Raw genomic sequence first — 72,089 nt, 5'->3', positions numbered from 1 at the left:
GGGTGGATTGTGACATCCCACATCGCCCAGGGGAGTGATCCTTAAATGTATATTCCCATCCCTACCTAGCACGAGGCATTTTGGGAGCTCACTGGCTTCGGGTTCCATGGGAACTCCAAAGTTAAGCGAGAAGGGGGCTAGAGCAATCCCATGATGGGTGACCCACTGGGAAGTTGCTCGTGAGTTCCCAAAAACAAAACCGTGAGGGAACGGTAAGCCCAAAGCGGACAATATCGTGCTACGGTGGTGGAGCGGGCCCGGGAAGTGATCCGCCCCGGGCCGGGATGTGACAAATTGGTATCAGAGCCTTACCCTGGTCGCGTGTGTGCCGACGAGGATGTCGGGCCCCTAAGGGGGGTGGATTGTGACATCCCACATCGCCCAGGGGAGTGATCCTTATATGTATATTCCCATCCCTACCTAGCACGAGGCCTTTTGGGAGCTCACTGGCTTCGGGTTCCGTAGGAACTCCGAAGTTAAGCGAGAAGGGGGCTAGAGCAATCCCATGATGGGTGACCCACTGGGAAGTTGCTCGTGAGTTCCCAAAACAAAACCGTGAGGGAATGGTAAGCCCAAAGCGGACAATATCGTGCTACGGTGGTGGAGCGGGCCCGGGAAGTGATCCGCCCCGGGCCGGGATGTGACATTAAAGGCAAGTCAAAACTTTTTTGTTTGTCATATTTTATTTGATGGGATTATTATTTGATTAATTGGCTAATTAATATAATAAAAGAGGAAGGATTTGGGGGTTACCTTGTGGAGAAAATATGATGAGGATGGATGATATAGGTTGTAAATAAATACCTATTTGGGCACTTTTGACTTGATTGAGGGATGATTGTCCATTGCTAGAACGTAGGAGCTCCGGTGTGCCTCGAGAGTAATTTTGTCCTTTTTTAATAGGAAATTAGATCCTTCTAGGAAAGGGAAATAAATTTCTCTCAAAGTCTGTGTAAGTCCACCTTAAGTGGGTTATTAAATTAACTTTGGAAAGTGATTTATTCTACCCTACAAGAGAGAGAAAGCTTAGAGGATATTTGTTCTCCCTCCTCTAGCAATCTTCTACATCTTGCCCGTGCAAAGGATCGTCTTTCGTTGCTTGCTTCGTCTTCTCGTTGCTTCTTGGTAAGAAAAAATTAATTTTCTTGTCTTCATAATTTTTGGGAGCCTCGGGGCTTGAAATTTGGCTCGACGGGGGTCGAGGATTTGTGAAAGAGGACTTGAGGTGGTTGCGGCACTGTTGTTGTGGGTGGTAGGAAAGAACAGGCCAAGTCATGGGGCCTGGCTTGGGCGCTGAGTTCCCTGCGGCTTTGGGCCTCCATCATCATTCATTTTTTTTAAGCTGGGCTTGGGCCCGTGCTTGAGAGAAGAAGAGAGTAGACCGGGGGCCCTCTGGGCTGTGGACTTGGACCAGGCTGTGGGTCCTGGCATGGATGCTGGGCTACTGTGGCTCGGGCGTTCAAAAGTTTTATTTATTTAATTTTTTTTTTTTGCAACCCTCTAACGCACCCTTCTTGCATCTTTGTAGAATTTTTTCAAGCATGTCTTCCAAGAACCACAAGAATGATGATGGTGTATAGTCGTTGTACCGTCAAGGCAAGTCTTTGAGCAAGGTTGGCTACTTCAAGGCTACTCACTTCAAAATTAGCTTCGATGACTTGTTTAGAGGCTTCCTCGAGGCATATTGGCATGCCATTCCATCGGGAGTGCCTGTGAAGCATGTTAAGGATGGTAGTAGTCATGAGCCATGTGATGGCGCTTGGAGAGCCACCAAGTCCCACCCCTACTACTTTATGTTGGGATTCACTTTTCCTATGCTGTGTTTTTGTTGGAAGTATGCCTACAAAGCCAATCATTTGATGTAATAGCTTTTGGAATACTTATTGTGTTAAACTATTATATGTTTAATGAAGGGCAAATCTTATTGTTAATCACTATTTATTGTATTATGTTTTTAAGCAATAAGGGAATCCAAGGAATGTATTTAATCTAAGAGAGAAGTGATCTAAGTAAGTGAGATTAACAAAACCATTCTCTTATGTACATTCCTAAAACATTCCTAGCATAGGATTGCCAATTGGGCATTGATAATCCGCTAAGGTTAGTGTGTGTTATGTTAACTCAAGCGTGAGTATGACTTGTCTCAAGTCATTTAGTAGTGTTTGACACTAAGACAAACACATAGGTGCTTGAAAGGGTAATCGAGTACACTGAACAACGATCAAAAGAGAGTTCAAACATACATGTCATTTAAGAACTCATAAGTTGCAATATGCAAAGTAGTCCTTTAACCTGAGGTCATAGATGTCTAATGGTTAGGTCCTTAATCTTTGATCATGTCAAAGGCATTCCATCGAGAGTGTCCATGACATTGTTGGGGCCAAGCTATCTAGTCATGTAGGCATATGAATGCACAACAAGGGATCTTTAACCTTCCATGGTGGAGGGAGAATACTCTGAGATATGATTCGGGAGTCTTTGGCCAAAGCATACGAATATGACTTAGGAAGTTTGTTCCAAATCATATTCAATTGAATCATAAAGAGAAGTATCACATTAGATAGTAGACATGAAACGAACTATCGCTCAAACAATGTGATTAAGAGTATTGTATTATAGATTGACCGTATTGCATTATAATTGTAACTAGATAGGTTCTCCAACCACTTCTACTTAGCTTAGGTAGCCATGACATACTGCTAGGTGTCACTCATGGTTTGTGGAAGCCCTGAGGATTAGCAAACACTAATCTTCATCAAAAGGAGAATTGAAATGTAGTTTCAATTCACAATCGATCGTTAAGAGTAACAATCGCCCACTGCCTCGCTAATTGGAACCTAATGGATAATACACCGAGTAAGGATGAAAGTGAAGAAATATAAATGAGATGGATAAGCAATTGAATAGTTTAATTCAAAATGGTCAAGATTAATTAACTAGTTAATTAATCTTACGAAAGGTTCGTATTGGGCTTTTAAGTTGGTTTTGGGTTTCGAGGCCCAAAAGGGTTTTTGGTCCACAAAGCCCATTGAGTTTAGGTTGTGTGACAACTAAAACTAAATGGAAATTAGCCCAAAACAAAGTCAAAAACCTGCCATGGGTGAGTGGTAGCAAACTTGGGTTAATTGCAAGTTTGCCACTCACATGTGAGGAGGTATAAAGGCAACTTTATAGCCATTCTCTCATTAGGGGTTTTCTTGAGGCAAAGAAGAGAGTATTTTACTAGCATCAACATCTCTCTAAGTCATCCATCTTGTCTTCACACTACATCTTTGGTGTGGAGACTTAGAGGTACCAAACCTTTGGTACTTTTGGAGTTCATTTCCTCACATCCTTAAGGAGCAAAGGAGAAAAGGAAGAAAAATCACAAGGAAGATTCAAGGAGCTAGGAGGTCACTTGAAGGCCCTCCACTTGGGTGAATCCCTTGTGTAAACAAGGATGAGCTTCAAGGGTAATGAATCTCAAAATCCTTTCTTCTCTTTAATGTTGTTAAAGAGTCTTGTGTTTCACCATTCACTAGGCTTTGAAAGTCATGGGTTTTAGAATTGTTTTTTAATGCATGCCTACTTTAAAGTTTTATTAGTTTGCTTATGCGTTCAAATGTTCTCACATGTTCTTAGCTAGGACAAAATTTTTCCTTCAAGTGGAATCAGAGCCTAGGTCTAGTGTATGGTGAATCCTTTTGGGTTTTGTGTTTTTCATGGTTTGTGATTTAAATGTTGTAAATGTTACAAGCTTTGTTCTAGCTTTTGGAATATAAATTTTACTTGAAAATTTAGCATCTCAAATGTTGTAGATGTAGTTCATTTAAGCATGAATATTGGAACTAAAATTTGCTGCCATGTATGTGGGGAAATTCGGCCAAATCCAAAGGGTGGACTTTTGGATTTTAACTCCCTTTTGAGTAGTGAAAATTTGAGTTTTATTGAGTGAAAACATTCATGGAGCTCTTATGGGTTTTCATGGACGTTTGATGCAAACTAATTAAGCACACAAATTAAAACCCTCTTTTGACAATTGTAGTAAAGATGCAAGTAGGGATCGTTCTAAACCGGGGATTAGGAGGGATTACTAAATCACTTGGAAACTGACTCAAAAACGTAAAACAAACGTTAAAAACACTAAACTAGACTCAAAGAATGCAAAACTAAACAATAAAACACTAAAACAAATCAAAAGACTCAAAGAATACAAAACACTTATAAACACAAACTAAGACACTTTCTAACTAAATTAGACACTAAAGTAAAGGGGGATTAAGGTTTTGACGAAATTAAACTAAATGCACAGATTGTAATTTAAAGGCAGAATGTAAATATGAATGTGATGAAAATATGGATGGAATGCTAGCTAGAAAGCTCTTCTCCACACATGTCACACTTGCATACAATTTGATTTTCAATTGGTCTTTCTATGAATTATGAAACTCAACACCCCGGGCTAATTAGGTCCGCTTAAATTAACCGTCAAGTTTTCCTTAAGTTAATGAATTGGATGGGTTAGCGCAACGCAATTCAAAACATTCTCCAAAAGTCCTTTACGTGAAAGCACAATAAAGATACAATCAAAGATCATTAAGCATCATGAAAACTATAAGTGTTGACGAGGCATTCGTTACTATGATGAGCATGAAACTAGTGCCAAGAATTCATTTAACGCGATTGTTTATAAGCAACCTCCACTACTTGTGAATATAAGTTCATAACTATTAGGTGAAATTCACTTATATTCTAGCGTCATATTCATGCATGAAAATTAAGCGTGCACTCTCAATAAACATACACAAATAAGTTATCAATCAAGCAGTTAAACAAATTGAATTCACCATTCATGAAATTCCAACCAAAAGTAATCAAATCATATTGCAAGCATAAACATGGTTTCGAATCACCCCCTAGCTAAATAGGGGTTTAGCCTCTCATGTTCACAAAAAGAGAAATACAATTGAATTTAAACATAACGAACAAAGGATGGATTACACCTAAAACGCACAACGAATCCACTTGAATTTCTGTACATCCAAGCTCCTCTTTCTCCTTTCCTTATTGCGGCAGAGATGGTCTAGGGAATTTCTGGAGGTTTTTCTGATTTGGGGATGGATTTAGGGAGGTTGGGTGGTGCGGCAAGGTTGGTGGATGGTGTATGGAGTTGTGGTTGGTGTATGGAATGGTGGGGATGGCTGCGGCTGTAGGTTTTTGGGTGATGGGATGCACGGGTTAAGGTGGGAAATTAGGGTTATGGTGGCTACGGCTTTGAGTTTTGGGAGATGGAATGCACGGGTTATTTTGGGAGAGAATGGATGGGATGGTGGCTGCCTGAATTAGGATGAATGATAGAATAATTTATTATGGTGAATGGCTCATTGAAAATATGAATGAATGGGATCTTGTTTTGCGGCAAGAATGATTTTTATGTTTATTAGGGTGAATGGTAAATGGGGGCCACGGCTTTGTTGTAAAATATTAGGGTAAATGGCTGATTAGTGTGTAGAATGAATCAGAGGGGGGGGGGTGACGGCTTAGGGTGAATTATGGGTGTGAAGTTGGCTGCTAGGTTTTTTTGTGTGTGAAGGCCAAATAGAATGAATGGAAGAATAGAGAATAATGTGCGGCTAGGTTGTAAAAATGTGTAGGGTTTAATTGCACAACATTGGACAAAAGTGCCCCCCCCCTTGCACGGCAAGGGAAGGGAATTAGGGTTAAGGCACGGCAAGGTTGTGTAATTGGGCTAGGGCCTTGGTTTTGTGTCCTAAAGTGCCTACGAGGCCTTCAAAGTGGCTAGAAAATACGGACGTTTAAGTTTAGGAAAGGTTACCAAAACGGGAAACCTAGGGTTAACTTTCCTACTTCAAGTAGGAAACCTTGTTTAAGTAGGAATTCTCGTTTTGGTAGGAATTCATCGTTTCTTCAAGTCTTCAACTCGTTCATTCCTCTTTCGCTCCAAAAGACTCCAATTTGCATCTTCTTGCACACTTTGGCCTTATAATCTGAAAATACACAAAAGTGGCCTTAAACACTAAAATAACTAAGTAAACACAACATAAATGCACAAGCACAAGCTAATTAAGTCGCATGAATATGCTCCTATCAATCCTATCAACGTTCTTCAATGTTCTTGATTTGTTCTTGTTGTTCATACCAAGAACAAAAGGGTTTAGAGTTATGATTCAAAGTTTTTGGATTTTTACATAAAGTCTTGTTTTGTGATGGTAGGTATGACTTTTTCAATCATGACTAGGTGTGAACACCCATACCTATTTTTTCAACAAAAACCAACCCATCACCTTTTCAACAAACTTTAGGACTTCATTGTATTTTCAACAAAGCCAACTCATCACTCAACTACCATGACCGGGCACCCCTTAGTGGGGGTACTTTTGGGGCTTTTATGCAATTACATAAAGTTATGATACTTTTGTGTATTTGCACTTTGACCCAAAAGTTTACATTTTTACGTAAAGGCCCAAAAACACTCAAGGACAAATTATTTTGCTCCTTTAATGAAGTTTTTATAATTGTTGAAATTTTTGTGTTCTAGTTGTAATTACATGAAGTTGTGGACTCTTGTGTTTTTACAAAATGACCCCAAAAGTTTATGTTTTTTTGAGTTGTGGCCCAATAGTTGTGGTCATTACATTTTCGGCCCAAATTATGATGAGAACGAAACGGTTTTATCTCTTTAATGAGAATTAGATTTTCATTTCATTTAGTTCCATTTTAAATCAATTCTATGAATCCGAAAACCAATTGTTTAACTTGCTTTCTTAATTAATGTGATTGATTAAGAAAAGGGTGATTATGAACCAAAGGCCTTGATAATTGAGCTATGTGATTGGCTACTTTACATTATGAATGTTTGGGTTAAGTAGTTTAGATTTGAATGTAATTTGATTAGTTCAAATGTGTTGTAAAAGGGCGTAAGTCCTTCAAATGTGTTGTAAAAGGGCATAAGCCCTCCTCTTTATTTCATGTGTTCCTTTTTGTTTATTTGTATGCAAATTGGAATAGTTGGGTCCAACGCCCAATAGGAAATGACGGTTTAATTAGATGAAATGCGTAACTAAAATCAACAAATACCTATCTTAGACCCAAGGTCCAACACAAGGCTCGTGTTGGATCAAATCAAACGGTTCATAATCATCCTAAGATCTAAAATGAAATTGATGTAGCCCAACACTACTCCCTCAACAAAATGAATATTAAGTTGATAAGCGAGAGATGCTTTGAATATCTCTTCGTAGGCCTTCCACCGTAGTGGGCTCCAATCATTTGTGACTCATACACCGTATTCGTCCAGTTCTAGGGTATACAAAGTATGTGCTTACATTCAAGTGAAGCCTGTAAACATATGATGAAGTGAAGGTAGGCAACGAGTATGGTCAATATGATATTCTTCTGAGGCCATTCTTGAACCCTGACTTGAACTAGCATGGTGAGAGTGACTTAACTAAGTGCAATGGTGCCAATATGATATTCTTCTGAGGTATCATTCTCTAGAGGCCAAACCAGATAGGTAATTACAAAAGTTGTAAATGGCTAAGGCGTTATCCTCTCATCATTATTGTTGCTAGCCAATATGATATTCTTCTGAGGTGGGCCTGGTAATGATGAGTCTCCCATACCCTGCTAAGAGTTCAACATAACTCTCAGATTCCATTTAAAGGGATGTGGAATTTGCCAAAAATAGTGGGTGGTACTATTTGATTTAAGACCCAATCAAGTAGTTTCAAAATCAACAATCTAATATGATTTCTGTTATGTAGTTAACGACATACCTAAAATTACACCTACCATTATACTTGACAAAAAGGGACTTAGGGGCCAACGTTTCCTTGCTTGGTATCATCACATTGAGAATGTCTCAAGGATGAATGACATATCATATGTGCTTAAGCAATCCCCTCCTCATGTACCTCCTACGAAACTAGCTTCAAAGGAGGAGTGTCAAAATTATACTAGACATTTTGAGGATGACTTACAAGCCAAATGCTTAATCCTCACCTACTTGAGCACATGGACATTTCTTGTGCCATGGTTGATAGTTTGCATAAGATGCATGACATTGAGACAAGTAACATACGATTCTCAAATGTTTGTAGTCTATTGAATGCCAAAATGGCAAAGGGGAGATCGGTCCAAAAATATGGACAAAAGATGGAAAAGATCTTTCAAGATCTTGAGAGTTTAGGAAGTTCCATCGATGGGAAAATGGCTCAAGATTTTTTCTTTGCATCTCTCTCGAATGAGTTCACTAAGTTTATAGTAAACTATAAAGTGAATAGGTTCGATCATACTTTTACCGAGATGATTGACATGTACTGTAAGTTTGAACAAAGTTTCAAAAAGGATAGTTGGAGTGATAATGCAATCACAAGGAAAAGGTTGCATAAGAAGAAGGCAAGAAAATCAAAGGAACATGCTTTCATTGAGGAAAGGATGAACGTTGGAAGAAGAAATACAAGGTGCGCATTGCGAGCCTTATGACACGAACTTTTGAAGGGACTATTTCTTTCATAGAAAGTGCTTTTACATTAAGCTTCAATTCTTGGATATTTGATTTAGGTGCTAGTCAACATATCTGCAATTCATTGCAGGGACTAACAGGGAGTAGGACACTGCGCAATGGGGAGATGATTGTCTAAGTTGGGAACAGTACTAAAATCTTTGCAAAAGCAGTAGGCACCTACATGCTTAAACTACCCTATGGGGAAGTCTTGGAACTTAAAAATTGTTTATATTTTCCTTCATGTATAAAGAATTTGATTTCCATCTCTATGCTTTTACGAGATGGGCACTTAGTATTGTTTGACAAAATAAGTTGCACTTTATACTTGAACGGTCGTATTATCTCTCATGGTAATATGATTGAGGGACATTTTCACCTAGAGACAAGTAGTGGGATGCACTGTATTGAAAGCGGGAATACCTCAAAACCCAAAAGGGCTAAAGACGAAGTTAACCGAGTTAAGCTTCGGCATCTTAAACTTGGACATGTAAACAAAGATAAGATTCGCAAGATGTTGAATGACGATATTTCAGCTCATTAGAGCCATTCCACTGTTGCTAAGGCCCCCCCGGGCTATTCACTATTTAATCCACCTAGTGAACAATAACTGCCCTTCATGAACAGTAACTGCCTTTTGCATCTCCACCCCTACACTGAATAGCCTTGGCAGTTTTATTAGTATTTTTTTTAAATAATGCAAAATAATTTTATTTGTAATTTCGGATAGGATTTTTAATCGGTCTCGTTGTACCACTTTCTATTAAAAAATTTATTTTAATTTTTTTAATTTTTTTATTTCACATAGTGCAGCACACTAGTAGGAGCATATTTATGCAACTTAGTTAGCTTGTTTTCTTGCAATTACATAGTTAGTTTCCATTTATTATAGTGTTTTAAGCTATTTTCGTGTGTTTGTAGGCCCTAATGGCAAAGTTGGCAAGAAAGTGCATTTTGGAGCTATTTGGAGCAGTTTTGGGCATGGAATGGATAGCTTGCGTATGGAGCAAGGTGGATGGATGAATTTGAAGATCAAAAGAGGCTAGGAATGTGCTTAATATCTGGAGAAACAAATTTGGAAGCATTCAAGATAAGGAACCAGCTACAAAGAAGGAACATTATCTAAACAAACCTTATCTTATCCAAACCTTATCCAACCTTATCTTATCTTATCCTATCCTAATCTTTTGCTACCTTAATTCCAGCTACAAAAAGGACTCCTTTTCACATTAAATCACCTAAATATTAGGTTCTAGAAGCCCTATTTTTCGTGCCCTAAGTTTATGCCGCATGTAACCCTTCTAGAAGTTCTAGAATCTGCTGCAAGGACCATTTCTTGTCCTCCCTGGAATCTGATTGAAATCGACCTTGTTCTTTGGTGATTTGGAGTCCTAATTCCTCTAGCCTAATTCCGTGCCTTCCTTTCACCCTATGAATACAAGATGCCGTACCCATCATTCAGCACTACCCTCTACCACAATTTCACACCACACCATCCACTACACCTCAAGAGCCTAAAATTAGAAAATCCCCATTGTGCCGCAGCTAGGAAGGAAGGAGGAGCCACCTGGAGTGTTTCTAGGTGTATTCTATCTTTGTTTTCAATGTTTAAGTTTAATTATCTTTGTTTTGCGAACATGAGGAGCTAAACTTGTTTTAGCTAGAGAAGACTTTGAAACCATGATTGTATTTGCAATATGTTACTTTTAGTTTTGATTTCATAAATCGTGAATACAATTTACTTAACTGTTTGATTAAGAACTTATTCTTGTGTGTTGATTAAGAGGGCCTGCTTAGTTTGCATGCATGAATTTGATGCTAGAATATAAGGGAGTTTCACCTAATCGTTATGAACTTATATTCATAAGTAGTGGAGGTTGCTAGTCACAATCATGTTAAGTAAATTCTTGGCAGGTGTATCATGTTGTTCATAGTTATGAATGCCTTGTCAATGCTTATGATTTTCACAAAGCTTAATGATCTTTGATTGTATCTCTATTATGCTGTTCATGTAGGGAACTATTGAAGAATAATTTGGCTGCCAATGCGTATTCCATCCAATTCAATGACTTAAGGAAAATCTGAGGGTTAATTAGTGTTGTTTACAGTTAATCTGGGGTGTTGAGGTTCATGGTTTGTTGGAAAAGCAACTGGAAATCAATTTGTATGCAAGTGTTTCATGTGTGTAGAAGGACCCTCTAGCTAGCCATTCACCTATATTTCACCCAATTTCAGCTAAATTGTTTAGAGTCTTTAAATCTGTTTGTTTTTACTTTAATTTTATCCAAATCAATCTCCCCCTTAATTAAGTGTGTTAAATTAGTTAGAAACGTGTTCAAATCTGTCCAATTTAGTGTTTTGAGTCTTACTAGTCTAAAATTCGTCCAAATAACTTCTTAGAGTTTGTTTCGAGTCAATTTAACTTAGTTTGTGTGTATTGAGTCTATTTAGCTTGTTTTGAGTTATTAGAGTCTAGTTTTCTGTTTTTGAGTCTAGTTTAGTGTTTTAGAGTTTAATTTGAGTAGATTAGCATCCTTCTAATCCCTGGCCTAAAACGATCCCTACTTTCATATACTACAATCATAGGGTTTTAATTTGAGTGTTAGAATATTTCACATCACACACCATTCCAAAACCTTTGTTTTTTTCACATGGTGACAATGCACCATTCAAAAACCTTTTATTTTATTATTATTATTTCTTTCTTCTTTTCACATGGTGCCAACGCACCATTCCAAAAGCTGTGTGTTTTTCTTTCTTTCTTTTTCAAGCTCAACAGCTCTCTCTTACTTGAGCTCCAAAGGTAGGGCCTTAGACTTTGACAACATCAATAGCCGATTCGTGCAAAAATTCACAGTTTTTCCTCAATTAAGTAGGTAAAGGATCGCCAAATCCTTAGTTAAAATATATATATATATATATATCTCCCCCTTCTTTCCCCTAAAAACAAATCTCAAATCGTGCGATCTGGGCGCGCGAGTGGAAGGAGAAGGATCGCTAGTGCGTGGGGGCGAAGGCGGAGTGGGGTGCAGCGGCAGCTGAGACGGAGGAGGGACTGGATCTCTCCCATTTTTCTGTGGGTGTATCATCAGCCTCGGCGACAAACTCCGACGAGAACCGTTGAGTTCGAAGCTTGCTGGATTTTACATTTTTTTTTTATACATTTTTTTATTAATCTTTTATATTTTTTATTAATATTTTATACTTTTATAATTTTATATTATGGTTGACATTGCCTTGACGTCAGCCTTCTGTCACGTTGCCTTCGGGCTCTCGGGCTAGTAACTCATGTTGGGCCTTTCCCTCGGGCCTGCTCCGGCTCCCTTGCTAGCACACGTTGTACGCGGGCCTATCCCTCGAGCTCTAGCACACGCTGGAGCTGCTCTTAGGTAATGACCAAATAGGTGCTTGTGAATCTTGTTTGCTAGGAAAGATGTCTAAATCTCCATTCATTGGGAACAGAGAGCGAGCCAAAGAACTACTAGGGTTAATCCACACAGATGTATGTGGACCTATGTCCACTGCAACACAAGGAAGATTCTCCTACTGTATCACATTCACCGATGATCACTTTCAGTTTGGCTATGTGTATCTTATGAAGTACAAGTCAAAGTCCTTTGAAATGTTCAAAGAGTTCAAGAATGAAGTGGAGAACCAAACTGGGATACAGATAAAGACCTTAAGATCGAATCGAAGGGATGAATATCTGAGTAATGAATTCCTAGACCACCTCAAAGAGTGTAGAATACTATCATAGTGGACTCCACCAGGAACTCCTTAACATAACGGAGTTACTGAACAGAGAAATAGAACCTTGATGAACATGGTTCGTTCTATGATGAGTTCCACTGACCTACTAGTTTCATTCTGGGGGTATGCACTACAAACAGAAGCTTATTTGCTAAATAGAGTGCCTTCCAAGTCAGTTCCATAAACGCCATATGAGATATGGCATGGCAAAAGAACAAATCTTAATTATATTAAGATTTGGGGTTGTCCAACTTACGTAAAAAGGCTTGAAGTAGGCAAGCTTGAAGCAAGGTCTGTTAAGTGCTATTTTGTGGGGTATTCCAAATAAGCTTTGGGATACGAATTCTATCACCCTAACGACCAGAAAGTCTTTGTCGCTAAGACTGCTATGTTCCTTGAGGACGAATTCGTTCTCAATGGAAGTAGAAAGAAAACAATAGAATTAAAGGAAATTCCTAATGAACCACAAACAAGCATTCAACAGACGGACAACCATGTTCCTAAATCCCTAGCTCTACGTAGATCTGAACTGGTCAGTAAGCCACCTAATAGGTATGGCTTGGATAATGACTTCGGGGAATTGCCCCTTCTTGGTGACAATGACAAAAAGGAGGACCCTATAGATTACACTGAAGCAATCCAACATTGATTCAAAGAGATGGCAAGAGGCCACGAAATCCGAGATGGATTCCATGTATCAAAATCAAGTATAGACTCTTGTAGACCCTCTAGAAGGTATAGTACCTGTTGGAAACAAACGGGTATTCAAGAGGAAGATAGGCGCTGATGGGAACGTGGATACTTATATGGCTAGACTAGTAGCTAAGGGTTACAGGTAACGAGAAGGGATTGACTAACAAGAAACCTTCTCTTCTGTAGTCATGATTAAGTCCATTCGGATTTTGCTTGCTATAGCTGCATACCATGATTATGAGATATGGCAAATGGACATGAAGAAGGCTTTTATGAATGGCTACCTAGAGGAAGAGCTCTATATGACTCAACTTTAAGGTTTCGTGTCCAAGTCTGAAAAGACTAAGGTATGCAAGCTTCTAAGGTCCATTTGTGGACTTAAGCAAGCCTCTATGAGCTGGAATATTCATTTTGACACTGAAATCAAATCGTTTGGTTTTACTCAAAACGAAGATGAAAATTATTTTTATCAAAAGGTTGTTGGGGATGCAGTTGTATTCCTAGTGTTATATGTAGATGACATACTACTATTTGGGAATGACACTGCAGTACTTTCTTCTATAAAAGTATGGTTATCCAAAACCCTTTCATATGAAAGATTTGGGAGATGCATCTTATGTATTGGGGATAAAGCTTTATCATGATAAATCTAAAAAGTTAATTGGATTATCCCAATTTATGTACATAGATAAGGTGCTAAGTCAGTTCCAAATGGAACAATCGAAGAAAAGTCTTCTTCTTGTGAGACATGGAATTCACCTTTCTAAATCCATAGGACCAAAAATTCCTGAAGAGATATGGCAGATGAGTAGGATTCCTTATGCTTCCGCCATAAGAAGTCTCATGTATGCCATGATATGCACAAGGCTTGATATCGCATATGTTGTGAGCATTACTAGTCGATATCAATCTAACCCAGGATCAGAAGACTGGGCAACTATCAAGACGATCCTTAAGTACTTAAGAAGAACTAGGGACATGTTCCTCGTTTATACAGGAGCGACAGAGTTGCAAGTGGAAGCCTATAAAAACGTAGATTTCCAATCTAACGTCGATGATAGAAGTTCCAACTCCGGATATGGATTCACTCTGAATGGTGAGGTTATCAGCTAGAAAAGCAAGAAATAAGATGTAATTGTTGATTCCACGACTGAGGCTGAATATGTTGCTGCAGCTGAAGCCGACAAATAAGCGTTCTGGATGAAGAAGTTCATTACTAAACTTGGAGTCGTTCCAACCATTACATCACCAGTAACTGTGTACTGTGATAATAGTAGGGCGATAGCTCAAGCTAAGTAACCCAAGGCTCATCAAAAGAACAAGCATTTTGACAGACGCTTCAATATCAATAGATGATATGCTTCCGGAAGGAAATTCAACATCCTCAAGGTTGCCTCAGCCGATAACGTAGTAGTAGATCCATTGATGAAGCCAATGTCTCAAATTAAACTTGACCGCCACATGGAAAAGATAGGTATTAGATACATGGGAAGGTGGCTTTGAGTGCAAGTGGGAGATTATTGGAAGTATGCCCACAAAGCCACTCATTTGATGTAATAGCTTTTGGAATACTTATTGTGTTAAACTATTATATGTTTAATGAAGGGCAAACCTTATTGTGAATCACTATTTATTATATTATGTCTTTAAGCAATAAGGGAATCCAAGGAATGTATTTAATCTAAGAGAAGTAATCTGAGTAAGTTAGATTAACGAGACCTTTCTCTTATGTTCATTCTTAAAACGTTCCTAGCCATAGGATTGCCAATTGGGCATTGACAATCCGCTAAGGTTAGTATGTGTTATATTAAATCAAGCGTGAGTATGACTTGTCTTAAGTCATTTAGTGTTCGACACTAAGATAAATACATAGGTGCTCGAAATGATAATCGAGTACACTGAACAACGATCAAAAGAGAGTTCGAACATACATGTCATGTAATAACTCATAAGTTGCAATATGCAAAGTAGTCATTTGACCTGAGGCATCATAGATGTCTAATGGTAAGGTCCTTGATCTTTGATCATGTCAAAGGCATTCCATCGAGAATGTCCACGACATTGTTGGAGTTAAGCTATCTAGTCAAGTAGGCATATGAATGCACAACAAGGGATCTCTAACCTTCCGTGGTGGAGCGAAAATACTCTGAGATATGATTCGGGAGTCTTTGGCCAAAGCATACGAATATGACTTAGGAAGTTTGTTCCAAATCATATTCAATTGAATCATATAGAGAAGTATCACATTGGATCGTAGACGTGAAACAAACTATCACTCAAACAATGTGATTAAGAGTATTGTATTAGAGAATGACCGTATTGCATTGTAATTGTAACTGGATAGGTTCTCCAACCACTTCTTCTTAGCTTAGCTAGCCATGACATACTGCTAGGTGTCACTCATGGTTTGTGGAAGCCCTGAGGATTAGCAAACACTAATCTTCATCCAAGGGAGAATTGAAATGTAGTTTCAATTCACAATCGATCATTAAGATTAACAATCGCCCACTGCCTCACTAATTGGAACCTAATGGATCATACACCGAGTAAGGATGAAAGTGAAGAAATATAAATGAGATGGAAAAACAATTATATAGTTTAATTAAGAATGGGTCCAGATTAATTAATTAGTTAATTAATCTTACGAAAGGTTCGTATTGGGCTTTTAAGTTGGTTTTGGGTTTCAAGGCCCAAAAGGGTTTTTGGTCCACAAGGCCTATTGAGTGGTAGCAAACTTGGGTTAATTGCAAGTTTTCCACTCACATCTGAGGTGCTATAAAGGCAACTTTATAGCTATTCTCTCAATAGGGGTTTTCTTGAGGCAAAGAAGAGAAACCTTTTCTCTCTTTTTCTCTATAGAGGCCGGCCACTTAGGGAGTATTTTACTAGCATCAAAATCTCTCTGAGTCATCCATCTTCTCTTCAGACTACATCTTTGGTGTGGAGACTTAGATGTACCAAACCTTTGGTACCTTTAGAAAAATCACAAGGAAGATTCAAGGAGCTAGGAGGTGACTTGAATGCTGTCCACTTGGGTGAATCCCTTGTGTAAACAAGGATGAGCTTCAAGGGTAATGAATCTCAAAATCCTTTCTTCTCTTTAATGTTGTTAAAGAGTCTTGTGTTTCACCATTCACTAGGCTTTGAAAGTCATGGGTTTTAGAATTGTTTTTGAATGCATGCCTACTTTAAAGTGTTATTAGTTTGCTTATCTATTCAAATGTTCTCACATGTTCTTAGCTAGGACAAAACTTTTCCTTCAGTTTTTCCAAGAAGTGCTTTGCTCCATGAGATGCGCCCCCGCTTAATGTTCTTCGAATGCGGTCTATGTGATTGTGGGATTCCACAATCTTAACCAATTCTTTGACTTAGATTTAACCGTCAATGAATTTTGATACTTTTTTTACATAGGCCACGTCGAGGGAGTTGGGCAGCTGCAATCTCGCCATAAACTTTTTGATAATTCGTGCAAAAAAGATCATGACTGGGCCAAATCGACTTTGGAGATAAGTGGAGAATGGGAGTCTGGTTCTTCGTCCAAGCTGCGTGTTCCAACGGTCTTTATATCCGGTAAGTAAGCTGCTTAATCTCTCGGCTGCTTTGTATTTATGCTAAGTTGCTCTTTAATTTTCTGACTATCTCGTACTGCTTTTGTATATTTGGAATTTGGCTCAACTCCTAAGACTTCTCCGGACATGAAGAAAGGGCATGTTGTTCTAGGTATCCCCTCCGAGTACCGTGAGTGGCATTGGCTGCTTAGTCCTCTTCGTAGGGAAAAAAGTGGGCTGCCCCCGATAGAGGAGATAAAACAAATCAAGCCTGGGGCGTTACTTCATCTTATCACTGTGGTGAAACCTGCTACAAATGAAGGTGGGAAAAAGAGGCATTCTTCACCTGCTTAGGAGATGCCTATTGAAAAGAAACCGAAGACTTCTTCCGTTACTCATGGGGGTTCACCGACTGTTCAAGAGATGCCTGCTGAGAAGAAGTCGAAGACTTATTCCGCTACTCGCGAGGGTTCATTGGATGCTCCTAAGCTTATGATTGACTTGACTTCTTCACATAGTGAGAAAGAGGAGGCTGCTAGATCTATACCGGTGGTGTCTACCGTTCCAAAGGCTACTAGTTCGATTACTGATAGGATTGCCCAGCATAGAAGTTCCTCTATGCCTCCAATGCCGAAGTTTATGCCAAAACGTCCGTCTGGGGCTAAGTTTGGTTCACCTTTGTAGAGGCTTGCTACTATGAAGAGTGACAAGGTGCCCCTGCCTGCTAAAGTGGCACCAAAACTCTTTCCCACTGCTATCGAGACCAACTCGTTTGCTGAGAAGAAGGAGATTGCTTGTGCAGCCAATCACCAAGTCTGTTTCTGGGGAAGTTGCTGAGATTTGTACGCTTTTGAAACCAAATATGCGTGAGGACATGGATGTATATGCCAAGTTTGTTAATGACGTCAAAGGGGTTGTTGACCCAAGTTCCTTCGTGAAGCATACGATTGGGTATAGGATGATTGCTCTGCTGGCCATGATGCAGAAAACGGTGATTTTGGTAGCCGAGTCTATGCTTCTTGATCAAGAGGATACTAAGGCTACCAAGGAAGTGGCAAGAACTGTGGCAGCTGAAGCTTACTCCTCATCCCAGAAAGTCAAGAAATTGGAATCTGAGCTTGCGGCTTTGAAGGGGTCTAATATCTATGCCCCCACTTCTCTGCAACTTGAGACCGCTCATCAAGAGATCATGGATTTGAAGACTAGGCTTGACGCGATCCAAGTAAAGTATGAAAGTGCAGAGAAGGAGATTGAGTGTTATATACCTTAGATTCAAGATCTTGAGTGTACCATCTCTGAATTCCACTCCGCTGCTTATGCAAAGGATGAAGAACTAATCGGTGCTTACAACCAAGTGATCCACTTCAAGAAAGTTATTGATAGACTTGAGCCTCAAGTGTTGGAACTCTAAGGTGCCTTGAAGATCAATGACAATCTGAAGAAAGAAATGGATGAGCTGTAGTGGGTTCATACTTGTATGCTCGAGAATAATGAGCAGTTGAAGGATGAGAAGGCTGGGTTCGAGGCTTCGCTTACTCAGAATTAAGTCGACTTCTACAAGCTGGGTTTTGTAGTTTATCTCTTTGGGCGGTCATCCAACCTTGAGTTTTCTAGTAAAGCCTTCGAAACTTTCTTTATTTCTCTGGAAGACCTTCTCGCCTTTACTTTTGAGTCTTCCATTGGCAAAGTAGTCGGAGAGGTTGGTGCCCACGCTAGGGCAGCTGGGGGCGAAGCGTCGGATGGTGCTGCTACTAATGGCGTCACTGCTGCTGAAGGTGTGGCGACTGAGTAGTTGTGGGATATCCAAGCTGCTGAAGAGTAGTCTTCTAAGCAGCCTTTAGGATTTTCTTTGTTTTCCTTGTTGCTTTTGTTTTGTTTAAACTCCTTCGATCTTTGCTAGTTGTTTATCAATTTTGCTGGAAAATTTAATAAACTTGTTTTCTTCGCTTTTCTCCATCTTCGTTTCTTTTGTTCATGCCCTAACCTTTAGACTTTATTGACCAGTGGTAGGCGTGCTGCTTTTCTATTAGCAAACAGGCCTACGTGAAATACACAGCCGTAAGAGTTGGTGTAGAACTTTTGCAAAGTTACTAGCCATAGGGTTGGCAGCCGGATGCCTTACTTACAGAAACAGACATGTCCGCGTAACCACTAGGCTGTTAACATTGGCTTTCTCCAATTTTGTAGGTTGCGTAGCAAGTATCACAACACTTTAGGACTTGGTGCAGGTTGTTCTGCGCTCGGCAATGGTGAAGCTTATCGACTACGTAGCATGTCGGCAGTGGATAAAGCTTCGTATATGCACGCTAGCTTGTTTAACCTTTCACAAGAATATGCAGTTGTATAAGTCTAGCGTGGCTTTACTGCTCGAAGGGCAACCCGTAGACCGTCTTCCGAAAACTATAGGCTACCTTAATGCATTCGGTAGCAGCTTTAGGTTTCTGGGGTAGCCATCCATAGGGCGTACTGCGTAATGTGCCCCCTCTGTCTCTAGGGCCTGGTTCTCCGCAGATTAGGCCAAGAGACCCAAAATCCTTCAATTAGCTAAGCCTTGAAAAAAACCATTGTGGCTACTTCTAGGAATCCCAGCACAAGCCATCGTGCATCTAGTTATACTAAGGCAACCCAGCTCATCTACGTCTGGATATTCAGAGTGTAGAGTTTGTCCTCCCACTTTGGATAATAAACCCATGTGGGTGTCAGGGAATTAGTGTACCCTCTCCCATTGGAAAGTATGGTTCATCCCTCAGGAGGTGAAATTCCTGCAGTGAGTCCCTAGGAAGGGTGCGATCTCCTTTTGAAGTGCATGAGAGATAAGTTGTTGTAGACATGTAGTCGAGCCAAGTTGTAAATTACTTCTGAATTCCTCATTGAAAAACAAGTGAAACGTACGAATAACTTAACTGTAAAGACTTCATAACAACTAGATAGTCCTCGGCTTACGAGGTGGTGCCTGTTGAGCTACTTGGGTCTTCGAGTCTTGATATAGTGGGAGGTCACACATGGTACTTCCTTAGGTTGTAGGCGTTCCATTGCTTCTCGATCTCTGCTGATATTGTATAGACCTTCCCAGATGAGATCCATCTTTTTAAAGCCTTCTCTATGGGCAATGATGAAGGCTTTCCTTAAGACTAGATCTCTTGGTTAAAATTGCCAGATTTTGGCCCTTTTATTGTAATTGGAGAGGAGCTGCTGCTGGAAGTCTGCGATGCGAGTGATGGTTTACTCACGCTTCTCCTCTGCCAGATCTAAACTTGTGGCCATCTCCTTACTGTTTTGCTCAATGTTTGGTTGTAGAGTACTGATGCTTAGCACAATAATGTTGGGAGGAATCATTGCTTCCGAACCAAATGCCAAAGAGAAATGAATCTCACCGGTTGCTCGTCTTTTGGTGGTGCGATATGCTAATAGACATTCGGGGAAATCATCTAGCCATTTTCCCTTCTTGTCAGTGAGGGATTTCTTAAGGCAGTTGAAGATCATCTTGTTGGATGCTTCGGCCTGCCCATTGCCTTGAAGATATCTCGGCGTGGACATGTGCTGCTTGATGCCATACTTTTGGAAGAACTTTGCCAAATCTTTGCCTATAAATTATGGGCTGTTGTCTATGATGATGGATTGAGGGATGCCAAATCGGCAAAAGATGTTCTTCTATATGAAGCGTTATATGTCTGTCTGAGTCGTGGTTGTCATGGGCTCTGTTTCTACCCATTTAGTGAAGTAGTCGGTTACCATGATCATCATGCCTCTGCCCCCAGTAGCAGGAGTCGCAGGTTCTACCAGGTCGATTGCCCATTGCATGAATGACCAAAGACTCGTCTGCAGGTGTAGCTTGCTGGCATGCAGTGCTGGTATCAGCTTGTAGGGTTGGCAGCGGTCATACTTTTGTACTAACTCTTTAGCATTTTGGTGCATGGTAGGCCAGTAGTAACCTGTGTTAGCCTTCTGTGCTAAGGATCGACCTCCGGAATAGTTTCCACAAACGACTTCATGGATTGAGCTTAGAACCTTCACGTCATCGAGAGGCGCTAAGTAACGGAGATGTGGTCTGGTGTAGGATCTTCAGATGAGAATTTCATTCCACATGTAGTAGCGTGCTGCCTTTATTTGGAGCTTTCTAGACTCCAACCTTTCCGTGGGGAATGTGCCATTAACTAGGTAGTCTATAATAGAACTTTACCAATTAGGAAGTGTAAATCTGAAATGCCTTAAGCTGCTCGTTTACCTTTTCTAGGTATTGCGTCATCCTCGGATGTTTTGTCGTTTACTCCCAGTAGTTTAGCTGATGATTAGCTAGGAATCGGAATGAATTGCGAGCTTCTTCATCGCCAAGTCTTTTGCCATTCAGAGACCTGCTAGTAGGACCTTGTACTTTGCTTTGTTGTTGGAGGCTTTGAAGCCTAGAGTGATCGCTTGCTCGAGTATTGAACCATCTGGGATGACGATGACCACGCCTGTTCCCAAACATTTGTAATTAGATGCGTCGTCAACATGCAAATGCCAAAAGTCTCCATCGGATGAAGCAAGCATGGCCAAGGTATGCTCGGCTGCTTTCGGGGCGTCGTTGAGCCACTCTATTGTGTCACCTAGGCTAGGTGTGAATTCTTCTATAAAGTCTGCTAAGGCTTAGGATTTTATCATTGTGCAGGGTTGGAAACTAAACCTTATTGGCCAAGTTTCAATGCCTACTTCATTACTCATTGAGAAGCGTCCGGACCATATAGGATTGATTGTAGAAGATACTGAGTCATGACGATGACTGTATAAGCTTCCGAGCCGCAATAACTAATGCCAAAATTAATTTTTCGATCTTCGAATATCTTGTTTCCTCATCGAGAAGAGCTTTAGAAGTGTAGAATACCGGTAGTTAGGGCCCTAACTCTTCTCGTATGAAGGCAAAGCTCACTACTACTTCGACGACTGCCAGGTAGATGTATAAGTATTCCACTACTTCCAACTTAGATAGTAAGGGAGGTGATGTAAGATACTTCTTCTGGTTTTGGAAAGCTCTTTCGCACTCTTCATCCCATCTGTCTCGGTGTACCCTTTTGATGGCCTTGAAAAAGGGCTTGCAGCGATCGATGGACTACGAAAGAAAACAGTTGAGGGCAGCTGCTCGTCCGGTTAAGCTTTGGATGTCCTTCAAGGTATTGGGAGATTTTATCTCTAGGATCGCTCGAATTTGCTTGGGATGTGCTTTAATTCTTTGTTGGGTTACTAGGTACCCTAAAAATGTGCCTGAAGATACTCTGAATGTGCATTTGGTGGGGTTGAGCTTCATCTTGTACTTTCTGATGATGTTGCAAGTTTCCGCCAGGTTGTCGATGTGGTATGACCGCTGCTTGCCCTTCACCATGATGTCATCGATGTAGACTTCCATGGTTACCCCAATTTGCTTCTTGAACATCATGTTTACTAACCTTTGGTACGTGGCTCCCGTGTTTTTTAGGCTAAAGGGCATGACTTTATAGTAGTAGGTTCCTCGCTCGATCACAAATGCGGTTTCTCCTTGTCGAGCTCGTACATGGCTATTTGGTTGTAACCAGAATATGCGTCCAAGAAGCTAAGTAGTTGGTTCCCTAAAGTTGAATCTACTAGTAGATCAATTCAGGGAACTGGATAAGGATCTTTTAGGCATGCTTTGTTGAGGTTGGTGTAGTCTGCGCAAACCCTCCATTTACCCTTCTTTTTCTTCACGACTAGCACAACGTTAACAAGCCATGCTGAGTGTGCTACCCTTTCTATGAATCTGGCCTCCAGTAGCTTGTCAATTTCTGCCTCGATGATTGCTACTCTCTCGAATGCAAAATGTCTTCTCTTTTGGATCACTGGCTTGGCAGCGGGGTCGACATGCAGCTAGTGGCAAGCTATCTCGGGATCGATGTCGGGCATGTCAGAAGGTGACCATGCAAAGATATCTCAGTTTTCCCTAAGGAAAGTCATGAGTTCTTCCTTCTCAGCTGGGCTTAGACGCGAACTGATTCTAGCCATCTTTTTGGGCTGCTGGGGGTCAAGAATGATGTCTTCGACATCCTCTTTAGGTTTCCATCCTATCTCACATGCTTGGGCGTCATCTTCTTGACCCACTTGCTGTAATTACTATTTGGTAGCTTCTTCATCCTCTTGGACCTCGATAGCCTTTATAACGATAAAGGTCTTCTTCTTTGATTCATTCAACACTTGTACAATGCATCGTCGAGATGCGGCCTAGTCAGATCTAATATCTTCGACTCCTCATCCTGGGATGCAAAATCAGATCTTTTGATACTTGACGGAAGTGACGACATCGAGCTTGATCAACTAAGGTCTCCCAAGAATCCCATTATAGGGAGATGGGTTGCTTACTATTGTGAACTTCTGCTTTGAGACAACTAATGGTGTTTTCATGTCAAGTGTGATGTGATTGATGGTAGTCGAGGTGTGCCTATTGAATCCAGTAAGCACCTCCACTCGGCGTATGATTGTGCTTTCCTGGCCCATCTTTTGAATGACTGAGAGTTGAAGTAGGTTGACTGCACTTCCATTGTCAACCATTATTCTGTCAACCATGGCAAAGTAATGAAATCAACACTTAGAATTCAACTTTTGAGTACAGCACCCAACATTAAACACAAAGGGGAAATTCGTACAACTTTAGGGTCAAATTCACATTTTTGGACCCTTTTCAACAACCAACATTTGTGTACTCTTCTTTTCAACCTTTTTGTTTTTCTTTTTCTTTTTTTTTTTTTTCTTCTTGAACGAATTTTTTTCTTTTTTTTTTTTTTTTTTCTTTGAAACATACGCGCTACTTCATTGGATTCAAAAGAACAAATTCTTCCCCCATACTTGTTTTTCTGCAAATCGTAGATCAGAAGGAATTCCCCATAAGTCATGCTCCAATATTCTTTAAGAACAAGGGTATGGATATTTCTATACTAGGCTAGGTAGGGATAATGCAGGCTAACAATGAAAATAGGCTAAATAAGGCTCAAAAGGGTTAAACCTACAATACATATGCAAGGGATAAGGCTTTTTGGCTATGGTGGTAACTAAACACCTTCATCTTGTTATTTGTTATGCAATCAATTTTATGCTTTCATTGAAACAGGCATGAGTTCAAGTATTTAGAACTAAAATGATGAAAAAGCATTCTAAGTAACAATCAAGCAAAGAAATAATGAGATCAATGATGCGAAAATAGTTAAACACACAAATTAACCCTATGGATGACAATTGTAGTAAATGAGCAAATAGGGATCGTTCTAGACCGGGGATTAACTAGGGATGCTAATCAATGTGAAATTGACTCAAAAGACTCAAAACAACACAAACACACTCAAATCTGCCTAAAAACCACTTTCTGGGCAGATTTGAGCACAAACACAAATTTGGACGAAATTAAGTAATAACTTGACTCAAGAACGTAAAAACACAATATAAAACACTAAACTAACTCAAAGAATGTAAAACTAAACACTTAAAACATTAAAACAAACCAAAAGACTCAAACATCACCCAAAACACTCAAAACTGCCTTAAAATCACTTTCTGGGCAGTTTTGAGCACTTTGGTGAATCTGGACGAAATTGGGAAATAAAATGAATCAAAACACTTAAAAGCACAAACTAAATTGATTTCTAACTAAATTGGACATTAAAGTAAAGGGGGATTAAGGTTTTGACGAAGTTAAATTAAATAAAACAAGTTAATAAACTAGGCAGATTGTATAAACGGATTTGAGAAACAAGATGATGGATGGATTAGTTAGAGGTCCATTCTCCACACATGACACATTTATATATGAATCGATTCTCCAATTGCTTTTCATTATCTATGATGCTCAACACCCCAAGTTAACCGTGATGCACTAATTAACTCTCAAATTTTCCTTATGTTATTGAATTGGATGATGCATGCGACAATTCAAATCATTCTCCAATGGTTCTCAACATGAATGCATAGAAGAGATACAATGAGAGATCATTATGCTCTATGAAAATTATAAGTGTTGACGAGGCAATTGTAACTATGAATGCATGATACTTTTGCCAAGAATTCAATTAACGCGGTTGTGACTAGCAACCTTCACTACTCATGTTTATAAACTTGTGACGATTAGGTGAAACTCGTTTATAAACTAGCATCGAGTTTATGCATGAAGACTAAGTATGCATCCCTAATCAACATACAAAAACAAGTCTTTAATAAACATGATAATTGAATTGCAATCACAAATTAACAAATCACAATTGGAAGAAATCAATTCATATTTCAAACATGTTCATGGCTTCAAACTTTCCCCTAACTAATTAGGGGTTTAGCCACTCATGATTACAACAAACTTAGAGAGTAATAACAAAGTAAACATTGAAAACAAGAATCGAAGTACACCTAAAAATTCCAACAACTCAATCTTGAATTGTATGAACGTTTAGGCCTCTTCTCCTCTAGTTGCTGCGGCACAAGGGGTTTTGGTGAGTTTTGGGGGTTATGGATGATGTAGAATGATGTGTTTAGGGTAGGGATGGATGTAGGGGAAGGCAAGGAGTGTTTTTGGGCAGAAAATATGAAGAATGGTGAAGTATGGTAGTGCTAGAGAGAGAGAAGGAATTTCTGGCGTGAATGAATGTGTATGAGAGATGGTTTTCTGAAATGGAAGAGTGTGTAGTTTGTGGCTGCAATGCATGCTTATTTATAGGTGAAATGGGGGGAACATGATGACTAGGAATTAGGTGGAAAGCTGAAATGGTGATGGGAGATGCATGTGGCTGTTTGTGCATGTGATTAAAGGGTGGAAATGCATGTGCTTTGACAGAAATGAAAGGGAATGCACGGTTTTGGTTGATTTCTGGTGGTTGTGAGGTGGAAATCTAGGTGGAAATGCATGTGGATTAAAGCTATGTGAATGATTAAGGTGAATGTGCATGAGTGCATGTGAAATCTGCCAAGATGCATGTGTTATGAAGTGGATTTTCTGCAAAGGCAAGGTGAATGTGCATGTGATTAAATTAAAAGATGGAATGCATGTGAAAGGTTGGAGATTGAATGTGTGTTGGTGTGATTGAATGATTAAAGTGCATGTGGCTGATTTATGAAGGGGAAATGCAAAGGGGAAATCTGGAAATGGGATAGGAGCCACGGCATTGTGTGGTGTTTGTTTGAATGTTTGCAATGATGAAATGGATGGGAGTGGTTTGATGAATGAGTGGATGGAATGATGAAAGAATAAAGGGAATGATGAAAGGGGAACAAGTGCATGTGGCTGCAATGATGGTGTTTTGCACGGCAATGATGGAGAAAGAAAGTGTGGATGCATGGTTGTGTTGGTGATGAATGTGAACTCTTTGTTCTTCATTTTCATTCCTTTGGTCTTCAATTTCGTCCATCTACTTGGCTTTAAGCATATGCAATCCATTCCAATCTCTAATTTGCTCCAAAAGGCTCCGAAAGGCATCCTTTTGCATCCTTAGCCATATGAACCTATAAACACACGAAAATGACTTTAAACACTAAATTAAGTAAGAAAACACAACATAAATGCATAAGAACTAGCTAACTAAGGCGCATAAATATGCTTCTATCAAATTCCCCCACACTTAGCTTTTGCTAGTCCTCGAGCAAAACAAAGAAACAAAACATAACCTAAACCTTCCAACGTTCACCTCAGGGATTTCCAATGGTACATGACAAGTTAAAAATCATCATCCCCACAGATTTGAGTCATCTTTACAATTGAAAACATACTTAATCATAGACACCACTTACTAGTTCACAATTAATCGATTAAAAGAATGTTTTGAATGTAGTAACATGCCTTAGAGAATTTGCTCAATCCTTACAAGATATGCACTCAATTTTCACTCAGATTTTCTAACTACACACCCTATACTAGTTATATGTGAGAAGATTGATGTAAATATGAAAACGAATGCTCACATATACGTATAACAAAGAACGCAATTTATGGAGTTAATAAGCATGTTTAGAAATGATCTCATGAATGGAATGCTACTACTTAGATGCGAGAACCAATGACCATATGCTCATACCAAATTCAAACTCCACAAATTGAAACACATAACACTCAAGAATGAAGTCAAGGGTTGTAACGGGGCTTGGGGTAGTGGTTAACAAAGAAAAGATAAGGAGAACAAGCGTTCTTCAAGTAATAGTAAGCAAAGTAGTGTACTTAAGACTTAGAATTCATTTAGATTGCAGAAATTAACTTTAAAACACAAGGGGAAGACTTAGACAACTCCTTAGGGCCGAATTCATTGTTTTGGACCCTTACTTCAACAAACAATACTTTGGAATTCTTTTTCACAACTTTTCAACTCTTTTTCATACTTTTCACGCCTTTTTTTTTTTTTCTTTTTCTTTTCTTTCATGCCGTGCCTATGGCACACAAATTCTCACACAAGAACACTTCCCCCACACTTGTTTTCTGCCAACATAAATCGAAAGAAATTCAATTTGAATCATGCTTTACTAAGCTTTAAGAACAAGGGTGTGGATGGTCCTAATCTAGGCTAGGTGAGGATAATGTGGGTTAACTTAAACATAAAATGACATGGGATACACGGCAATATGGCTAAGGTGGTGGTCACTACACAACTTCATCTTGAATCTGTGTTATGCAAATCAATAACATGCTTTGAATGAAATGGGCATGAGTTCTAGCATTTGGAACTAAATGATGAAACGCCTCTAAGTAGTAACCAAGCAAAGAATAATGAGATCATGCAACGACTTAGAAAACAAAAATGCACAGATTCTAACTCTCCAAATAAACGTTTAGGCTCAAGTCTCACAAGGTTGTAGCGTTAATTTGAGTTCCTTCCTTCAAGCATGTTACAAAAACTGATTTTTTTTTTTTTTTTTTTTTTTTTTTTATTTTTTTATGATTGCATGTGAAGTCATAAGTTATAACCACAACCAAGCATACACAAAGAGTAAATCAAACTTTCATCCATGTTAATCACTCTCTTTAACAGCCATGTAATTACAAACCGAATCCTCATCATTGTGTTGGAAGGTACCCTAAAACAAAAACAAACACACAAAAACACTTTGAAAACAACTCTTTTTGGGTTTTTAAAACAAATTTTTCAAATTTTTATGTGATTTTCGGATTTTTACTTCAAAACACACTAAAACACACCAAAACTGCTTAAAAACACTTAAAAACAGCAAGGAACAAGTCTATAAGTAAAGGGTGATAAAATCCCATGAATTTGCATAAAAAACACTTAGTTACCCCCCCACACTTAAATCAAACATTGTCCTCAATGTTTCAAGCATAAAATCACACAAAACACAAAGAAACACACAAACAGCAAGTAAAACAACTAAATAGGCAGATTCGAAATAAACAACAAAGTGAAGGGTTTAGGAACGCAAATCTGGAATTGGAGTGATTCCTTGAGCTTCCTTTGTTGAATTGCATGGGTTGCCTCCCAAGTAGCGCTTTCTTTAACGTCTTGCAGCCGGACGAAGACACGTTCATGCTCCATTAGAGCCCACGGCATGGAGTGGGGTCTCCTCCACGACATGCTCCACAAAGTTCTCATAGTATGGCTTCAATCTATGTCCGTTCACCTTGAACTCGTGGCCACTTTTTAAGCTTTGGACTTGGACTGCACCATGAGGAAAAACATTAGTAACAACAAGAGGTCCAATCCATTTAGAACGTAACTTACCAGGGAATAACCGAAGTCTTGAATCAAAAAGCAACACTTTCTGCCCCTTGGAGAACGTTTTGGTACGAAGCATCTTATCATGATAAGCCTTCGTCTTGTCCTTGTAGATGCGAGCATTCTCGTAAGCCTCGTTCCTAATCTCCTCAAGTTCATCTAATTGGAGCTTCCTATGAACTCCAGCAGCGTCTATGTCCAAATTGAAGGTTTTCACAGCCCAATGTGCCTTGTGCTCTAACTCAACGGGCAAATGACATGGCTTACCATATATAAGCCGAAAAGGTGACATGCCAAGGGGAGTTTTGTAAGCCGTACGATAGGCCCACAATGCATCGTCCAAGCGCAAACTCCAATCTCTTCTTGAGGGTCCCACGGTTTTCTCTAGGACTTGTTTGATCTCCCTATTTGAAACCTCCGCTTGCCCATTGGTTTGAGGGTGATAAGGTGTGGAAACCTTATGAGTAACGTTGTACTTCTTGAGCAAAGCTTCAATGGTGCGGTTACGAAAGTGAGAACCCCCATCACTAATTAAAACTCGTGGCATCCCAAACCTAGCAAAAATATTAGATTTCACAAAATCTGCAACAACCTTAGAATCGTTAGTACGGGTGGCTTTGGCTTCCACCCATTTGGAAACATAATCGACAGCTAGCAAGATATAAGTGAAACCAAAAGATGGAGGGAAGGGGCCCATGAAATCAATACCCCACACATCAAAAATTTCCACAAATGAGAGAGATTGTTGTGGCATTTGGTCCTTAGGCCCTATGTTACCTGTTCTTTGACACTTATCGCATGTTAAACAAAACATTTTAGCATCTTTAAAGAGATTAGGCCAATAAAATCCAGATTGTAACACCTTTAGGGCTGTCCTTTGGGTGCCAAAATGTCCCCCACATGCATAAGTATGGCAGAATGTAAGAATGGAATTAAATTCAGATTCGGGCACACATCTACGCACAATCTGATCTGGGCAGAATTTCCATAAATATGGATCATCCCAAACATAAAAACGTGCATCATGAACAAGTTTATCACGTTGGAACTTGTTTAGGGTACTAGGAACTTGCTTAGACACCAAGAAATTGACCAAATCGGCATACCAAGGGGTTCTTACCTCAATGGACAGAAGTTGCTCATCCGGAAACGTTTCTAAAATGGGGGTGGACTCTTCCTCACGCACCATTCTACTTAGGTGGTCAGCCACCACGTTTTCACACCCTTTCTTGTCTCGGATTTCAAGATCGAACTCTTGAAGTAGGAGCATCCAACGAATGAGTCTTGGCTTAGCCTCCTTTTTGGTGAGAAGAAACTTCAAGGCTGCATGGTCAGTGAAAACAATTACTTTAGTACCAAGAAGATATGATCTAAACTTATCTAAAGCAAATACAACCGCCAAGAGTTCTTTTTCGGTTGTAGAATAATTCAATTGAGCATCATTTAAAGTGCGTGAAGCATAATAAATAACATGTGACTGTTTATTTTTCCTTTGACCCAAAACAGCCCCAAGTGCATAATCCGATGCATCACACATCAATTCAAAGGGAATGGACCAATCCGGGGGAGTTATGATGGGTGCCGTGGTGAGTAAGTCTTTTAGATGCTTGAATGCCTTCTCACACGCCTCGTTGAACTCAAAAGACACATCCTTTTGGAGTAGGCGGCATAGGGGTTGTGCAATCTTGGAAAAGTCCTTGATAAATCGTCGATAGAATCCTGCATGGCCAAGAAAAGAACGGACCTCTCTAACCGACGTAGGAGAGGGTAAGTGACGTACAAGATCTATTTTAGACTTATCAACTTCAATTCCTTTTTCAGAGATGATATGACCCAAAACTATACCTTGTTTAACCATAAAATGACATTTTTCCCAATTCAAAACAAGGTTAGTTTCCATGCATCTTTTCAAGATTAAAGTGAGATTATGCAAACAAGCATCAAATGAGTCTCCAAACACACTAAAATCGTCCATAAATACTTCAATTATCTTTTCAACATAATCAGAGAAGATACTTACCATGCATCGTTGGAAAGTGGCCGGTGCATTGCATAAACCAAATGGCATACGACGATATGCAAAAGTACCAAATGGACAAGTAAAGGTGGTCTTTTCTTGATCATCCGGCGTTATGACAATTTGATTATAACCCGAATAACCATCAAGAAAGCAATAAAAAGAATGACCGGCTAACCTTTCAAGCATTTGATCAATGAATGGCAAAGGGAAGTGATCTTTCCTTGTTGCGGCATTTAGCTTTCTATAGTCAATGCACACCCTCCAACCGGTTTGAATGCGTGTAGGCACAAGTTCATCTTCTTCATTCTTCACCACAGTCACTCCGGATTTCTTTGGCACAACTTGAACCGGTGAAACCCAACGGCTATCCGAGATAGGATAGATCACCCCACAATCTAAAAGCTTGATAATCTCCTTTTTCACAACTTCCATCATTGGAGGGTTGAGCCGGCGTTGAGCCTCTCTGGTTGGTTTAGCCCCCTCCTCTAAAAGTATGCGATGCATGCAAGTTGTAGGACTAATACCCTTTATGTCGGCCAAGGTCCATCCTATGGCCGTCTTGTGCTCTTTCAACACCCGAATCAATTTCTCCTCCTCCATTGCTGTGAGGGATAAGGAAACTATGACAGGCAACGTCTCATTGTCTCCCAAATAGACATACTTCAAATGATCCGGCAATGGTTTAAGCTCAAGAATGGGTGCCTGAATCACTGAAGGTAACAACTTGTTAGTCGAAACAGGAATTGGACTCGGTTTTGGAGGCTTACCAAAGTGTTGTGGCAATGACTCAAGTGCAGCAACCATCTCGGCCTCATCTTCACTTCTAGGCACGGCAAAACCAGATTTTTGCCCAATTCCTTGTGCAATTGTTGTTTCAAGTGTATCCCTCTCCAAAGAATCGAGAAATTCCTGCGCCAAATCATCAATTATATCAATAGAAAAGCAAGAATGATTGTCCTTAGGAAATTTAATACTTTCAGAAAGATTGAAATCAATGACTTCCCCATCAAATTCCATCGTTAAAGTTCCTTTAAACACATCTATCTTGGTGCGGGCTGTTTTCATGAAGGGCCTCCCTAATAGAATCGGTAATGGGGTGGAATGGGGTGAATCCTCCATGTCAAGCACGTAGAAATCCGCTGGAAAAATCAAGTTATCAACCTGTACCAAAACATCTTCCAAAACACCCTTTGGATATGCATTAGAACGATCGGCTAATTGAATTATCACACCATCATTTTTAAGCTCACCTAAGTTCATAGATGCATAAATAGAGTATGGCATAACATTAATCGAAGCCCCTAAGTCTAACATGCATTGTTCAAACTTAGTATTACCAATAACGCACGGAATTGTAAAACTACCCGGATCTTTGCATTTAGGGGGTAATTTCCTTTGTAACACAGCAGAGACATTTTCACTTACCTGGACCACCTCCTTGTTTGAAATCCTCTTCCTCGTTGTGCAAAGCTCTTTTAAGAACTTGGCATACTTAGGGACTTGCTTGATTGCATCAAGGAGCGGAATGTTAACTTGAACTTTCCTAAAGGTTTCCAAAATGTCCTTTTCACTCTCCTCCTTCTTTGATTGCCTAAACCTGCTAGGAAAGGGCACGTTTAGTGGAATGGAACTTGACAAAGTCGAATTTGGACTTACCTTAGGCATATTGGACGGTTTTGGCACAATAGGGGGCTGCGGCAAAGATTCTTTCACCCTTGCCGTGGCCTTTATTCCTTGTTCCTCCTCTTCTTGCAGCAACACGTCCTCTTCTTGACTTGTTTTGGACGTGCTTGGGGTGGTTTCGACCTCCTTACCACTTCTCAACATGATTGCCTTGGCAGATTCGAATCCTCCCCTTGGATTGACAACGGTTGAGCTAGGGAGCTTGCCTTTGTCTCGGAATTGTCCTACAAATTCCGCAATCTGCCCAATTTGTTTCTCCAAGTGATCCACCCTTTTGTCTTGGTTTTGCATGGCTTTGGTTTGATCCTCTTGCCCCTGAGACAAATTGGTAAGTAATTTAAGAAGTGTTTCATTGCCCAACGACGTACCTTGATTGTTTTGGGCAGGTTGTGCTTGGTTTGGATTGGGGCCGAATGGCTTGGTGTAGAACCCCGGGGGTTGTTGTCTAAAGCCTCCTTGTTGTTGAGGTTGTTGAGGTTCCCTCCACTTGAAGTTTGGATGGTCTCTCCAACCCGGATTGTATGTGTTGGAATATGGATCATTCCTTGGTTGATTGTGGCTCGGAAATCCCATGGCATTTGCACTCTCCCATCCCCCATTCTCAATCAATTGAGGGCATTTTTCTGAAGGGTGTCCTTGGATAGAACATACACCACATACAATCGGTCCTTGTATCTTCATTCCTTCGGCCATCTGAGACACAATAGAAGTAAGATTAGCTATCTGAGATTGAATATCGGATTGAGAACTTACCTCATTCAAGTGTTGCCGTGGGGGGTCCCTTTGCCCAAGTCCTTCATATTGTTGTGCATTTAGAGCACGGTTTGCAATTAGGGTCTTGGCCGACATAGGAGTTTTGTCCACCAATGCACCTCCCGCCGAAGCATCGAGCATTTGCCTTTCAATGGGAAGAAGGCCCTCATAGAAATATTGAAGGAGAAGCTCCTCCTTCATTTGATGTTGAGGACATGATGCAACAAGGGCTTTAAAACGCTCGTAGTATGCCGGAAAAGATTCTCCTTGACTTTGTTGGATTCCGCTAATTTTCTTCCTCAAGAGAATGACTCTTGAAGTAGGGAAGAACTTCTCCAAGAACGCTCTCTTCATGCTCTCCCAAGAAGTAACGGTCCCGGGTGCCAATTCATAAAGCCAATCCTTAGCCTTTTCCACAAGAGAGAATGGAAAAGCTTTCATCATTAGAATGTTCCCATCGACATTTATGGGTGTCATGCTCGAACAAACAACCTCGAACTCCTTGAGATGCTTGTTGGGATCTTCCATGGAAAGCCCATGGTATTTCGGAATGTGGTGCAACAAGCTTGACTTCAACTCGAATTCATCGGTCTTGCCTTGGGCAGCCGCGGGGTATTGAATGCATAATGGTGCGGCATTGGCCAACCCCGAGGCCGAAAGCTCTTTAATGGTCCGATTGTCTGCTGCCATAACTTCTTCTTCCACACTTTCAAACTCAGATTCGGCCTCTGAACTTGAACTAGGTTCACTAGGTTCACTAGGTTCGGGATGCCTCCTCTTTCTTCTCAAATCACGTTCAAAATCGTCGTTAAAGTCCAAGATATGTGCATGCACAGTTTGAGAACTCCGCGTCATGCACTAGTACCTAAACCAAGAAAACAAAACAAAATGAGAAAACTAGGTAAATTACACTAAAAACTTACGGCAAAAACACAAGGGATTAGCAATTTTGCTAATCCCCGGCAACGGCGCCAAAATTTGATGCGAAAATAGTTAAACACACAAATTAACCCTATGGATGACAATTGTAGTAAATGAGCAAATAGGGATCGTTCTAGACCGGGGATTAACTAGGGATGCTAATCAATGTGAAATTGACTCAAAAGACTCAAAACAACACAAACACACTCAAATCTGCCTAAAAACCACTTTCTGGGCAGATTTGAGCACAAACACAAATTTGGACGAAATTAAGTAATAACTTGACTCAAGAACGTAAAAACACAATATAAAACACTAAACTAACTCAAAGAATGTAAAACTAAACACTTAAAACATTAAAACAAACCAAAAGACTCAAACATCACCCAAAACACTCAAAACTGCCTTAAAATCACTTTCTGGGCAGTTTTGAGCACTTTGGTGAATCTGGACGAAATTGGGAAATAAAATGAATCAAAACACTTAAAAGCACAAACTAAATTGATTTCTAACTAAATTGGACATTAAAGTAAAGGGGGATTAAGGTTTTGACGAAGTTAAATTAAATAAAACAAGTTAATAAACTAGGCAGATTGTATAAACGGATTTGAGAAACAAGATGATGGATGGATTAGTTAGAGGTCCATTCTCCACACATGACACATTTATATATGAATCGATTCTCCAATTGCTTTTCATTATCTATGATGCTCAACACCCCAAGTTAACCGTGATGCACTAATTAACTCTCAAATTTTCCTTATGTTATTGAATTGGATGATGCATGCGACAATTCAAATCATTCTCCAATGGTTCTCAACATGAATGCATAGAAGAGATACAATGAGAGATCATTATGCTCTATGAAAATTATAAGTGTTGACGAGGCAATTGTAACTATGAATGCATGATACTTTTGCCAAGAATTCAATTAACGCGGTTGTGACTAGCAACCTTCACTACTCATGTTTATAAACTTGTGACGATTAGGTGAAACTCGTTTATAAACTAGCATCGAGTTTATGCATGAAGACTAAGTATGCATCCCTAATCAACATACAAAAACAAGTCTTTAATAAACATGATAATTGAATTGCAATCACAAATTAACAAATCACAATTGGAAGAAATCAATTCATATTTCAAACATGTTCATGGCTTCAAACTTTCCCCTAACTAATTAGGGGTTTAGCCACTCATGATTACAACAAACTTAGAGAGTAATAACAAAGTAAACATTGAAAACAAGAATCGAAGTACACCTAAAAATTCCAACAACTCAATCTTGAATTGTATGAACGTTTAGGCCTCTTCTCCTCTAGTTGCTGCGGCACAAGGGGTTTTGGTGAGTTTTGGGGGTTATGGATGATGTAGAATGATGTGTTTAGGGTAGGGATGGATGTAGGGGAAGGCAAGGAGTGTTTTTGGGCAGAAAATATGAAGAATGGTGAAGTATGGTAGTGCTAGAGAGAGAGAAGGAATTTCTGGCGTGAATGAATGTGTATGAGAGATGGTTTTCTGAAATGGAAGAGTGTGTAGTTTGTGGCTGCAATGCATGCTTATTTATAGGTGAAATGGGGGGAACATGATGACTAGGAATTAGGTGGAAAGCTGAAATGGTGATGGGAGATGCATGTGGCTGTTTGTGCATGTGATTAAAGGGTGGAAATGCATGTGCTTTGACAGAAATGAAAGGGAATGCACGGTTTTGGTTGATTTCTGGTGGTTGTGAGGTGGAAATCTAGGTGGAAATGCATGTGGATTAAAGCTATGTGAATGATTAAGGTGAATGTGCATGAGTGCATGTGAAATCTGCCAAGATGCATGTGTTATGAAGTGGATTTTCTGCAAAGGCAAGGTGAATGTGCATGTGATTAAATTAAAAGATGGAATGCATGTGAAAGGTTGGAGATTGAATGTGTGTTGGTGTGATTGAATGATTAAAGTGCATGTGGCTGATTTATGAAGGGGAAATGCAAAGGGGAAATCTGGAAATGGGATAGGAGCCACGGCATTGTGTGGTGTTTGTTTGAATGTTTGCAATGATGAAATGGATGGGAGTGGTTTGATGAATGAGTGGATGGAATGATGAAAGAATAAAGGGAATGATGAAAGGGGAACAAGTGCATGTGGCTGCAATGATGGTGTTTTGCACGGCAATGATGGAGAAAGAAAGTGTGGATGCATGGTTGTGTTGGTGATGAATGTGAACTCTTTGTTCTTCATTTTCATTCCTTTGGTCTTCAATTTCGTCCATCTACTTGGCTTTAAGCATATGCAATCCATTCCAATCTCTAATTTGCTCCAAAAGGCTCCGAAAGGCATCCTTTTGCATCCTTAGCCATATGAACCTATAAACACACGAAAATGACTTTAAACACTAAATTAAGTAAGAAAACACAACATAAATGCATAAGAACTAGCTAACTAAGGCGCATAAATATGCTTCTATCAATCAAGCAACAACTTTAAAAAACAAGAATATCACGGATTAGTAACTCTCCAAACAAAGAATAGGCTCAAGTCTCACAAGGTTGTAGCGTTAGTTTGAGTTTCTTCCTTCAAGAATGTTACAAAAACTTATTTTTTTTCTTTGTGATTGATTACATGTGAATTCGTAAATGACAACTACAACTAAGTATTAACCAAAAAGCATATCAAACTTCCACCCATGTTTGTAACTTTCTTTAACAGCCATGCAATAAAACCAAATCCTCATCATTGTGTTGGAATGTACCCTAAGACACAAACAAGCAACAAAAACTACTCTTCTTTCTTTTCTTTTCTTTTTTGGTATTTGCTCAACTTTTTCGTTTTTTTTTTTTTTTCAATTTTTTTTTATGACACACAATTAACACTTTAAAACGGAGAATAACAATATTAGTAGTGATAGGTGGTGAAATTCGAAAATAAGTCATGAAAAACAATCTGTTTACACCCCCCCCCCCCCCCCCCCCCCACACACTTAAACCAAACATTGCCCTCAATGTTTCAAAAATAAACTTAAACAAGAAAGCAATAAAAGATATAGGGAGTTTTAACGAAAAGCCCACGGTACTACTCACTTTAACGAAAAATCACATTTTTACACTAAAAAGTCAAACCTGGTACTATTCACTTTACCCTTTATTTTGTCCTTATCGTTAAAACTCAAAGTTTTCAAGTCTTTTTCATTAGTTTTCCTTAAAAGATAACTAGCAAACAAGACAATCATGGCAAAGTAAAAACAATAAAGAGAAGGGTAAAAGAGAGCAAATATGGTTGTAAGAGCTGGAAATTCCTATGTCTTTTTATTTGAACACATGGGTTGCCTCCCAATAAGCGCTTGCTTTAACATCTTCCAGCCGGACGATACCTCTATCTAAGCTTCACTAGGGCCAACGGCATGGAGGGGTACATCCTCCACGACATGCTCCTCAAAACACTCATAGTAAGGCTTTAAACGGTGTCCATTCTCTTTGAATTCATGTCCTGTCTTTAAACTTTGAATTTAGACTGCACCATAGGGAAAGACATTAGTAACAACAAAAGGACCAATCCATTTAGAACGCAACTTACTTGGAAACAAATGAAGGCGAGAGTTGAAAAGTAACACTTTTTGCCCCACAGAAAACGTTTTACTTCGAATCATCTTGTCATGGGCAGCCTTTGTTTTCACTTTGTAAATGAGAGCGTTCTCGTAAGCCACATTCAAATTTCCTCAAGCTCATTCAATTGCAACTTCCTATGAAGTCCAGCGCCATCAATGTTCATGTTGAAAGTCTTGACTGGCCAATATGCACGATGCTCCAACTCAACTGGAAGATGACATGGTTTCCCATAAATGAGCCGAAAACGAGACATTCTAATTGGTGTTTTGTAAGCAGTGCGATATGTCCACAATGCATCATGCAAACGCAAGCTCCAATCCTTTCGAGTTGGTCCAACTGTCTTCTCCAAGATTTGCTTGATTTCTTGGTTGGAAACTTCGGCTTGGCCACTTGTTTGGGGATGATAAGGTGTCGAAACCTTATGTGTGACATTATACTTCTTAAGTAGTGCCTCAATGATCCTATTACAAAAGTGAGAGCCCCCATCACTTATAAGTACTCGCGGCATTCCAAACCTTGCAACTATGTTAGTTTTAATAAAATCTACAACCACTTTGGAATCATTAGTACAGGTGGCTCTTGCTTCCACCCATTTCGAAACATAATCCACAGCAAGTAAAATATAATTGAAACCATGTGAGGAAGGAAAAGGACGCATAAATGCCCTAAACATCAAAAATTTCGATAGAGATAAGGTTTTGTGGCATTTGATCTTTGGAACCTATATTGCCCGTTCTTTGACAACGATCACAAGTCATACAAAAATTTCTAGCATCTTTAAAAATAGTAGGCCAATAAAATCCACATTCTAGAACTTTAAGTGCTATTCTTTGAGCACCAAAGTGACCCCCACAAGCATAAATGTGACAGAAAGTTAAAATGGAAGTAAATTCTGAATCATGCACACACCTACGTATAATCTGATCAGGGCAATATTTCCACAAATAAAGGTCATCCTACACATAAAATCGAGCCTTTTTTTTAAGTTTATCATGTTGGTGCCTATTTATGGTGCTTGGAACTTGTTTAGACACTATATAATTCACATATCAGCATACCATGGCGCACTTACCTTAATGGTCAGCAGCTGTTCATCTGGGAATGCCTCAGGAATGGGTAGAGGGTCTTCTTCATGTACCAAATGACTCAAATGGTCAGCTACTACATTCTCACTTCCTTTTTTGTCTCGAATTTCCATGTCAAACTCTTGAAGAAGAAGCATCTAGCGAATAAGCCTTGGTTTGGCTTCTTTCTTTGTAAGTAAGTACTTCAAAGCTGCATGGTCTAAGTAAATTATGACTTTAGTTTCAAGTAAATACGAACGAAACTTATCTAAAGCAAACACAACAACAAGGAGTTCTTTTTTAGTGGTGGAGTAATTCAATTGAGCATCGTTCAAGGTCCGGGAAGCGTAGTAGATGACATGTGGCTTCTTGTCCTTCCGTTGTCCCTAAACAGCCCCTAAAGCATAATCTGAAGCGCCGCACATAAGCTGAAATGGAAGACTCCAATCTGGTGGAACAATGATAGGTGCCGACATTAGCATCTCTTTGAGGTGATTGAATGCCTTCTCACATTCCTCATCAAGTACAAATGGCACATTCTTTTGTAGTAGTTGGCACAAATGGTGTTGAAATCTTTGAGAAATCCTTGATAAGACGCCTATAGAATCATGCATGTCCAAGGAAGGAGCAAACCTCTCTCACCGAAGTGGGAGAGGGTAAGTAGCATACAAGATCTATCTTTGATTTATCAACTTCAATTCCCTTTTCTGAAACAATATGACCTAGACCTATGCCTTGTTTTACCATGAAGTGACATTTTTCCCAATTTAAAACAAGGTTAGTTTCAATGCATCGTTTCAATATCAACGTGAAATTATTTAAACAACCATCAAAAAAGTCACCAATGACACTAAAATCATCCATGAAAACTTCAATAATCTTCTCAACAAAATCTGAAAAGATACTTACCATGCATCGTTGAAAATGGCTGGTGCATTACATAAACCAAATGGCATTTGACGATAAGCAAAAGTACCGAATGGACAAGTAAAATTAGTTTTTCTTGATCATCTGGAGCTATAACAATCTGATTATATCTCGAATAACCATCAAGAAAGCAATAAAAAGAATGACCGGCTAACATTTCAAGCATTTGATCAATGAACAGCAAAGGAAAGTGATATTTCCTTATGGTGGCGTTGAACTTCCTATAGTCAATGCAAACTCTCCAACCTGTTTGGATACGAGTGGGAATAAGTTCATTCTCTTGGTTTTTCACCACAGTGACCCCAGATTTCTTTGGAACTACTTGAACTGGTGAAACTCAACGACTATCCGAAATTGGATAAATAACTCCACAATTAAGAAGTTTAATGATCTTCTTCACCACAACTTCCATCATTAGAGGGTTGAGTCAGCATTGAGCCTCTCGAGTTGGTTTAGCCCTCTCCTCTAGAAGTATGCTATGCATGCATGTTGTAGGACTAATTCCCTTAATGTCAGCCAAAGTCCATCCAATGGCTGTTTTGTACTTTTTCAACACCCGAACCAATTTCTCCTCCTCCATTGCCATGAGTTATGAAGAGACTATGATGGGTAATGTCTCTTTATCTCCCAAAAACACATACTTCAAATGATTCGGTAATGGTTTAAGCTCAAGAGTGGGTGCCTGAATCACTGAAGGTAACAACTTGTTAGTAGAAACGGAAATTGGAATTGGGATTGGAAGCTTACCAACATGTTGTGGCAAAAACTCAAGGGCAGCCACCTTCTCGCTAGTTGCTGCATGATTAAGCTTGTCCATATTGATTTTGGGTCCAATTCCTTTAGCAATGGTTGTTTCAAGGGCATCCCTATCTAGGGATTCAAGAAATTCTTACACCAATGAGTCCAAAACATCAATTGAGAAACAAGAATAATCATTAATAGGATACCTTATAGCTTAAGAAATATTAAAATCAATGACATCTCCATCAAATTCCATTGTTAACGTTCCCTTGAACACATCTATCTTGGTTCGAGCTGTTTTCATGAAAGGTCTTCTAAGTAAGATTGGCAAAGGTGTAGAATGGGCCGAATCTTCCATCTCAAGCACATAAAAATCAGTTGGAAATATCAAATGGTCAACCTACACCAAAACATCTTCCAAAACTCCTTTCGGATATGCATTAAAACGATCAGCTAATTGAATAATAACACCATCGTTTTTAAGCTCTCCTAGATTCATAGATGCATAGATAGAGTAAAGCATGCCGTTAATGGAAGCACCTAAATCTAACATAGCATGTTCAAACATGGTATTACCATTAACACAAAGGATTATGAAACTACCTGGATCTTTGCATTTAGGTGGCAGTTTTCTTTGTAAAACTGCACAAACATTTTCACTTACCCTTACCACTTCCTTGTTGTACAAAGCTCTTTTAAGAATTTAGCATACCTTGGAACTTGCTTTATTGCATCAAGAAGTGGGATATTGACTTGCACTTTCCGAAAGGTTTCTAAGATGTCTTTTTCATTCTTTTCTTTCTTAGATTGCATAAACCTACAAGGGAAAGGCACATTTGGTAGAATAAGGTTAGAATGAGCCGAATTTGGAACAACCTTACCTGAGTTTGGTGGTGTAGAAGCTTTGGGAGGCTGTGGCAAGGGTTGCTCTTCCCTTGCTATGGCCTTGTCCACTTCTTCTTCTTCAAGCATCAGCTTTTTGTCCTCTTTTTGGCTTTGTTTGGACATTTTGGGATTGGTTCCAACCTCTTTACCACTTCTTAAGGTGATAGCTTTAGCCGTTTCAAAACCTCCTTTTGGATTGACAATGGTTGAACTAGGTAGTTGGCCTTCTTCTCTGATTTGTCCCATGAATTCCGCCATCTGCCCTATTTGCTTCTTCAGTTCGGCGACCTCTTTGGCTTGATTCTGTAAACCCTGAGTCAAAGAGGTTAGTACTTGAAGAATTTTATCATTATCCAAAGATGAACCTGAATTTGGTTGGGCAGATTGTGGTGGAAGTTGTGGTGGTGCGAATGGCCTCTGATAGAGCCCCGGAGGTGGCTATCTATGTTGTTGAGTTTGTTGAGCCTCCTTCCACTTCATATTTGGGTGATCTCTCCAGCCCAGATTGTAGGTCTTTGAAAATGGATCATACCTAGGTTGATTTTGGGCTTGATAACCCACGGCATTAGCATTTTCCCATCCCCCATTCTCTATTAATTGAGGGCATTGATATGTGAAGTGTCCTCTCATAGAGTAAACGCCACAAGCAGCTGCACTTTGCACTTTGGATCCTTCAACAACCTGCGAAATAAGAGTAGAGAGATTAGCCATTTGAGTTTGAAGTTCTGAAATAGCACTTACCTTATTAACTTGACTCTGCCGTGTGCGGTCTCTTCCTCCAACTCCTTCGTATTGTTATGCATTCAAGGCTCAGTTAGCTATTAAGATCTTCGCTGCCACTGGTGTTTTGTCAACCAAAGCACCTCCCACTGAAGCATAAAGCATTTGTCTCTTAAGTGGAAGCGGTCCTTCGTAGAAATATTGAATTAAAAGTTCTTCCTTCATTTGATGTTGTGGGCAGGATGCAACTAAAGTCTTAAAACACTCATAATACGCTGGAAAGGATTCTCCCGGGCCTTGTTGAATTCCACTAATTTTCTTCCTCAAAAGAATAACTCTTGAAGTTGGGAATAATTTCTCTAAGAATGCTTTCTTCATGCTTTCCCAAGAAGTGACGATTCCAGGTGCTAATTCAAAGAGCCAATCTTTAGCCTTGTCCATAAGGTATCGTTTGGTATGCAGACGGGACGGGACGGAACGGGATGGGACGGGACAGGACGGAACGGAACGGAGCGGGAGCAAAGATGCCCTCGGATGGAAACAAGGAGGAAGAAGAAGGAGACAGAGTGGTTATAATTTTGTGTTCCACGGATGTGGAACGAGTCGTTCCAGGGGGGTGAGGTGGAACGAAAATTCACCCAAAACTCGTCCCGTGGAACAACTCGTTCCACCTGTTTTAGGCGCACCAAACGTGGGACGGAACGCCTTGTCCCACTCTGTTCCGTCCCGTCCCACGTACCAAACGGTACCTAAGAGAGAATGGAAAGGCTTTCATCTTCAAAATATTCCCATCCACATTAATAAGTGTCATACTCGAGCATACTACTTCAAATTCCTTAAGATGCTTATTTGGATCTTCCATGGACAGCCCATGGTATTTGGGAATGTGATGTAGCAAACTAGACTTCAATTTGAACTCATCAATTTTGCCTTGAACTGCCGCAAGATATTGAATGCAAAGAGGCACGGCATTGTCCAATCCCGAGGCTAAAAGTTCCTTGATTGTTCGATTGTTAACAGCCATGTCTTGTTCCTCTTTCAATTCCTCTTCAATTTCAACTTTAGATTCAAATTCGGAACTGGAACTAGGTGGACTGAATTCTGGCTGCTTCTTTTTCCTTCTCAAAGTTCGTTCAAAATCGTATCAAATTCCAATATATGCTCACGAACAGGTTGAGAACTTCGAGTCATAAACTAGTACCTAAAACAAAGAAAACAATACTAAACTAAATCAGAAACACAAGAAAAACACGAACAGAAACGGCGCCAAAATTTGATGTGGTATAAACTAGCACACAAATTGTAGTATGAGCAAGTAAGGATCATTCTAGGCTGGGGATTAGAAGGGATGCTAATCAACACAAATTAAACTTAAAAACTGAAAACTATGCTAGACTAACACAAAATAAGAACTGAGGGGGAGTTTTGGACGAATTTTAACAAAAATAAAGTAAATTGCAGCAAATGAATTAAGTCTTGTATGAGATATGGTGAAAGGCTAGCTAGAGGATTCTTCTCCACACATAAAACATATGCATACAAACCGATTTCCAGTTATTCTTTCTATAAACCATGAACAACAATGCCCCAAATTATTGTTGGACTCAACCATGAAGGCACTAATTAACTCTCAGATTTTCCTAAGTTCATTGAATTGGACTCAACGACGCAACCAAATTATTCTTCTCAAGTTCCCTAACTATGAAAAGGATGATAGAGATACATCTCAAAGATCATTAAATTCTGTGAACATCATAAGCATTGACAAGGCATTCGTAACTATGATAAGCATGATACTCCTGCTAGGAATTTACTACCTGAATGTTGCGGCACAATTATGTTTATATAGGGTAGGGTTCAGCTGAAACCAAGGAGGAAAGAGATTGAGTTGTTTGGATGGATTATGACTCCTAGAATCAGATGGGAAGTATTTAGAATAGGATAAGGACTCCTTTTTCAACTAGAGATAATATGAGATAATGTTGGATAAAGTGCGATAATGCTGGATAAGATTAGATAGGATAAGATAAGATGTGGATAAGATAAGGTAAGTTTGGATAAGGTTGGGTAAGATAATGTTTTTCCTTGTCTTCCAAGCTTCAATTCTGATTGCTCTAAATCTTGGCACATGTGTTAGACATGTTAAACACCTTCAAAACATCAAAAATGTCCAGCCCACTTGTTCTCCAAGCATGTTATCCATTCCAAGTCCAAAACTGCTCCAAATTACTCCATTTAGCCATTTATTGTCATCTTTACCAATTGGACCTACAATAATACGAAAATAATTTAAATTACGATAATAAATGGAAATTAACTAAATAAATGAAAATAAATAAGATAACAAAGGAGCATAAATATGCTTCTATCAATCTTTTCCATGAAGGGTGACCTGCTCATGTTGGTCATGTCCCATCGTAGTGCTTCATCGGCCCCTTCATTGCGTTGGAAATTATGCAATCACTCCTTGAGGAGCCTCTTTACCTCTTCCTGAATTTTCCTTTGTTGAGGTAGCAGAGCTCTTGGTTGCCTCTGGTCTTGACCTGCTGGTCTAGGCTGCTCTTCTACGTTCTCGGCTCGTCTATGTTGGGGCAGCAATGCATGTGGTCCATTCCTAGCAGGCGATGGAATTCTTCACAAGCTGCAAGTTGAACTTGAGCCAAATCAAGTGACTACTTCTCTCCGTTTGTCGTGCTGCCTGCTTCGATGTGATATGGAGAATGCTTTTTGCGGGCCTAGCCGCGAATAAATGTTTTGCCTAGAAGGCTGTTCATGTTGATTTTTGGAGCATTGCCCCAACTGTGAGTGTATGCTCGTTTGTGGGCCTAGTCGAGAGTCCACGCTCATTCGCGCCCTAAAACGGGAGTATACGATATCTAAAGGGCCCAATCTGGAGTGTATGCTGCCCAAACGCTTGGTTCGTGGCTGGTCGAGTGGTTGCTTACCAAGACGCTGCTGGTGAAGTTCTTCATCTACCCTTGTCCTACTTCAGGACACCTTGTCTGGGTCCCATTGGATCTCGGTGCACTGCAAGAGTTAATTCACCAAGGTCGTCTGTTATGCAAGGGAGCTCATCAACTCTATGACCTGTCGGGACAAGTGTTGTTCGCCATTTGGATTGGAAGAGCTTGGAAGGAATGCACCTCCTTGAGCAATGGAAGGGTAGTCGACTCTGGGCACGAGATTTGAGTTGGGAAATGTCAAATCTAAGGAGAAATGTGGTGAAAATGCCCCCAGCTCGATGGTATGTCAGGATGGTTGAGATAATCTTGGGCCGACTTAGGCTGCTTAGGAAACCACGGAAGCAAGTTGGGCCATGTGAGTAGGTTGGGCCACGGGAGTAGGCTACTTGGCGTGTGGTGCACGTGGGTGCAGGGTTAGGCTCGACTCGGCAATGCATTGGGCTCACGTTGGATTTTGGCGGCACGAGCTAATTTTCCTTGGGCTTGGAATGACACGGCTTAAGCCGTGGGCTTTGGATGGCACAACAAGCTTGGATGACACGGCTTGGGCCATGGTGGTGGCACCATGGACCTTGTCGTGGGTAGCTACCATGGTGGCCACCGCGGTGGTTGCCATGGTGGAGCCTTGTGGTGGTGGTGCCGCTTCACTTATTGTCACGTTTAGCCTCATGGATCATCGTGGTCCCATCTCTTGAACATTGGAATTTTCGTTCGTTGAAGTTTCCAAATTTCTTGCCATTGAACTTTTCTTTTACGTTTTACCATATAATTTTTGCAAATAAAAAATTCTAAAAATAAGAACGTATGAAAAATCTACAAATGGACAAGAAAATAGAAAACCTTGGATAGTCTTCTATGAGTGTGGGACTCAACTCTCAATGAAAGCACCAATTTGTGGATGCGAATTTCTTCCTCCTTGATCTTGGACAAAATTGCACCTACAAAACAAATAGATGCCGAAGTTAGAACTTTGAGAGAAAAGTGTTTGGAGAATTTAGAGAGTTTAGAAATAGAATTGGAATTGAGTTTTGAAGAGAATGATGGTGTTTATATAGGGGTGTGGCCAGCCAGCTTGGGAGGAGATGGGCTGGCCACTTGGATGGATTTGTGAGTTAGGTTCTTGATTTTGTGATTCATTAGCTAATTGATGGGATTATTATTTGATTAATTGGCTAATTAATATAATAAAAGACGAAGGATTTGGGGGTTACCTTGTGGAGAAAATATGATGAGGATGGATGATATAGGTTGTAAATAAATACCTATTTGGGCACCTTTGACTTGATTGAATGATGATTGTCCATTGCTCGCGCGTAGGTGTTCTGGTGTGTCTCGAGGGTTATTTTGTTCTTTTATGCCCAAAAATCTATGTGTCGCCTCTTAATTATTTTTGGCTCCACAACAATCTCCTCACCTCCAGCCAGTCTTCTCAGTGGTATTTCATCAAACACATTTCTCCCAACATTCCCCCTTCCCTAATCTCTGACGCCCTCTTCGACCTCCGCAAAAGCCCCGAACTTGTCCTCAAATTCATCTCCCACATCGAGTTCCACCTCCTGGATGTCGACATCCGCTGCCTCGCCATCGCTATTGTCGCCCAACCTTCCCCAAAACGCTCTTTAGATCTTGAAGCAAGTGGTTGGTAGTGGCAGTGCCACTGTTAGAGAGATTTTTTAGGCATTGGCGCTTTCGAGAGAGCGTCTGAGTGAGAAAAGCAGTCTCGGATTTGATTTGCTGGTGCAGGCTTGCTGTGAAATGAAGAGGGCTGATGAGGCTCTTGAGTGCTTTTACTTGATGAAAGATAAAGGTGTTTTACCTAATAATTTGACGTGCAATGACATGTTGAGTATGTTCTTGAAGATGAATCGCACGGACAGGGCGTGGGTTTTGTATGCCGAGATGTTTAGGTTGAAGATCAAATCAAGTGTTTCTACCCTTAACATAATGATCAATGTGTTGTGTAAAGAAGGGAAGTTGAAGAGGCAACGGAGTTTCTTGGGTTTATGGAGACTTTGGGCATTCAGTCGAATGTTGTCACTTATAATACTATAATTCACGGATATTGTTCGATTGGGAGAATTGGAAGGGCTCAGATGCTCTTTAGTGCAGAAAGATAAAGGCGTTGAGCCGGATTCTTACACTTATGGTTTGATTATTAGCGGCATGTGCAAGGAAAGAAAACTTGAGGAAGCATCTGGACTTTTTGATAAAATGCTGGAAATTGGGCTGGTTTCAACTGCTGTGACATTTAGCACCTTGATTGATGGTTATTGCAACAAAGGGGATCTGGACAAGGCTTTCGGTTTTAGAGACGAGATGGTGAAGAAGGGTGTACTGCCAACTGTGTCAACTTACAATTTGTTGATTCATGCATTGTTAATGGAAGGAAAAATGGTCGAAGTTGATGATATGGTCAAAGAAATCAAAGATAAGGGCATGGATCCTGATGCAATTACTTATAATATCCTTATTAGTGGCTATTGCAGAAGTGGGATTGCAAAGAAAGCCTTTAGTCTCCGTGACGAAATGTTGAGTAATGGATAGAGCCTACCAAGGTAACTTATACGTCACTTATTTATGTTTTGAGTAAAAAGGAAAAGAATGCAGGAGGCAGATGACCTGTTTAAGAAATTGCTGCGAAAGGGTTCTGCCGGATCTTGTGATGTTCGCCTTGATTGATGGTCACTGTGCTAATGGTACCATGGAGTGCGCATTTGCACTTTTGGAGACGATGGATAAGATGAAGGTCCATCCAGATGGAGTGACTTACAATACCCTAATGCAAGGGTGTTCCAGGGAGGGGAAAGTTGAGGAAGCCCGTCAACCAATGGAGGAGATGAAGAGAAGAGGAATTAAACCCGTTCACATTAGTTTTAATACCCTCATTAGTGGTTACAGTAAAAGAGGTGATTTGAAGGATGCCTTTAAGGTTCGCAATGAGATGTTGGGTATAGGTTTCAATCCTACAGTTCTAACTTACAATGCCCTCATACAAGGAGTACGCAAAAACCCAGAAGGCGATCTTGCAGAAGAGCTCCTGAAAGAAATGGCGAGCAGAGGCATCAGACCTAATGACAACACATATTATTCTCTGATTGAGGGCATTGGGAATGTTGATGAATTTTTGAGGAAGGGCGATTCAGGAATTTTCCGTCCACGTGCTCTGCTTTCAAGGAGAAACGGGTGGTCTCAAACCAAAGTTCTGCCCTTAATCATCTCAGATATCTATATATTTCAATAGTTTTGTCGTAGTTGATTCGAAATAACTGAATGGGTTCCCAAAGGACGCACTGCCGTAAGATGATTTAACCTTTCCTTTGTCATTTTTTATTTACTTTTTGGTCATGACTAGTGAGCTATGAGCTATACCATGTACATACATTAGACTTGAATTTTGTTTAATTGTAAACGGTGTATCATGCATCCCCATAAAGAGGGTAGTGTCATCAAGTTAATTTATAGCAGTAAAGTCTGTCATATTTGCTCAATAAATGCGTTTTGGAATTTCATCGTATCTAGATACTCTTTGTTGATGATCTTTATACATATCTGGGAGCAGCCACATCCTTTATTCCTGTTTCCTTTTCAATTCTACCTGGAACAGAAGGTTTAAAACTGCATTAAATTGCAATCACTATGTTAGTTTAGTTAGATTGTGAATTGTTCCTTTTTTTTTGTTTTCCTGCGATAAATTGAAAACTGAAATGCGAGGTCACTGCTATATCTTAGTTGTAATCGAAGCCAACTTCTTGGTTCTTGCTGGTATTTGCTTAGATTTCACATGAGTAGGTTTGAGGTACTGCTGCTTGATATAGATGTGTTCTATGCCTTAGTTAATCAAATCCGAAAATTTGATCGCTGTGAAATTTAAAACTGTTGTTCTTTTCCAGGTTCCGAGAAGTTCAACAGTTCGCTTGACCAGTTGAACTCAGAAGATGACCATCTTCCATGCACTCGTATAGTGGCAAGGTAATATCCCACGAATCTTACAACTTTTACCTTCACTTTACAATTCCTTAGTTGCATAAGGACCACAGGAATAAAGATATATTTTTAACTAGTGGGAACATCTTAATTGCCACACACACGATACTGAAAACCACTTCACTCTCCACTACTTGCAAATCGACTAATAAGCACTAACTTAAACTAATCAGCTTGAAATCTCAGTATAATGTAATTTTCGTGAGCTTGAAGTAACACCGTTAATCTTCTCATGGGGTGACACTTCCATGTCAGATACTAATTTTGTTGTCACACTAAGCCAAGTGTCGTTTTGTGAATTATTTTGTTTGTGGAAACACATGCATCATGCACCAAGTGCTTTTAGTGTCCTCTGCCACTGCTTTGGCTTCAAGTATTTAAGGTATGTTTGGAGATTATTGTGAATTAAGCTCTATCTGCTGCAGATCATGCACCGAAAACCCTGATCTGTGAAGGTTAGCTTTCAATGGGGACCTTTGTCTGACACATAGTACCCGGCTTTGCTCTCACCCTCCTTGATTTATGGCACACCGTCAACACTATCAGATCCTATTTTCTCAAAGGCCTTAATAACTTTACGATAAGGTTTTGGTACCCATTCAATTCCCCACTTTCGAAACTCAAACACTTGGAGCTCATTTTTATCTTATCTTTCTCTGTATTGGCAATTCTGATGCAAGTTATAGACTTCCCTTTTCTTCATTTCTCTTTCAAGCTCCATAACTTGGAGCATGCAACCATGTTCCTCCACCTCATCGTATTTGCAGCCTTTATGCTTTGTGCTGAGTTGATTCATTCATTTCACACCCTATCCGCAAGGACGAAGCTAGAAATTTCTTTTAGTAGGGGCATCCGGAAAAATGACTAAGAAGACCTTATTATAGGATGGCTTAATACCCAATATGATAATATGGATGATTTCAAATGATGGTGTATCATAATTCCAATGGTACAAAAAATTTAGTCTAGTAGTGGAAAGTGGCAAAATGATGAGAAAAATATTTCTACATGATAGGCGGGAGAGGGTTTTTTGGTTTGAATGTCAGAACAAGAGCACTTTTGCTCATATTATGGAGTGAAGTAGTGTGTAAGTATGTTGAACATTAGATACATATACTTACTACAAAGATAACCCGTGTATATTATATAACTGAAGTCTGCAATTTAACAAACGAATTACTTGAGTGGGAGCATAGTGAGCCTTGATTGGCTCCATCCATGCCTATCCGGGTCGTTGGAATACTAGTAGCCTCTGTTTTTTGCCAAGAGCTTTTCCTACCCCATTTCCACTCAGCCGACCATGTTGGGCTTGAAGGGCATTACCACTGGTTGTTGCAGCTCATTGTGTTTGCTTCCGTCATGGCAGCTGTAGCAGCAACTTGTTTCCGAACCAATCTTCCTGCAGCACTTGTTCTTTCGATTTCAGTTGTTTTTCAGGGTTGCTGGTTTATAAACATGGGATTCATGCTATGGGTTTCTTAGGTTTGTTCCGAAGGGTCACTTTGAGCGGTAACTTGTGGGACAAGTAAGGCTGATTTTAGGGAACGAGCATTGGCAAACTAGCAATTTAGTTGGATACTTTGTGGAATTTTGATATTCACAGGATGCACATGCCTGAAATTTGTAGGCAAATGCATTCCAAGGGAGCTGTCAATAGAGTATGAGCAACTCCAGAGTAGAGGAGCAGATGTCCCTATAGCCATAAATGATTTCAAGGAAGCACATCCTTAGAAAACTTGGTAGTTATTTGGGGCAAGCCTTCCTTTGGGGAACATGATAAGTCGAGGGTTCGATCCCTTCCGATTTATAGTTATATGATCAATAATTTATTAAAATGGGGCTGGATCGAGGAGCGTTTTGATCTTTCTTTTACTATAACAAATGCTTATCTAACATTTTCTCCTTTTAGATTGAACAAATCAAAGTAAAATGAAGGAACAAAAACAAACACAAAGGCTTGCATAATAAAACAATGGACAAATCAAAGTAAAATGAAGGAACAAAAACAAACACAAAGGCTTGCATAATAAAACAATGGTGTGCAGAAATCATTTCCCGTTGCTTATGAAGAAAACTGAAAAGGTGACGATGAACGCTCATGAATCCCGTGTTTGTGCAAGTGTGACAACTGGAGGGGATGTGAGTGAATGCGCGAATCGTCAACCGACATGCAAAAGCAATAAAGCTTCCAATCTGCGTGTTGTTGTGGCTGGCACTACGTCTGCCTCCCTTACCCAAAAGAATATGACACATGTGCCTTGCTTAATGCTTTATCTTTCTTCTTATTTAAGTAAATTTATTATATATTAAATATATAAATGCTTATTTACACTTAATGACATATAAATTATAAAATAGTAAAACATATTGAAAACATGGGAACAAGCATATAATGAGTGTTCATCCAAGTATTCAACAAGTCTCTTACATTTTATTGAAAAATTAAAATGCAAAACGAAAGTTATCGATTTTCTGTCTAAGTGGACGGGTTTAGGCTGACTAGGCGAATGCCTAAGCAGGTCTAGGTGCATTTTCTTAATTTTCAAACGCCTAGAGACTAATCAAGGCAGTAGCCAACCGCCTAGTGCCTAGGCAGGGCTTAAGCGGCAGTAGGCGGAGATTTTTAGAATAGTGACCAAAACAATAAGAAAAGGATATGTTATTAACATTCCATATATATAGAATGATTTATTAGCCCCATATATATATGGTCATGCACTCCTCTCTAACCAAAACTTGGTTCAACCCTAGTTTCTGAAATGGTTTATTAGGCATTGCAATTATGTTTAACAGAGTAGCAGGCACAATTTAGGATGAGATTGTTGAGCATTCAATTCAATGCAATTCAAGAAACTGAAAATATTAATCATTGCTACATAAAATCAAGTATTTTTGAAAGAGAGATGTTACAGTGTTGATATAAGCAAACATAATCAAAGGCATCTGAAAATTCTCCTTACTCAGCCTCAGCCGCCTCCTCAACCGCTGCTTCGATCCGAAGAAGCACGAATCCGACCGCAACTCCGACGAGAGTGAGTCCATTGAGGATGGCAGCAATCTTAAAAATCTCACCAACAGCATTGCAGGTGGAAGACAGTGCACCACCACCACCACTGCCATTGCCCCTTGATGGGGCTCTCAATGAGCTCACAACCCTAGCAAAGGACTGCTCAGTGCTCTGTGGAAGGCCAAGGGAGGCCGCACTGCTCTGAGCTTTGAGTCCAGAGAAGGCATTGAGTCCTGTTATGTATGTCACATTGTTTGCTGATGAATTCATCCTCCTTGATTTGGCCACTGTGGTGGCAGCAACCATTGCTGGAGAGACAGTGGCTGAGGCTGTTGCCATTGCTATAACTTTCTGAAGAAGAAAAAACACAAATATTTAGACAAAGTTAATTGAAAAATGGATTGTTTTGGTGAGGAAATATGTTGTTACCTTTTTTGTTATGGGGTTTGTGGTTTGTACAAGTAGAGAGATGAAGGGAAACCAAATGGGCTGAGTTTTGTAGGGCATGGGATGAGAGATGTTGAATGGATAAGGTGAGAGAGGGATGGTTGGTGGACGAGCAGATTGGATGAGCTTTTGGTTTCTAATGAGAGAGACTGTGCTACTTTAAATGATAACCACGAAAAGATTGACTACGTGTTGTTTAATCAGGTAAATAAATGGATGTGGGAGGGTTTATTGGATTTGGGAATGGAAAATACTTGGCACATGTGTGTAAAAAGAAGAAGAATATGCGGAAATTATTTCGATTTTTTATATGTGATGAGTCGCTCGGTTAAAATAAAGTTACTTAAATAAAAAGTGGAGTTAAGCATTTAATACATATTTTCAACTCATGTACTACTCATTAGATTTTGAAATGACATTATTTTTAATTGTCCATACATTTTATTTCTTTGAAAATAAAGTGATTGTCACCACCTACCACTACAAACACTAACCTTACACCACCACCACAACCATTGTTGCCGCTGCCACCACCACCACCATAACCACAACCACAACCACAACCGCCACCACCATCGCCTCTACCACCATCCCCACTACTGGCACAACCACTATACCCCACCATTGCCTCTACCACCACCGCTATCATCACCACCACCCCTACTACCATGTCCATATTTGTTATTATATACAACTATATTCCTTTTACATTAAAAATTATCAACGTTTTTACACTCATTTTCATACTCATAATATTTAAAAAGGGGGTGTGATATCCACACACCCTATTTTATTTCTCGCACACTTTTTTAATTTTCGGCCGTCGGATCGGATGAATTGAAGAAGATCAACGGACATAAATTATAAAGGGGTGTGTGAGAAGTAAAATGGGGTGTGTGGATAGCACACCCCTTAAAAAAATACATTTTACCTCATCTGCTTTATTTTACAAATAATTACTTTTAAAGCACATCAAAAATAATTTTTTTTAAAAAGCAAAGCAATCTCAAATTGTCCCTTAATTTTATAGGAAAACTAATGAAAAGGGTTTGAAAACTTTGAGTTTTAACGATAAGGACAAAACAAAGGGTAAAGTGAATAGTACCAAGATTGATTTTTTAGTGTTAAAATGTGGTTTTTTTGTTAAAGTAAACAGTACCTAGAACTTTTCGTTAGAGTTCCCTAATTTTATATATTGCTTTCGTTTAGTTTGTACAATATAACGACAAAAAAAATAAAAATAAAGGAGCATAGTGTGCTATGTCACCGTGTTGGAATAATATGGGCCAAAGCAATAACATGCAAAGTAGAGCATACTGAATGGGCCATCTCCCATTAAACCCATAATAAACAAAGAAGGGTAGTGCTATTCACATACTAATTTTTACCTCACACACATCCTTCTCAATTTCTGGCAGTCAAACTGAATGAATTGAAGAAAATCAATGACCAAAATTAAAAAGAGTGTGTGGGAGGTACAAATGGGTATGTGAATGGCATTATTCCTAAAAGAATAATTTCCCCACCACTTAATACTATGGTCTAGTGGTATTCATCTTCACTTGTAAGTGAGAGGTATTAAGTTTGATTCTCGCCAAAGGCGAGTTTGAACCACATTATTGCTAGCCCATTGTAAGGCTAAGCCTACCCCTTTCCCCTTAGTGTAGATAATATCATTTGTTCAAAAAAAAAAAAAAGAATAATGTCCCCCATCACCCAAACCTAACCTCAATGAACCAAAACTAAATTGGAAAAGTAATTAGTTTTTGAAAGATAAGTATCCTATTTTACAATACAAATGATATTGAGAAACTGGAAACTAAACACAACTTGATTGTAAGAAGTGAATACTTTTAATCACTTGGGCTACAAATCTCTTGTTCTTTGGCATTATTTTGGTCTGTAACAAAGATGGGAAAATATCAATGCAATTTATTTCCTCCTTTCGCACTTCTTCCTTTTTATTTACCCTCATTTTTTTTTAATTTCTTCAATCTGATGATTGAAAGAATAAAAATAAATGTGAAAGGAGAAAAAGATGTGAAAATTATTTCTCAAAAGATGTGTAGGTATTCAATAAAAGGAAGCTTATTACTGAACTTATGAGAGATTGAAATTTAGAAAATTTATAACATGACATAGCTCTATGTATTGCATATGTTCTAAAAGTACAACAAAGTCATTGTAGTGTAGTGGTAAGTATTCCTGCTTGTCACTCGGATGACCCAGGTTCAATCCTCGGCAATGGCGTTTTCTTTCCTTTTATTTTTTGGATTTGAATGAAGCCTTTGTAACCCTTATCGCATTCCTGTTTTATTTCTTATCAAACCAAATTCAAATCATGAAAAAATAAATGAATCCTCAGGAAGAAATGCATGGAACTTTGTGAAAGACTGAGTCGTGAATCCTCTTCCAATACAAACTCTTGAGTTTGTTTACTTGGTCAGCAGTTCTGATTGGCTAGCTTTTCTATTATTATTATTTGATTTTTCAAAGTTGTTGTAATCAGTTTCCACCGTGTATTCAAGTGATAGTTTGTTATTTTTGAATTTTGAATTATACCTTGTAAATAGGATTTTGAAAGTCCTGATGTAATCTGAAGTTGATTATGAATAGATTGCACCCTACGCTGTTGAGGCTATGCAATACAGTGAAGAAAAACCTTGTGCGGTATTTACTTTCCTGGAAAACCAGTTTACTGGAAACCTAGTTCTTTACAAATCCTAGTTCTTTAGGTATTCAGAGCCTTATAAGTCTAACAATAGAAGATCCAATTTTTTTTCTGCCCATCATGTCTTCCAATAACAACAACACTGGTGTGAGTCATTCCCACCTGCATTTCCTACTGCCAACATGGCTTCTTCCATGACTACTGTTGTCAACATTATGCTGGATAAGACTAACTATCCCCTGTGGTTAGCTCAGATCCTTCCAATCCTTAAAAGTCATGATCTTATGGGTTACGTCGATGGTTCCATTGTTTGCCCTCCCAAACACCTTGCTGGGAGCAACTCTGTCAATCCCGCCTACAACACGTGGATACAGCAAGACCAAATGATCCTCAGCTAGATTAATGGCTTTCTCACTACCTCAGTTCTTGCTACTGTGGCAAGCAAACAGTCTGCTCGTATAACATGGGCAACACTCAAGCAAAGGTATGCATCATCGTCCCAAAATTGAATCCTTTTCCTCTACAATGAACTACTCCAAAGTAAGAAAGGTGAGTTATCTGTTGCTGATTATCTTGATAAGATGAATGCGATTACTGATAATTTGGCTTCAACTGGTAAGCCTAAGGACGATGATGAACTTGCCCAAATCATTTTGAACAACCTTGGTCCTGCGTTTGAAATGACTGTCAATGCTGCTCAGGAACATGATACATCTATCACGTACCCAACTATTAAAGTTTTTCTCTTGACTACGGAGAGAATGATGGTGGAATAAACTATCCCACTAGTTGAATTAGCCCTAGTGAATGCTTTTGTAGAGGCAAGAGGACGTGGTGGATGTTCTCGTGGTACTATGGTTTTTTGTCCAATCGTGGAGATGTCAATCCACGAGTCTCTAGTTCTCACAACAACAACTACCAGCATGCTCCTGGTGGTAATGGTGATCGGTTTGGCTGTAGAGGCAATCGTATTACCTACCAAATATGTGGAAAGGAAGGGCATCTAGCCCTTGATTGTTACCAACGCATGAACGCTACGTATGAAGGTCGTATTCCCACCAAGCGTTTGAGTGCAATGGCCTCTTCACCGATTGTTTTGAATCGCCTAAACAATGGTTCCTAGTTGCTCGATACATGAGCAAATGCTCACATCACTCTTGATATTCAAAACTTAGTGAATCCCAAAGAGTACAATGGTAATGAAAACATTGGAGGTGTAGATAATGACACTGGCCTTTCTATTGCTCACTCTGGTTCGAATCAAATAAATACTACTTCTTGCTCGTTTAACCTTAATAATATTTTGCACTGTCCGTCTGCTTCAACAAACATAATATATGCTCATAGATTTACCCTAGATAACCATTGTTACCTTTTAATTTTTCCATACCATTTTGTTGTTAAGGACCTCAAGACCTAGATGACGCTTTTCCAATGTAGGTGTGAGAATGGCTTATACCCATTTCAAAGTGGTTGTGGAATATCTAAGCATCCTTTGTTTGCATTCGTAGGAGTTCGTGTCTTAGCACAAATGGCACTCTAGTTTAGGCCATCCTGCCGTTCAAATAATCAAGTTTTTAGTTTCGAATAATCAAGTGCCAGTTCATGGCAACAATGATGTAAAGTTTTGTCAGTCATGTCCATTAGGCAAGATTTCTAAATTGCCGTTTAGTACCTCCGAGTCTATTTCTAAATTTCTATTATAACTTTTGCATTCCAATGTTTGGTGTTCTCCCGTGGTTTAAGTTGAAGGATATAAATATTATTTGATTTGTGTGGATGATTTTTCACAATATTCATGGATTTTTCCCCTTAAGCAAAAATCTCAAGTCTTTGAAGTGTTTGTCACGTTTAAAAAGAAAGTGGAAAATATGTTTAATTGTACTATTAAAACTCTTCAATGTGATGAGGGAGGAGAATATAAGAGTCATGCTTTTACTCAATTTCTTGCACTACATGGAATTTCTCAAAGATTTTCGTGCCCTAAACACCATGAACAAAACGGTCTCACTAAACAAAAACATCGTCATATTGTTGAAACGAGTTTAGTCATGTTGTCTCATGCTCATGTCCCTAATAAATTTTGGTTTGATGCGTTTCAAACAGCCACTTATATTATAAATAGACTTCCAACTCGTGGTCTCTCAAATATTTCACCATTTGAAAAATTGTTTCAAAGGAAGCCTAACTATGGGATGTTTAAAGTGTTTGGCAATCGTTATTTTCCATGGTTGAGACCATATACTAATAATAAACTTGAGTCCAAATCAAACTCTTGTGTGTTTTTAGGATATTCACTTAACCATCAAGGATATAAATGCTAAGATTTATCCACAAGACAAGTTTATTTGTCTTGCCATGTCCTATTCGATGAGAACTCTTTTCCTTTCTAGGAACTCACACCTACCAAGGGTTGTGTGGATAAAACAGGTTCGATCTCTTCACATGATTTATTTTTTAGTTTCCCATCTTCTCAACCTGCCTCCCTTGAAATCATTACCCCATTGAACCCATGCCAAATCCCATAGTTCCACAAACAAATCCTGTTGTACATGAAATCCTAGGGTAGCCTGCCGTAGTGCTTTCCAATCCTACGACCAATAGACCACCTCTAGAATCTCTAAATGAGTAAGAATTAGTGTCGTCCATCCAAAAAACTGAACCAATGAGTGCATCAACTAGCTCCATTGCTGCATAAACTCCAATTCATCCCATGACAACTCGCAGCAAAGCTGGTGTTCAAAAATCCAATCCTAAGTAGGCATTGCAATTGACTACTAATCAAAAAATGCTTGAGCTTACTTGTTTTAGTGAAAAAGTGAAGCATCAGGAAGGGAAGGATGCAATGTTGAAAGAGTTCAATACCTTACAAAGATGTGGAACCTGGAGGTTGGTGCCTTATCATTCTTCCATGAACTTGTTTCCTAATAAATGGCTTTACAAGATCAAACAACGTGTTGATGACTCAATTGAACGTCATAAGTAGCTAATGGTTTTCACCAATAGCAAGGGAATGACTACAATGAAACGTTCAGTCTATCTGTCAAACATAGTACCATTCGGTTGGTTCTTAGTCTTACAGTTTCGAATAAGTGGTTGGTCCGTCAACAGGATGTTTGGATGTGTTTTTGCATGGCTATCTTGCAGAGGATGTTTACATGAGACAACTAGCGGGTTTTATTGATCAACAGTTTCCCAATCATGTATGCAAGTTGTAGAGGAGTTTATATGGTTTGAAACAAGCACCTCGTGCTTGGTTCCAACGGTTTTCAGATATTTTGCTGCAACTAGGGTTCCAAGAGTCGAGATGTGATTATTCTTTATTTGTGTTTAATCATCATGGAGTTTACTTGATTTTATTAATCTATGTGGATGATATATTGATAATAGGAAACAATCCAGTTGAAATGAAGAATTTAATCACAAAGCTTGGCACCTTGTTTTCTATGAAGGGTTTAGGCCCCTGCATTATTTTTTGGGAGTTGAAGTCACTTATTTTAAGAATCATATACATCTCAATCAAACAAAATATGCTTTTGATTTGTTAAAGAAAACCAAGTTCACTGATGTAAAGCCTATTTCAACTCCAGTACCTTCTGGACATAAGTTGAGTGCTCATGATGGAGACCTTCATCCTGATCCACAAACGTATAGGAGCGTTGTGGGTGCTTTGCAATATTTGATAATCACGCGTCCTCACTTGTCTTATGCCATTAACCAAGTTTGCCAATTCATGCATTTACCAAAGAACACTCATTGGACAGTTGTAAAACACATATTGAGGTATTTAAAGGCCACTTATGATCATGGGTTGGTGTATAAGCCTGGTAGCATACAACTTAGTGTTTTTTTCTGATGCGGATTATGCTAGAGATCCAGATACCAGGCATTCTACAGGTGGATTCTGTATTTATTTAGGGTCTAGTTTGGTTTCATGGAGTTTGAAGAAGCAAAAGATAGTGTCTCGTTCTAGTACTAAGGCTAAGTATAGACAATTAGCGTATACAGCTGCAGAGTTATCATGGTTGCGATCCTTATTCAAGGATTTGCAACTACAGCTTGCTCGGCCAAAAATATGGTGTGACAATATTTCTTCGATTTCCTTGGCTTCCAATCCTGTTTTTCACACATGCACAAAACATTTGGAGGTAGATTACCATTATGTCAGGGAAAAAGTGGTTCGTGGTGAACTTCTTGTGAATTACATATGTTCTCAAGACCAAATTGCAATTTTTTTTACTAAAGGGTTGTCCTCTCCACATTTCAAACTTCTTGTGTCCAAGCTTCCAATCATTCCTCGGTCTGTTAGCTTGCGGGGGGCTGAAAGATTGAGTCGTGAATCCTCTTCCAATACAAACTCTTGAGTTTGTTTACTTGGTCAACAGTTCTGATTGGCTAGCTTTTCTGTTATTATTATTTGATTTTTCAAAGTTGTTGTGATCAGTTTCCACCATGTATTCAAGTGATATTTTGTTATTTTTGAATTTTCAATTATATAGCTTGTAAATAGGATTTTGAAAGTCTTGATGTAATTTGAAGTTGATTATAAATAGATTGCACCCTACGCTATTGAGGCTATGCAATACAGTGAAGAAAAACCTTGTGCGGTATTTACTTTCTTGGAAACCTAGTTCTCTACACATCCTAGTTCATTTACTTTGGAGCTAGTTACCATTTGTAATCGCAAAAGGTAGAATTCCTCAAAAGAAATGCATGGAACTTTGCAACTGATTACTTATTTGTAATCGCAGAAGGTAGAATTCGTATTATCTTTAACAAATATCGGCCACTGGAAGTTTTTCGAACAAACTTATCCGGGACTTTTGGAGGGCAACAATTGAAACTTGAGTTATCAAAGTTTATTATTTCTGTTACTAAGTCTAAAAGGCAATAGCACAACAATTAGGAACCCTTATGGACCTCATCTACATGCTTTCTCCAAATGATGTGAAAATTAACTTGACACACAAATTAAACCCTATTGGTGACAATTGTAGTATATATGCAAGTAGGGATCGTTCTAGACCGGAGATTAACTAGGGATGCTAATCAACACAAATAAGACTCAAAAACACTAAATTAGACTCTATAGACTCACAACTAACTTAAAACACTCAAAACAGCAACAAACAATCAAAGACTCAATTCTAGACCTAACAAGTGATTTTGACGAATATAAAACTTCACTTGACTCAAAAGAAGCTAAACTGACTCTAAACAACTCAATACTATCAAATAGACACAAAACTAATTCTATGGGGATACTTAGATGAAATTTAACTAACTTAGACTCAAAATAAACCATGGAGACAGATTTAAACTAGTTCTAACTAAAGGACACAACTCAATGTCAAGGGGGTTTATTTGGACGAATTTAAACCTAACTATTAGATTGCAAAAAAAATTAAAAGACTTCAAATTAAGGTGAATTAAATCGGTGAAAGGCTAGTTAGAGGGTCCTTCTCCACATATGACATATGCATATAAACCAATTTCCAGTTATTATTCCTTTAGACTATGAATGACAACGCCCCAAGTTAATTGCATCGCACAACTAACCATCAAATTTTCCTTATTTCATTGAATTGAATCAATGCGCATTACAACCAAATTATCTTTCTCAAGTTCTCTATATGAAACGCATAATAAAGATACATATCAAAAGTCATTATGTTCTATGAAAATCATAAGCATTGACAAGGCATTCATCACTATGAAACGCATGAGACTCATACCAAGGATTTAATTAACACGATTGTGACTAGCAACCTCCACTACTTGTGAATATAAGTGAATAACTATTACGTGAAACTCCCTTATACTCTAGCATCAAATTCATGCATGCAAATTAAGTGTCGACCTTCAACCAATATACATAAGCAAGTTTTGATTACTTAGATAAGCAAATCACATTCAAGACTCAAGAAACAATAATTGGATGTAATCAATTCATATAAAACATATAATCATGGCTTCGAATTCACCTCTAACTAAAAAGAAATTAGTTCCTCATGTTCATCATAATTGAAAACCAAATTAAAATAAACATCAAACTAAAACTAAGGATAGAAAGAACCAAAAATGTCCCACTCCAATAGCATGCACGACACTCCCTTGGATGGCAGATTGCACAAGTCCTCTTCTCCTTCCTTCCTTGCTTGCAGCACTAGGGTGATGTGGTGTCAATTATAGTGTTTGATGGCTGAATCTATGAATGAATGAATGAGTGAATGGATGAGTGAATGGATGATTAAAACCTACAGCAAAGGCTTGTATTTATAGGCTAGGTCTTGCACAATTTCTGAAGGAAAAGGATTGCACAATCCAATGGGAAAAGTACTAAGGTTTGGTAGAAACCAAGAGGGAAAAGGTTAAGAACCTGCGACATTCAATTAGGATCAGGTATAGGCTTCTAGAAAGGATGTTTTAGAACATATTTCTGACTCTAAATCACTACACATGCGGCAAGGATGTAGGAGAGGGATTACAACTCCCAATTCACCAAGGAATGGCATATATGCGACACACAAGGGATAAGGTCTCTAGAATCTGAGTTATGTATTTAAATGTATAATAATCCCTTATAAATAGCTAGAATTAAGACACAAACTGATTTGGATAAGATAAGATAGGATAATGCTAGATTTACGAAAGAATAAGGTTGGTTAGGATAGGATAAGATAAGGTTGGATAATGTTCCTTATTTCTTGCTCTTTCCTTACCTTCTTTGTATTTGAACTTGTTTCTCCATATTTGTAGCATATTCCTAGCCTCTCTTGACTTCAATTTCGTCCATCCACCTTGCTCCATATGCAAGCTATCCAATCCATGCCCAAAACTACTCCAAATGGCTCCAAAATGCACTTTCTTGTGTACTTTGCCATTAGGACCTAGAAACACACAAAAATAGCTTAAAACACTATAATAAGTAGTAATTAGCTTACTAAATGCAAAGAAACAACATAACTAAGTAGCATAAATATGCTCCTATCACCAAACACCAAAAGAATGAGGACAATTGGGCTCATGCACTCGATTGATCCTAGCATTTTGTATTCAGTTATGCATTTTCATGAACTTATTAGGCTAGCATTTTCTATATGGTTTTTTTTTTTTTTAGGGGCAGAACCAAAATTCAACTTGACGTATTGTAAGTTGCAGCTAATAAATTTCAACAACTTGACGTATTGTAACTTGCAGAACAATTAACATGTCTATGTATGTATCCTCAATTATTATTAGTTCAAAACACACAATTATGTTCCCTCCAAATCTAGATCACCCCATGCCCTAAACCATAAACCTTGCATAACCCCTTTCAAAGTTTTTCTTGGAATAAATACAATTTTTTGAAGAAAATTTCTTTAATACTACGTAGCATTGAATGAAACGGAAAATTAATACCAAAGATTGAAATAAAAAAAATATAAACAATTATAAATCAAATTTAGCCAAAACACCTGCAGCTTTGAAGCCATCCCTATTTTTAAACAACGTCCTATGTCTAAAAGAGGACTCCACGTGAATTATATTTATGTCCAGGCTTGTAGTTTTCTATTTATCAACTTTCCAAAGTGGATTGATGTCTCCGTCTTATTCAAATAAAGAATGTAAAAATATTAAGGGCATGTTGGGTATGCAATTTGAATCTAATTTTTGAACTCAAAAAAACAGTTTTTGGGTCTCAAGTCAATTATTCATTTTACAAAATTTGGTTTATAAATTTAGTCTCTCAAGCATTACTGTCACATCCCGGCCCGGGGCGGATCACTTCCCGGGCCCGCTCCACCACCGTAGCACGATATTGTCCGCTTTGGGCTTACCATTCCCTCACGGTTTTGTTTTTGGGAACTCACGAGCAACTTCCCAGTGGGTCACCCATCATGGGTTGCTCTAGCCCCCTTCTCGCTTAACTTCGAAGTTCCTACGGAACCCGAAGCCAGTGAGCTCCCAAAAGGCCTCGTGCTAGGTAAGGATGAGAATATACATTTAAGGATCACTCCCCTGGATGATGTGGAATGTTACAATCCACCCCTCTTAGGGGCCCGACGTCCTCGTCGGCACACACGCGGCCAGGGTTAGGTTCTGATACCAATTTTCACATCCCGGCCCGGGGCGGATCACTTCCCGGGCCCGCTCCACCACCGTAGCACGATATTGTCCGCTTTGGGCTTACCATTCCCTCACGGTTTTGTTTTTGGGAACTCACGAGCAACTTCCCAGTGGGTCACCCATCCTGGGAGTGCTCTAGCCCCCTTCTCGCTTAACTTCGGAGTTCCTACGGAACCCGAAGCCAGTGAGCTCTCAAAAGGCCTCGTGCTAGGTAGGGATGTGAATATACATTTAAGGATCACTCCCCTGGGCGATGTGGGATGTCACAATCCACCCCCCTTAGGGGCCCGACGTCCTCGTCGGCACATACGCGGCCAGGGTTAGGCTCTGATACCAATTTGTCACATCCCGGCCTGGGCGGGACCACTTCCCGGCTCCGCTCCACCACCGTAGCACGATATTGTCCGCTTTGGGCTCCAACCACGCCCTCACGGTTTTGTTTCTGGGAACTCACACGAGAACTTCCCGATGGGTCACCCATCCTGGGAATGCTCTCGCGCACTACTCGCTTAACTTCGGAGTTCCTACGGAACCCGAAGCCAGTGAGCTCCCAAAAGGCCTCGTGCTAGGTAGAGATGTGAATATACATTTAAGGATCACTCCCCTGGGCGATATGGGATGTCACAATTACCCTTTTTAAAAAATGAACTCAAAACCAACATAAAAAATTAACTTATTTGTGAAAAACACAAAAGGTCAGTTTTTAAACTCAATTATCTCTCATCTTCTTTTTCTATCTTATCTCTTCCTTTTTTATTCCCTCTTTCCTCCTCTCTCACCTCTCTTCCGTGTTATGATTTTTTTTCTCTCCTCTCTCATCCGATCATTTCCTTTTTTCTCTCCTCTCTTCCAATTTATTATGATTTTTCTCTCACTTGTTCCCTTCTCTTCTCTCTCTTCCGATCATTTCCCTCAACTTTCTATGTCTTGGTCTCCTATCTCTCCTTTTCTTTCCATTTTCCCTCTTCTCTTTCCCTTTCTTATTTCTTCAATTATTAAGATTTAAAAATAATTTTGAATTTAATACCAAACAAGTTTTAGGCTATCACTAGGCATAAAGTTGGATCACTAGAGTTGGATCATTGGGCATAGGTTGAGGTAGTTTAGGCTATTCTTAATTAACATGATATGTACACATCATTTGTCACAGTCGTACACAAAATAGTACAAAAATATAGTTTCCCTAATATTTTCCTTACTTGTATAAAGAAAAAGTGATCATCTTGAAAAGAAATCACATTTCTTTGACAAAAAAATAAAAAAAGAAATCACATCTAATGGCAAAGATGGTGTTGATTTGATTTGTTTATTTTCTTTTTGCCAAATACCAACCCATGAATTGGAAGGTCATCAACTACTTTCCTTTATCTCTAATGAGACATTGGAAAAAGTTGCCACCAAATAAAACTGAGCCGAAAGTGATAATATAGTGAGGCTTCTTTTTTCTTTTTCCTTTTTTCTTTCAAGTCTTTGGGTCGCTGAGAGAATAGTGAGACTGTAAAGTGATGCACAGCCCAATACGACTTTGAATAAAATATAAAAAGATAGCAAAAAGACGGTGATCAAAGAGAATCTGAATTCTATTTTTTTTGACCATTTTTCCAAACCCTAATTGTATTATGCTTAAATTATCTTCTTAATACCATTTGTGGATGCAATTGATAATATTATGAGAATTATTATTAGCACTTCAAAAATCTCATTTTACACTCCAAACTTTATATAATTAGAAACAAAAATATACTTGTCAAGAATATAAAATGAGATTTTTGAAATGCTAATAACAATTCTCAATATTATATGTTATAACATTCAATGATGATAAAGGCAAGGCCATGGCCACTTGCACACCTACCTTGTACCAATAATTCTTTTGAATACTGAACAAATTTAGCAAATGAAAGAAGGAAGACATCATTGAAACTATATATTGGTTGCACGGGAAAATTTCTCGTAGGGTAAGCCAGCCAATTGGCCAGATACTCAAATTCGAACCATTCTCTCCGTAAAATACAGAACGTAATGTCAAACGAAGATCGTTGAATTTCTTTTAACAGTTTTCTTGTATCAGAATGGGTGGAAATCAGCTTGCTTGACCAAATTTAAAAGGTAAAAATCCGAAACAGAATTTAGAACTGGCAAAATTAATAACATCTGCAGGCAGCATCTTAATCCAGTCTTTGCTCTAACAATGATTAAGAGATGTATAGAAATGTGAAGCAATAACAGAGGAAAATGTAGACAATTAACATCACAGTATTCAACAATCTATTTACAGTGCTAGTCAAGACCCGAAATTTTGTATTTAAACTCCTACACAACGAAAAAAAGTTCCACTATGTCATCCTGAAAAGTTTTTGAGTACTAAATCTAAATAGATCTAAACACTTCCACATGAACAAACCAGATCACTACCCAAAGAGAGAAGAGATTCTTCGATACAGTTTAAACGTTCAAATTTACCAGCCACGTGCCCACTAATTTCTATTCGGTTTAGCTGGGGTGAGATTTTGCAGTTGAGGCTGGTTCACAAATCCGGCATCTTCAAGGACGTGAAACACAGTAACTTTCAGCACAATGTCCTTCATTTTGAGCAACTCAAAGACACAAACATCCCCCTCCCCCAGATTGTTATCCATCGTAAACTCATACCATCCCTGACTTAATTTTGCTCTACCTCCTCTATAAAGGCATCGGACTGACCATTGTCTGCCATCAGCGGACTGAAGTTTGATGAATCCTGAAACCCCATTTAAATTCTTTTCGGCAAAGCAGGATGGCAAATACTGCATGAGCAAAAAAGGAATTTTAAGCCGAGATGTAACAACTTAAATCAACAAGCAGAAGCAGTGTATCACATCATATTGAAGACTCACCATTATACAACCCCTATATAGGTAGGATGGTCGAAGGACCACCCTACAGAAAGGATTAACCGGCTCAAATGTTTTGGCTGCATTAATAGCCCTTTCTCTTTCTTCGGCTGTCACAGTTCTCTTCCTTGCAGATGCACTTTCATAAAATCGAAAGCGAATTTCCACTTCTTTTTCGTGTTGAGAAGAAGACTCCTCCACATCTGCACTCTCATAGAATTAATAAGGAGATTCGCATTTCCCATTAATGAAAAATGACAAACAGTATGAGTTCAGAGATCTTACTAGGATTAACCTTCCGCTTTTTTCTCACAGTCTTCTTTATGCTTCGTATGTCTTCACCTGGACTACGCAATTTGACTTCATCCACTGTCTTTTTAAGCTCTGTTACATTAAATTGAACACCAATATCTCGAGTAGATTCATTACCTGCTTGTAGATCATCACCCTTCGATAGATGCAGGTTCCCAGCATCACTCCAGTTCACATAATTCTTAGGTTTGGAACCATTAAACAAATTCTGCAGCGATGGAGGAGTACAATTTTTCCCAGGAGTCAGTTGATTTGTAGAGCCACCAAAGCACTTGTCTCTCAAAGAATCGGTAACAACGGATGTAGGGGAGGAACCCAAGATTTCAACAGAGTCATCATCTTCCATCTCTTCAAATACTTGATACCGGTCAACAGAACCTCCAGTACTACTAAGAGTGTTAGGTTGATAGTTAATCTCAGCAGTTTTCAAATTAAATATATGGACAGTGAAAGATGAACGCCCTTCATATCTAAATGTTAATAAGTATCCAACACGGATTGAATAATGTTCAATGAAATCCTGCCAACCACCGTGAAACCAAAACTTGTTGTCAACCTTCTTTACTCCCACATGCCAAACATGACCGTCAGGAACAGTGAGCGTAGCAATGGTAGATAGCTCGTTTCTGAATTTCTGGACAAAACTTTCCGGGATCCTCTACAATTACAAAATCAAGTTATAGCTAGGATAAATCGCCAACCCTGCAAAGTTGTATTGCCTTTTTTTTTTTAAAAAAAAAAATTTATAATATGCTATATCAGTGTGCAAATTTGCATAAACTGATAAACATCACATAAAAAGTGCAGATATATAACATACAATGATAACATGACATTTATTAAATCAGAAAAAATGAGAGCACAGTAAAAACATAATATTCAATGTAAAAAACATAATATTCAATGTAAAAATGATCTTTTGCAAAATTGTATAAATCATATTTCAAGTTTCAGGTCCAAGAAAGTGATTCTTAAACCAATCAGATAATTATATGAACATAACTTATGTTATTTGTATGAAACAAATCTCACATCGTTTCAGAGGCCTTCCAATGGAATGAAGTCTGTCAGCCATGAAAAATATTCGGAGACAAAAGTGACCAGAAAAGAAAGGCAGAAGTGAGTATTAAGAAGCGGGTCACTTTTTGATACGAGCCAAAACAATCAGACTGGAGAGACTAGAAATGGAGTAAGGTGAACGCTATTACCACAATTTGGGGAATGAATTATACATGTGAAAACTAGTGGACAACTTCTTTATTTGCTAAGAATTCATAAATTCAAAGTTGCTAATGTACAGTTGCAACTTTTCTGACGGATAGTAGAGCGCTACAACTCTATTTTTGTTTCTTCAACGAGTAGCAGAGATTAAGAAAAATAGTTGAAATCTCAAGCGATTTTCGTTACAAACTAGATTATCATTATAGTCCAAATAATTTGCATCTAGTTAGACACTTATATGTGCAAGACTCGCTCTACCCCGATAAAATTCCTACCAGGAATAGACCCATCTATCATATATCATCAATTGTTGCCAGAAGATTTTCCGGGTTTCAACTTAGAATAACTTTCCATCTACCTAAACGGAGCAGAACCGATATCAAATCCATATTTTCACTCCAGCAACACAAAGTTAGCAGCCATACAAAGCCATTCTACTGAGCTGGGTTTTGATTACCTTCCTAACATTAGAAATATCATGAAGGAAATTTAAATTAAAATAAAATAAAACAAAAACTTTGTTTAAATAGAATTCAACTATGTAACGAAACAAGTTCCTCGGATTTGTAGAACAACCTGCGACGAAAATTTAAAGAAAATATCTAAACAACCTTGAATTACCATACAACCAAACCAAAGTTCAACCCTTTATGTTTTTACCCACCCACCCAAAAGAAATACAGACAAGACACAGTATTTGAAGGGTTTTTTACTCTCTTAAGTGGGTCTGCAAAATCCTCCAGAAACAGAAGAAAAAATCCTAATTTTCCATCTGAGTTCCACACACACCCCAAATTTCTCAGTAAACCAAAAAAAAAAAAACCCAAACAGCTGAGCACACAATTAAAAAGCAAACTATGAAGAGAGTAAGAGAATGTACCAGCTGTTTGGCTTGGAGAGTAGAAGACACAATCAGCTTGTGAAAATACGGGGGCCTCATTTCAGTGTTTCTTTTTTTTTTTTTTTTGGGTTTTTGGTTTTTGGTTTTTGGTAGCAGGAAGGTTTTTTTTCTTTTTGGTTGGGTGGGTGGGTGGGGGGGGTTGGTTGTGGTGGTTTTGGGGGAGAGGGGAAGGCTGTTCTGTGAATCTGTGTGTCCTTTGTCTTCAGATCTGCGTTTTAACCCTACACAAAACCCACAGGCCTACTGCACAAAAGCACTTCTCCAGAAACAGGATTTAGGGGTCAAACTTTCCTTTTCCAAAAGCAAAGAAAAACCTGTGTAGATACATATCTGCTACTTGACCTAAAAGTTGAAGGAGTCCAAGCTGGGTCCATGTCCATCACCTGCCTCAGTCCATTTGTGTACGGATCGGGTCGGGTTCCACACAACAAGTCAACAATTGAGCGTCAGTTTAGGATTGCTATGTTTTTTAAAAAAATTGTTTTTGCTATACTTTAGGAATAATCAATTGTAAAATAAAGGTGATGAACGTTTGGTTAATTAAATTTTAAAAGTGTTGTGAGTATAAAAAACAGTGTAAAAGCGTTTGGTATAATTTAATGTAAAAGTGATATAATTGTATACAATAACAAATGGACATAGTAGTAGGAGTGGGGTTGACGACAGTGGTGGTGGTGGCAAAAATGGTGATTGTAATGACGGTGATGGTGTAAGAGGATAAACTAATTACTCTCCAGTGCGTGAGGATAAACTAATTGCTCTCTAGTGCAAGAAGATAAACAAATTTCTCAACATCCATATGGGTAAGTTCTCCAGTGCGAGTGTAATAACCCTTACCCAAATAATTTAAATTTTTATTGGGCCAAGCGCAGCCCCCTTTTTGAGTTAACCTAAGGCCCAAGGTTAGGTCTAATGACCCGTGAGCCATATCCTCTTCCTTCCTCATTTTCTGAAAAACTTAGTTTTCTCTCTCTCTCTCTAACTCTCGGAAACACTCACTCTCCCCAGAGCTCCGAGAGCTCTCGTCCCCCGCCCTTTTCGAAATCTAATCAAATCCAACAAACTAACCACATATCTAGAATCCTTAGGGCTTGAGGAACTCAACTATAAACTTGCATGCGTCATTAAAACACCTCTCTGTGTTCTGCCATTGAAGTCGAGAGCTTCAACTCTCTGAAACTCGAACACAGGTGAGGTTCTTCCCTACTTTTTCTTCTAAATTTTTGGGTTTGCATGTTGGGTTTATGACTTCGTGTGAAAACCAAAGTTTGAATTTGTGGGTTTTCTATGTTCTAAACCCCAGAACCCGACGAGAAAATCCATCGAAGCTCGTACACAAACTCGGCCAATCTCGACCCCATTTGATCCTATTTGTGGTAAAATCATGTTTCTCTTCTCTCTCAGCATCATTTTCATGTTTTAACGTCCTGCTTTTACTTAGTTTTAGGTCCAAATTGGAATCGGGACGAATTCCAATCACGTTTCCAGTGCTCTTCCCCGACCAGCATGCAGGCCCTTCGGCCTTTCAGGACACCCACGGGCTTTGGGCCCATAGACCAAACCCAACCCGTTCTATTTTCTTTTTATTTAAATTTTTGTTATTTATTTTATTGACCCAAAAGGCCTTGGGCCGTTTTTAGTTAAAAAGGGCTTAAAGCTCGGCCCTGTGTGTGAAGCCTTTGGATTGTGGATTGGATTGAATGTGTGTGTGTCTGTGTGAATATGTGCGGTGCACGTGTGTGTGTGCATGCCGTGCATGTGTGTGTGTCCGTGTGAGTGTGTGTGGTGCACTTCTGTGTGTGTGCATGCCCTGCATGTGTGTGTGTCTGTGTGAGTGTGTGTGGTGCACGTGTGTGTGTGCATCCCGTGCATGTGTGTGTCTGTGTGAGTGCGTGTGGTGCACGTGTGTGTGTGTGGGGGGGGTTTGGGTTTAAGCCCAAACCACCCCTTTTCACCCTAACCCTTTTTTAACCAAAACCTCAGGACCCAAAAACCCAAAAAAATCCCTCCTAGACCAATTTTGATATTCCAAATCCGTTTTTGGCGTCCATTTCCTGGAATTCTATCGTTTGGGCATAGTTTGATAAATTGTACATTTTTGTGCTTAGGTGAACTTGCTAGTGGAGATTTCCTTAATCCTTTTCCGTACAACTCTGCTGTTACGGAGTATTTGTGAGTGGATCCCTTCTAAAATTACATGATTTCATAGTTTAATTGCATAAATGAATTTACGAGTTTTATGAACTGATTTTATGTTAAGCATGTTTATGGAATATGTTGTTTAATGTCTCATTTTTGGTGAGGAATTAATTATTAGCCTACATTGAGCTATAGTTTGATATATCGTATTTTCTATAAAAACCATGAACTGGTAGACTATTTGATGGATGACGATAGGATGCTAGAACATGTTTTAGAAACCCCTCTTTATAATATAGACGATGGATGACTTTATACTATGAAGTGGTTGTTTATGAGAGGCGTAACTATTTGTGTGTACCTAGTGGACACTATGCCGCCTGGGGCGAGGATCTGGTGTTGGCAGTTAGGCCGGGAGAAATAATCCCTAGCTACGGGCTGAGGGACACGGAGTAGGCATTGGGCCGAGAGTTATATTTGTTCAGTGATATTACTACTAGCACACCGCGTTACAAGACATTATGTGAGATGATTGATATTTTGATTTCCATAATGTTTTTCCGCGATATGTCTTTTGAGATGTTTTTGGCATGCTAAGGTTTTCAGTAAACCTATCACCTATTATGTGGTAGTTTTCTTTATATAAATTGTGGGGGTTAGTATCTTGATAATTGTTTTATTATTATTGTATGTATGAACTTGGTCCACTCACCTTTATTTTGCGCCCCCATTCAGGTCTTAGAAACGAGGACTACGACACAACGTAAGAGGCATTTCCCTACCAGTAGCGGTCTATCTTTCACTTGTGTGATATCTTGTAATATTCTTTTCTTTGTGATCTTGTTTTAGAGTGTGTTCTGTGCACTCTAGCTATTTTCTTAAACTGTATTTAATTTACTTGATTTCCCCAAATTTTTATTTACTCATGTATATTTCCTCCTAATCATTACTCTTGTATTCAATAAATGGCTTTCGTCACCCTCTGTTTAATCATTACTCTTGAATATCGAGATCGAGGTGTGTCAGATTGGTATCAGAGCATGGTTAGGGTTTCTTTCCACCAAATTGGTAAATTTCAACCTTTTTAAATCTTGTTGTCTTTGTCAGAATCATGGCTAATCCTGGTGGGAATGTACCTTGACGACCTCGTTCTTCTATAATGGGGGGAATCCAGCAGTTTACCTCTGCATTAATGAATGCTCTTCCGGGTCATAGGCCGAATCAAACGTTTATAGAAATCGCTAAAAGTCAAGGATTCACTGAGTTGAAATCTGTAGGAGATTGCGAAGAGGCTGAGCAGTGGTTAGAGAAAATGGAGGATACTCTGGAGGCTATGAAGTGTCCACTAAATGAGTGGGCAAACATAACAGGTTATTTTATTCAGGGTAATGCTAGGAGTTGGTGGAAATCAATGAATGAATCTCGTCCACTTGGTTCTTGGATAACATGGGTTGCCTTCAGAAAACGTTTTATTGCTTACTTTCTAAGCCCCAGCTACAGATTAAGAAAAAGGCAGGAGCATTTAGAGTTTCGACAGGGTGACCTCAGCATCACAGAATTTGATAGTACCTTCAGGTGCTTGGCTAGGCATCATGATGGGACTTATGATAATCTGCAAGCACAGATGGACCAGGCGATGCTTGCACTGAACTAGGAGTACCGTACACTGGTAGCTGCTTAGAGACCTAGAACTTATGAAGAAGTAATCGAGATAAGTCTAAGTATATAATAGTCTAAGTGGAATACGGAGATGCAGGATCAATCTCAGAATTAGAGTCAGCCCCAAAGACAAAATAGACAGCGGAATCAGAACCAGAAGAGTCAGAATTTTCGATCATGGAGTACCAAAGAATCAACGAGCCCCTCTAGGTCTGTAGGTCCCAGACACTCATTTTCATTTAAACGGCGAGGTCGGGGCTCAGGATCGTCCAGTGAAGGCTCATGCAACGAGTTGGCGAGACGACCTTTCAACCATTTCACTCCGAG

General features: G+C 39.2%; 4 protein-coding genes and 3 pseudogenes across 6 annotated transcripts; 4 read left to right on the top strand and 3 right to left on the bottom strand.

Annotated features, from left to right (window-relative positions):
• The first annotated feature begins 17,368 nt into the window (after positions 1-17,368).
• On the top strand, positions 17,369-17,956 carry LOC148696996 (uncharacterized; annotated as a pseudogene).
• A 2,201-nt stretch (positions 17,957-20,157) lies between these two features.
• Positions 20,158-31,308, bottom strand: LOC148696995 (uncharacterized). The gene is made up of 4 exons (XM_088693421.1): positions 30,991-31,308; positions 29,232-29,544; positions 20,847-20,948; positions 20,158-20,456 (listed from the first exon to the last, which is right to left on the bottom strand). The coding sequence occupies exons 1-4, from the start codon at positions 31,306-31,308 to the stop codon at positions 20,158-20,160; spliced, it is 1,032 nt and encodes a 343-aa protein (XP_088549547.1).
• A 14,420-nt stretch (positions 31,309-45,728) lies between these two features.
• LOC148696994 (uncharacterized) lies at positions 45,729-49,122 on the top strand (annotated as a pseudogene). Its single transcript, XR_015962156.1, has 3 exons — positions 45,729-47,731; positions 48,327-48,405; positions 48,846-49,122. The product of XR_015962156.1 is annotated as an uncharacterized LOC148696994 (transcript).
• Positions 48,887-50,671, top strand: LOC148696993 (uncharacterized; annotated as a pseudogene).
• Positions 50,672-51,264: 593 nt separating this feature from the next.
• On the bottom strand, positions 51,265-52,015 carry LOC137725191 (uncharacterized). The gene is made up of 2 exons (XM_088694794.1): positions 51,857-52,015; positions 51,265-51,778 (listed from the first exon to the last, which is right to left on the bottom strand). Exons 1-2 carry the CDS (start codon positions 51,932-51,934, stop codon positions 51,377-51,379), a joined length of 480 nt encoding a protein of 159 aa, XP_088550920.1. The 5' UTR covers positions 51,935-52,015; the 3' UTR covers positions 51,265-51,376.
• A 12,870-nt stretch (positions 52,016-64,885) lies between these two features.
• On the bottom strand, positions 64,886-68,303 carry LOC137725909 (B3 domain-containing transcription factor VRN1). 2 transcript variants are annotated; one of them, XM_068464749.2, is made up of 5 exons: positions 67,944-68,283; positions 65,960-66,500; positions 65,816-65,872; positions 65,534-65,733; positions 64,886-65,443 (listed from the first exon to the last, which is right to left on the bottom strand). In XM_068464749.2, the coding sequence occupies exons 1-5, from the start codon at positions 68,001-68,003 to the stop codon at positions 65,135-65,137; spliced, it is 1,167 nt and encodes a 388-aa protein (XP_068320850.2). In that variant the 5' UTR covers positions 68,004-68,283; the 3' UTR covers positions 64,886-65,134. The 2 variants fall into 2 exon arrangements, with proteins under 2 accessions (XP_068320850.2, XP_068320849.2); XM_068464748.2 differs by having other exon boundaries at positions 65,816-66,500; positions 67,944-68,303.
• A 2,959-nt stretch (positions 68,304-71,262) lies between these two features.
• Positions 71,263-71,757, top strand: LOC137724967 (uncharacterized). Its single transcript, XM_068463592.2, has one exon. It carries the CDS (start codon positions 71,263-71,265, stop codon positions 71,755-71,757), a length of 495 nt encoding a protein of 164 aa, XP_068319693.2.
• Positions 71,758-72,089: the final 332 nt, after the last annotated feature.

Source organism: Pyrus communis, chromosome 5, assembly GCF_041283825.1.
Source record: "Pyrus communis isolate YQ-2024b chromosome 5, ASM4128382v1, whole genome shotgun sequence".
Taxonomy (NCBI): domain Eukaryota; kingdom Viridiplantae; phylum Streptophyta; class Magnoliopsida; order Rosales; family Rosaceae; genus Pyrus; species Pyrus communis.
Note: the sequence above shows the minus strand (reverse complement) of the source record. Positions and strands in the feature narration are given on the sequence as shown.

Coding starts and splice junctions, on each gene's coding strand:
- LOC137724967 (XM_068463592.2), top strand. CDS start 71,263: ATGGGGGGAATCCAGCAGTTTACCTCTGCATTAATGAATGCTCTTCCG.
- LOC137725191 (XM_088694794.1), bottom strand. CDS start 51,934: ATGCCCTACAAAACTCAGCCCATTTGGTTTCCCTTCATCTCTCTACTT. Junction 51,779..51,856: donor CAAACCCCATAACAAAAAAG/GTAACAACATAT, acceptor TTTCTTCTTCAG/AAAGTTATAGCAATGGCAAC.
- LOC148696995 (XM_088693421.1), bottom strand. CDS start 31,308: ATGGAGGATTCACCCCATTCCACCCCATTACCGATTCTATTAGGGAGG. Junction 20,949..29,231: donor GGTGTCTAAGCAAGTTCCTA/GTACCCTAAACA, acceptor GTTTGGGAACAG/GCGTGGTCATCGTCATCCCA. Junction 20,457..20,846: donor GTACAAGGTCCTACTAGCAG/GTCTCTGAATGG, acceptor ACTATTCCGGAG/GTCGATCCTTAGCACAGAAG.
- LOC137725909 (XM_068464748.2), bottom strand. CDS start 68,003: ATGAGGCCCCCGTATTTTCACAAGCTGATTGTGTCTTCTACTCTCCAA. Junction 66,501..67,943: donor CTCTCCAAGCCAAACAGCTG/GTACATTCTCTT, acceptor TTGTAATTGTAG/AGGATCCCGGAAAGTTTTGT. Junction 65,444..65,533: donor TATATAGGGGTTGTATAATG/GTGAGTCTTCAA, acceptor TTGCTCATGCAG/TATTTGCCATCCTGCTTTGC.